Source organism: Schistocerca serialis, chromosome 7, assembly GCF_023864345.2.
Source record: "Schistocerca serialis cubense isolate TAMUIC-IGC-003099 chromosome 7, iqSchSeri2.2, whole genome shotgun sequence".
In the NCBI taxonomy this organism is placed as follows: Eukaryota; Metazoa; Arthropoda; class Insecta; order Orthoptera; family Acrididae; genus Schistocerca; species Schistocerca serialis.
In genome coordinates this window covers 414965494-415026441 of record NC_064644.1, presented here as the reverse complement: position 1 = coordinate 415026441, position 60948 = coordinate 414965494, and the positions used below count along the sequence as shown (strand labels likewise).

At 40.2% G+C, this 60948-nt stretch overlaps 1 protein-coding gene across 2 annotated transcripts; it reads left to right on the top strand.

Annotated features, from left to right (window-relative positions):
- Positions 1 to 555: 555 nt before the first annotated feature.
- On the top strand, positions 556 to 58857 carry LOC126412850 (peptidyl-prolyl cis-trans isomerase D). 2 transcript variants are annotated; one of them, XM_050082705.1, is made up of 6 exons: positions 556 to 973; positions 1065 to 1309; positions 20470 to 20661; positions 39893 to 40015; positions 55445 to 55563; positions 58341 to 58857. In XM_050082705.1, exons 1-6 carry the CDS (start codon positions 919 to 921, stop codon positions 58684 to 58686), a joined length of 1080 nt encoding a protein of 359 aa, XP_049938662.1. In that variant the 5' UTR covers positions 556 to 918; the 3' UTR covers positions 58687 to 58857. The 2 variants fall into 2 exon arrangements, with proteins under 2 accessions (XP_049938662.1, XP_049938664.1); XM_050082707.1 differs by having other exon boundaries at positions 590 to 973; positions 58344 to 58857.
- Positions 58858 to 60948: the final 2091 nt, after the last annotated feature.

Below are 60948 nucleotides of genomic sequence, written 5' to 3'. Positions count from 1 at the left end.
TGACTGTCGAATCTTTGTGGCAGTTTCTTCTTCATCGTCAGTTGAGGTGGCTTATTTGGAATGTCAAACAGTATGGATACTGCATTCCACACGAGTTTGTTATTGTCTGCGTTCATGAACTGGTTTTGTTCGAAATGTAGCGAACAAAACCCAATATTATTATACAGGTAAACCGGGTCTTTCTTCATAAGGTCTTCTCGTCTGCTATTAACTAGGCATTTTTTCCTCCTAAAACGAAACATTCATGATTTATACACATAAATTTGCAAATGAATCCTGACGATACAGTTTAGTAACATGATGGTATATACCTCTCAGGGTCCTTAAGAAACCTAAAAAAGACAGCTGTGGTGTCTTCTTCCTATTGCTGCTGCAATTTATTGCGCTACAAACGCTCCCGATGGTAAAAACCATTGTATAAATCAAAATAAACAATCACTATTCGCCTTCACGATCGCGCCGAACTCACAGTTCAACCTACCGGCCGCTTGGAGCGCTGCTGGCGCAGAAGGCAACAAAATCGAGGCGAAGTGTCGCGACTGTTATGTTAGACTGTGGAATTACTTTGTATATAGTTTCCATAAGTGCAAAGTGGTGTTTCTTTGAAGACTGAACACACTGTTGGAATTTGAATCTGAGAAAGTGTGTGTTTTTTGTTTACAAAATTCGAAACTCGCTTGATGAGAAGGTTTTTATTTGTACTGTTGCGAATGACAGTATTTGCGATGGTAGAAATATGGAAGAATAGCTTTGTAGCATACTACATAACATGACTCTGGAACCAGGAATTATGTTTTTGTGTGGAGCTATCAATCACCCTTGAAAGTATATTTCGTACAAAATATTTACATTTGCCGCTTCAGCTGTCAGTGAGTGGTTCGTACTATGTACTTAATGAAAGCTTCACCTTGTAATTAAATGGATGAGAACAATTACTTCGTTTATCTAGATGTAACAGTCGGAGACGAAAAAGGTCTGTAATTTATCTTAAAAATAATATTGCACGCATGACATTATCATATGTCAAGAGCTTTTAGTAGCTTTTTTTTTTTGTTCAATTATAGTGGGACGAGTAGTTCTAGAGCTCTTCAAGAAAACTGCTCCGAAGACTGCTGAAAATTTTAGGGCGTTATGCACGGGAGAGAGAGGGATTGGCAGCATAGGCAAACCCTTGTGCTACAAGAATACAGTATTCCACAAGGCCATTAGCTTATTCATGATACAGGGAGGTGACACCACAAATTTTGATGGCACTGGAGGAGAAAGCATATATGGCTGCGTCTTTGAGGATGAAACATTTGAAAGGAAGGTAACTGTAATTGCACTCTTGTATCCTGAAGATAGTTATACCACTTTTTTAAGTTCACATATGCCATTGTCAAAATTAGTACATATTATCATAGTCAACAACCTCATCAATGGATGTAGAAAGATTTAAGATATATGTCTTAGTTGGTTTTTATAGCTATAATAAAATGCATTAGATGTTGCCATCCTATATATAAGCTTTTCCCCACCCTAAAAATATGAATGTGTCCAGATGGAAGGTTTGTTTGAACAATGCAGTGCTATACTTGGCTTGGTGTGATTGGAGGAAATCGGCCTATTCCCTTGTTTTGCCCAACATTTGAACTAATTTCCCCTGCTAGCCATAAAGGAACGGGAATCTACAATGTAATGTGGGTTCTGAACTATTGTGTATCTTGGCTTTTTCCGTATAACCTATACAAATCATTGTGAGGTGAAATAAGCCCAAAACAAAATCCAACTTGAATTGAAACTCAAAGTTTTTTATTTGAGTCACGCATTACTGTTTAAATCCAGCAGCGTTCTTATTCAAAAATTTCTTCCTTTCTGTGTCATTGCACATTAACAGCTCTTTGTGTGATTTGTTTATGATCTGGTTTCCTCTCCTCAGACAGGTGATGGGGAACCTGACCCATTTCACAATTTCTTAACTGTTGTTTAAGAGTTCTAAAATTGTTGTGTGATCTCAAATGCCAGATAGTACTGTGCTATTGAGACCCATTATCAAATCCACACTCTTTCAACTTCAACAAAAAGTTATTTTTAGGATATTGAAACTTTGTTGCTCAAAGATCAAACTTATTGCCAAAATCTTCATTCACAAGGTAATATTGCATTGCAGTGTATTATTTATAAGTTTGTAACAGCCACAATCATTTGTTCTGTCCCCTCATTAACTACTAGTGACATTATCTTAAAGATGCTGCTTCATGGCATCTTGCACTGAAGCATTAGGATAGTAAATAGTTCACATTTTTTCATGAGCAACATTAACAATCAAGCCAAGCACTTGGGTTTCAGACCATCAAAATCAGCATTTTTACAGTATTATTGAAGGGAAATTCCATTGTGTGACCTCTTTGGTTTACAAGTAATTCCCACATGACTGATATAGTAAAGTGCCTCCTCAGTGTTGGATATTTTTTGTTCTTGAAAGATTGTGTAGTTGTTGGAGGAACCAGATTTTAATGGTATGTGTCAGTATATTGATTTGTTCCCAGTCCTTCTAAATACATGCACAAGTAACCATTTTTTTGTAGCTGGCAACAGAAACTTCATATTGCCTTCTTAAATGTCCTAGCACATTTCAGAATGTGGAGAGAAAAATTCAGCTGAAGCCCCAACTCCTTTAAAATTACAAATCAACACATTCCACCTAAAGATCAAGATGATGACAAGGAAATTACAAGTGGCATGAAGGAGCTTTCTTTTGGATCACCATATAACACCAAAATGTTGAGTAGTAACTGTAAACAGAATTATGACGTACAAGAACCACCCAGTACAATGTATTTGTAGGAAATTGTATTCACTGCAAGCCAACTGGCATGGGTTGTGGAACCTCAGAAAATCTGTTGTAGCCTATGATACACTGCAGCAGAATGTCCATATTCTTTTTTATATGGGGCAATGGATCATGCCATACTAAACAAGTCAACACTGAAAATGAATTCTTTGACATTCAACATAGAGAGGGGATGTTGAGTTGCAAAAAGGCACAACAAAAAGACAGCTATACATTTGAGCTTTTGACCACAAGGACTTCTTCAAAACCAGAAATCATTTACACAAGTGCAAGTCAAACACATGTGACTATTGTTTATGGCTGCTGATGCAGTGGTCATGTGTGTCCAATTTGTGCTTTTGAATGTCTCTACTTTGGAAAAAGGCCTTGTGGCTGAAAATCAAATGTATAGCAGTCTTTTTGTTGTGCCTATCTGCAACTCAACGTCTCCTCTATATGGTGAGTAGCAGTCTATCCTTTTCATAACATTGTTGTTATTCTGTCCTGAATTTTCCATTATTTGAGTAATTGCCTTTCCTTATGACGTAACCCTTGCATTCATTATATGTGATGGTAAAAATGTGCTGGGATTTGAAGCTGCACCTCTGCCTTTCAATTAGCAGTGTGCTATGAGTAGCAGTATCAGAGCATGCCTCTTGACCAGATGGTTCAAAACATGAATTTGTCAAGGGCTTTCCAATTTTTCCTCAGCAATTACTGTAAGATAGAGGATAACACAAACTCTTTGTTGCGTCCATTCTCTTGGAGAGGCAAGTCACACAGCACCATGGGAGAGACTGCGAATTTGGAAGGGAGGGAGAAAGGGAAACCTATTGTAAGTTGAAGCTTCGACTCCGACTGTGAGGTGCGCTCGGATGTCACAGTTGCCAGTTGGCCTATACTGACCATTGTCGTATTACACCTCTCTTAGCTGCAATCTGAATTAATCCATTTAGCTTTGCGATTTACAGGAGCTTTTGAATTTCTCATTATGTTGTATATTGTAACTGATTACAAGTTTGCTCGTGCAATTATATTTCTGTCGATGCCTCGGTTTCATTTGTCATCAAATTGTGAAGAGGAAGATTCTGCTAAAGCAATGAGTTCATTATGGTTAGTATCCATATTGAGAACAAATCAGACGATATTGTTTGCACTGAGAACAATTTGTTCAGAATTTACAAGAAAATTGCAGAGAGATCAGTGAAGTCAAGTTAATGGAAAGTTGTGGACTCACTGATATTATTTAGCACAACTATGTTATCAGCCTTCATAAGTTTCAGAAAAACAAAATCAGCTTACATCTGCCTCTTGGAAATGTAGAACAAATGAAACGGAGGAGCAGGAGCAAGCAGAAGAACAGAGGAAGCTTATATAAGCAAAAAGCAGAATTATGTGTTGGTGAGAGGCAGGAGACTGCTCCAGAGCTCTGTTATGCAGTCAGTTTTATTACGTAACATAGAGTTTCATAGACACAGCTTTAAGATCAGCAATTTGTGGCTGTGTAGTTCTTGTAAGCATTGCACTCACAGATGTTATGTGAGATGTGGCAGCTAGATTTGGGAGAGCTAAGGCAGAAATGTCAAGGGACACCCAGCTACATGGATATAAGCCTCCTCACTCAAGGCTGAAGTGCAGGAGAAGCACCCGATGTATGCAGGGGTCTAGCAGAGCTCCTCCCACGTGATTCGGGGTCCACATTGGGCGTTCATATCCGCTGCCATCTCAGAGATTAGCATATTGGAATACCAGATGCTTATGTTTACAGTTCATTGCAGATTTGACCCTGGCTGTCTCCTGCCATACAGTGAAAAAGCTTTGACAACATTAAAAACACTACATAGGCTTAGGCTCGGAGTTTAGAGATGTAAGTCAGACATCAAGAAACTGATTTTTCTTCTTAGCTTTACATTCTCTGATTGTGGAGATGTATCTTGTTGTACAGTTGCAATTTTGGTTACCAAATTACCAATTTAATATAATTTATACATTTGTATGTGGTATTTTATCTGTTACCTTTATTTTTGTTTGTAAATTATGTATTATTGCAACAATATTTTTGTACATAAGCAATGTTCCTGGTTTTAGATTTTCCCATCTTAGGAAGATTTTTTAATATTTCTAGCGTAATCATCTGGGTGGCATCGTGCAGGAGGTGCGATATTTATGCAAGCTGACTTCTTATCACCTTCAGGTCTTGCTATTGACAATTGTCTTTCGCTGGGTGCCACCACTATATCAACTCCCGCCCCTCCTACCCCCCACCCCACTCACAGTGCGGCCTTGTCCTCTTCAGTGGACGTGACGGGCAGATTTCCATGCAAATTGCTACTGTGATCTGACTATGGTTACCAATGAGTCCCAGGTCTTGTTTAATTGAAAACTAGTCATTATTTACTAGTTCCTTCTGTAGTTAGATTTATATAGCCTCTTTTAAAATACAATCCCTGAAGATATTAGTGCTGTTGTAATTTATGATGTGTCTGTGAGAAATGCAGTGCAACTTTGTTGGCTGTTTGTTGTTTGTGTGGCATTTATACTCTGTGCATCTCTCCTGTACAGTCTGGGTAGCCTACATACATTTTCTCATACAGGCAAGGGATGCTGGAGGCTCCTGGTTTCCGGAGTCCTAGGTCATCTTTGATGATCCCAAAAAGGCTTTCATCTTGGCTGGTGGGTGGGACACAAAGGACATTATGTTTCCAGAATATTCTACCAATTTTTGTTGATATGTTCTCACCTGTATGACAAAAAGACATGCTGCCTAGACTTTACAGACTAGCTAAAGTTCCACAAGGAAGGAATGACATGTGCCCAGTTGTTAGCAACATTAGCGCACAAATGTGAATTAGCAAAGCACCTGATACTGATGCTCAGACTCTTGATGGGGAAATGGCAGCACAACAGAACTTCTGACTGGGCCAGGACGACCTGATGGTGAGCTTTGGTGTTGTGTGTCTCTTTACAAGGGTACCTCGAAGAGGCTTCGTAAACTTCATAACACCAGCACTAACTAAACTGTTAGAATTAGTGCTTAAGTCAACATACTTTTTATTCAACAGAAATTGTAATGAAGAAACAGATGGAGTGGTGATGGGTTGCCCACCGTCACAAGTGGTGGTCCACTGTGAAGAACCAATGGAATGGTGATGGGCTGCCCACTATCACAAATGGTGGTAAGTATGTTTATGGAGGCATTTGAAGAACAAACACTGAAGTCAGCAGTCTGAGTCCATGTACTTTTTTCGATATGTAATTGATAACTTCGTAACTTGGCCAAAAGCTCAGCATCACCTTTAACACTTCCCGCAACAATAATTTGCTGCACAAAAACATCAAATTCACGTTGCGGGTAGAAGAAGATAATAGACTTCCATTTGTGGATGTGCTCATCAGTCGTCCGACACATACAGATTTGTACCTGCATGCCTCTAACTGCCATGCACCTTAACAACAAGGAGGTGCCCTAGGCACACTAGTTCACAGAGCAAGCATAATCTCAGACCAAGACAGTGTAGCATCTGAATTGTGGCACCTGTAGACCATGTTCCATATGAACAGTTACAGCAGCGCCAGATACATTGCGCAGTAATATCAAAGAAGCAGAGGCCACAGCCTGCTGAGGTTCAAGGGGAACTTCTTGCGATGGTGATTACACCATATATCGGTAACTCATCAGCAAAACTCGGAATACTGTAAGTACATAACATCAGGTGCATGTTCCACCCACCAGCCAAGGCAGAAGCCTTGTTGGGATCAAATAAGGATGGCCTCAATAAACTGAGAGTCTATTGCATCACTTGCCAGTGTGAAAAAATATATGTAGGCCTGACACTGTGGATGGTACAGGAGAGACACACAGAGCATATGAGGGTAAAAGCCACACAGACAATGAACAATGGACAAATGCTGCTGTGGCAGAGCACTGCATCGCTCTCAGACATTTTGTGAGTTATGACAGCACCAAGTTTTTGCAACAGTCCATTTTCATTCAAGGAATGCATGGGACCTAGCCTTGTGCATGGTCAAAGCATAACAGCAATTTGATGATATCGAATTGTGAACTGACAACGTACTTTCCCCACCAATGTACCAGGTCCATGCCTGTAAATAGCCGGTTCTAGAGTTGGAGGTGGAGGAAAGTAGTGGATATAAAGCTAGCACCCAGCAAAAGGCAATCAGCCGTTCGGAACATCTGAAGACGCAAGAAGTTAGCTTGTCAAAATATTGCAGTTACTTGACAAAGCCACCCAGCTGAATAACTGAGAAATATTCAAAATATGTTGGTCCTGATAAGAGCAGGTAAGAAGCTCACAATCAATGTCAGTCATCCATACCCAAGAGTGTTACTGCCGATGAAAAATTGTTTCACTATGTTGATGTAGAAAAGGGAAAGACTGAGTGAACCTTAACAGTGAAAAATAGTATATATACCCATCCACAAAATAACAGTGATAATAATAATAAGACTTAAGAGCATTGAAATTATGGGGCAACACCTATTGTTGGGGCACACCCTTGGCAGCAAATGCAAGTTTGAATGTGAACGCATCAGCTGTCACTGTGCTAAGCGGTCTCAGCAGCAATGTTGTGTTCAGTCGCAACCAATGTCCGTCAATGAAGAAACTTACATCTTCTTCTAAAGTGGTGGCCTAGCAGCATAACTGTGCATGAAACATCAACACATCTGGCATTGGTGGATGACATTTACAACCAATTTATTACTCAAGACGTCCTCTACAACTCCCTGAAGTTTGTCGGTGTCAATTTGTTACACTCTGTATGTATTACTTTCTGTGAATGTAACCACACCTGCTGGCCTATATTTCCAATAAATAGAACAGCTTGAAGCCGCAATTAAAGAAAACTCACTGAATAAGAATATCAAATCAAGTGCTGTTGGAACATGCATTTTTTCATAGCATCATTACCACAGAAGTTATCAGGAACTTAGTTGAGATGTGATTCCACATACTCTAGATATTATTGCACTACCAGACTTCCACCTTTTCTGTTCTCTATCTAACATGTTTTGGAAGAACTGCTTCAGTTATGAAGATGCTTACTAAGTTTTATTTGCCTACTACTACTTCATCATCATCCTCATCATCATGATTTTGACAAATGTCTTCAAACATGGACCTGAGAAACTATGCCAACATTGCAAGAGAAACAGAGCTAATCGTGAAGAATATATTACTAATTATTTACTGAACATTATGAATTTGAAGTTAAATAATAATAAGAAATTTTGTGTCAACATACTAAATATACATAGTCCTCGAAGTTTCTTAACAGCATTTAAAATTTGTCTTTCTTGGATCTCTATGGGTAATACTTTTCAAACAATGGAAAATCCCTGGGTGGGGTAAGGTGGAGGCTGGGGCAGGGAGAAGGGGGATAGCAGAATAGGGGTAGGGGAGAGTGATATGCTGATTAGCGAAAAAGGAGAGAAGTAAAAAGATTGGGTATGTTGGTGGAATGAGGGCAAAAATGCAGGAACAGTATATGGAAATGGGTTCTGGCTGAGGATAAGGAAATTTTTCTGTACTGACACAGATGGAAGGAGGAAGAATCCATGATGATGGAAAAAATGCGAAAAATTACGCCCGAAAAAATACACCCAGAAACTTGGGAAAAATCACGAGATGGAAGAAACGGATGAAAACGGGGGGAGGGGAAACAATATTAAATATGAGGGAGTCAGCGATAGTGAAAGGCAAATACTCACTAAAATTGATGTGAAGTCTCAATGAGATCAAAGAAAATATATAATTAATAAAAAATGAAAGTGGAACCCAGTCCACATACTGTTTCTGCATTGTTGCTTGGCTTATGGAATTCCCCCAAATCGCCCTGCCATCAATTTACCCATCTCCGGCTGCCACCCCTCCTTCCACAGTGACCTGAATCTGTTCATATTCCTCCAATCCTTAGTTGTGACCAACATAGTCCTGCAAAACCATATCAACTAAGCCCCCCTCCTTGCAATACCTCCTCTCCATCTGTAAAATTCTCCTGCTATACAATCTCAAATTTCTGGAACCCATAACACACGTAACTCTTGCCCTTCAGGAACTAGAGCAACATGCACAACGCCACCTCAAAAAAACTCTCCAGCCTCCTTCTCTACTTCCTACTCCAACTTTGGAGTGCCACTGTCCACCACCTTTACAACGGCCTCCAAACCTCCCCCACGTCCCCTTATAGCTGACAAACCCTGCTTTGCAGACCTATTACATTTACCCTGCCCTTCAAAACTTTCTCCCACCACCACACAGAATCCAGAACCTAAACAGACCCAAAACACAGTCACAAACCTTTCCTCCAGAAGCCTTAGCTCCGCAGAAATATCAGTCCTTTCTCAAGGCCTCTCCTTTGGCCCCACTCCCAAATTCAGTCATGCAGGACTTGTGAAAGACCTTTTCTCCTTCTCCTGCTCCTACAGTGGAAACATTTTTTTGCCACCAACTCTACCAATCAGGCTCAACCAAAGACCAGTGTTGAACCCTGCCTGACTCAGTTCACTCCTCCATCTAACCGTGATCAACCCCCCACTGCCCCCAAATCATTCCAGAATTTTTTAACCTCGAGCCTTGCCTCACCATCATTCCCCAAATCCCTCAATGTGCAAACTAACCTTACATCTGCAGAAAGAACCACAGTCCACCATCTAAAAACTAAGCCCAACCTTATGATCCTACTTGCGGACAAAGGCTCTACCACTGTTGTTTTGAACTGCAAAGATTACCTGGCGGAAGGACTCCACCTGCTGTCAGATACATCCAGCTACAAACTTTGCCACAGTGTGACCCCATTCCAGAAATCCAGCAGGATCTCCAGTCTCTCCCCAAATCCTTTCCCCACACTCCTACCTTTTACATGCTTCCTAAAGTCCATAAACCCAACCACCCAAGATGCCCCATTGCGTCCAGTTGCTGTGCCCCCACTGAGAGAATCTCTGCTCTTGTAGACCAACACCTTCAGCCTATTACTAGGAACCTACCCTCCTATATAAAAGATACCAACCATTTCCTCCACAGACTCTCCACAGTTCCTGTCCCTTTATCGCATGGTGCCCATGCCACCTCCCTTTACTTTAACATCCCTAATTCCCATGGCCTTACCGCTGTTGAACACTAGCTTTCCCAGCGTTCGGTGGGTTCCAAACTAACAACCTCCTTCCTAGTCACCATGACCAACTATTTTGTCACCCACAATTACTTCTCCATTTCAGGCATTACCTATAAACCAACCCGAGGTACAGCTATTGGCACCCGCATGGAACGATCCTATGCCAACCTACTCGTGGACCATCTAGAGGAATCCTTCCTAAACACCCAGAATTCTGAACCCTCACCTGGTTCAGATTCATTGATGACATCTTTGCAATCTGGATCGAGGGGGAGGACTCCCTATCCACATTCCTTCAGAACCTCAACAGCTTCTGCCCCATTTGCTCAATCTGGTCCTGGTCTAACCAACAAACCACCTTCCTAGATGTTGACCTCCACCTGAAGGATGGCTACATCAGTACCTCTGTGCGTATCAAACCTACAAACCACATGCAATTCCTCTGCTTTGCCAGCTGCCACCCTGTCCATACCAAAATGTCCCTTGCATACAGCCTAGCCACCCGTGGTCGTCGCATCTGCAGTGACGAGCAGTTCCTCTTGAAATATACTGAGGGTCTCACTGAGGCTTTCACAGACCGTAACTATCCTCCCAACATTCTACAAAAACAAATCTCCTGTGCCTTATCTTCCCAGTCGCCCACAACCTCCCAAAGTCTCACCGTCCGGTCACAGAGGAACATTTTTTCATATTTCAGTACCACCTAGGACTGGAGCAACTGGATTATATTCTCCGCCAGGGTTTCGACTAACTCTTGTTGTGCCCTGAAATGAGAAACGGCGTGCCCACTATTTTTCCCACAGTGGTATCCCGCCATCCACTGAACCTACACAATATACGCATCCATCCCTACACAGTCCCTGCTCCCAACATCTTACCTCCTGGCTTATATCCCTGTAATAGACCTAGATGCAAGACCTGTCCCATACATCCTCCCACCACCACCTACTCCAGTCCAATCACAAACATCGTCTATCCCATCAAAAGCAGGGCTACCTGTGAAACCAGTCATGTAATCTACAAGCTAAGCTGCAACCACTGTGCTGCATTCTATGAGGTCTTGACAACCAACAAGCTGTCTGTCCTTATGACTGGCCACTGACAAACTGTGGCCAAGAAACAAGTGGACCACCCTGTTGCTGAGCATGCTGCCCAACATGACATCCTTCTTTTCAATGACTGCTTCACAGCCTGTGCCATATGGATCCTTCCCCCCAACACCAGCTTTTCTTAATTGTGCAGGTGGGAACTCTCCCTTCAATATACCCTACATTCCCGTAACTCTCGTGGCCTCAACCTTTGTCATTTTCCTCACCCATCCAGCCCCATCCCTGTTTACGTTCTGGTAATACTTTTCATAATTTTAAAAACAGTCGTTTTTAGGTCAGGCCTATCATGACCTTATAAAACAAAACTACAGAAAAGAAATAACATCGAAGTGATACAACTACTGTAAATTATATCCATTACTACCTGAAGATATGGGCTTAAAAGTCCAGACATAGAGTACAGTACCAATGAAATCATTTGCGAATATTTACAGATGTCAGTTTGTTTTTCCGAATTATGTTTCATTGTTTTTAATATTTTTTGTTAAAATCAATATCTCCAGTATTTGTATTTCCTGACATTTATTCATAAGTCATTTGCAGTGTATGTCAGCTTCATATTGGTGTTCAATAATAGTGATTATATTAATAGCAAAAATGCTGCACCAGCTACAAAGACTGTTGTCTCTTATTGATACCTGATCGAATGAAATATACGTAAATATGGGGATCATTCCGAACAACGTTCCTTGCCGGCTGGCTGCAGCGTTTACACTGCTGAGCTGGTCGCCATCTTTCGTGCCCTAGAGTATATCCGCTCCTGCTCAGGTTAGTCCTTCGTTATCTGTAGCGATTCCCTGAGCGGTTTACGAGCTCTCGACCAGTGTTTCCCTCGTTCCCGTCTGGTGATGGCTGTCCAAGAGTCCCTGCATACTCTTGCCTGTTGTGGCCGCTCTGTGGTCTTTGTGTGGACCCCCGGTCATGTCGGTATCCCGGGCAATGAGAATGTTGACCGCCTGGTGAAAGAGGCCACTAGTAAATCATCTCTGGAGATTGGCCTCCCGGAGACTGATTTGCGGGCAGTCTTACGCCGCGCAGTTCTTTCGGTTTGGGGCGCTGGATGGCGCAATCTGCCCACGCCCAACAAACTCCGTCCAATCAAGGCGACGACGACTGTGTGGCGGTTGTCCATGCGGGTCTCCCGCAAGGAGTCTGTTGCCCTCTGCCGGCTGCGCATTGGGCACACTCGGCTTACGCACGGCCACTTATTGCGCCGTGAGGACGAACGTCTATGTCGCTGCGGCTCCGTTTTCTCTGTGGTCCATATTTTATTGGAGTGTCCGCTTTAAGCTGTGCTCAGGCAGTCGTTCGCACTGCCTGACACGCTCCCTGCCCTTTTAACAGATGACTCTGCTACGGCTGACTTAGTTTTACGTTTTATTCGGGCAAGGGTTTTTTATCATTTAATCTAAGTGTTTCTGTTTTATCTTATTGTTTTGTGTTGATTCTGGCCTTTGGCCTCCGGTCTTAAACTGATTTTTTAATGTGTTTTATGTGGTTGGCTTTTCCCTTTTTATTTCTATGCTCGGCCAACCACAGTCACACTCTGTGTGATTTTAGTTCGTTTTGTCTGGTCTTTGTCTCAGTTTCTCTTGTTCTGTCTCGTCTGTGCTCTATTCTTTTAATCGTTTTTATTCTCTGTGGGTGTTTTTAGTTCTTGGAAAAAGGGACCGTTGACCGTAGCAGTCTGGTCCCTTTAATCCCACAAACCAACCAACCAACCTATACGTAAATAAAAACAATAAATGGGGGTCTAATGCCCTCAGTACAGTTGGCTAATAACAAGAATTTTATGGAACATGCCCAAATTCTTATTTGCACCAAGAGAGTTTAGAGAAGGTTTTTAACAATGTAGGATTTAATATTTTATTTTTGAATATAGATGCGTGATATTTCTCTTTCAGGCATGACTTTAGTGGTGGTACACCTGAGAAGGCAGATGGTTGGTTGATGGACAGCAGCAGGAGGCATGAAAATTGTTATTTCCATTAAAACTGTTCAGTTAAAATTGGGGAAACACACATATTGGAAATAGTTTTCCTAATCCCTTTCTGATGCATTAGAAGTTAGCATACAGTTCAATTTACAGAGACCTTGTAATACATATATCGTGGTAGCCTTGGTCTTCATACCGCATATGGCAATGGTGCATGCATGAGAGACTTCTTGACAGTGTTTACGTTGCATCCATAGATTGTAGCCCCCTTGCCTCTGAATTGTAGCATATATCTATGGCAAGTTTCGACACCAACATTAACTAGCATTATACCAAAGTTCACACCACTTCAAGAATTCTGAAGTGCTATTAAAACATATACCATTCCATTAAAACAGCAAAACTGGGTGTTCCTATGAGCACTGGTATTTATTAGAAATTGTTGAACTGAAGGTGTAGCACATCTAACATGACTCATTTTGTACAGCAGAACATTTGCGAATAGTTCTCAAGCAGTAATGGTCAGGTTAGGACAGTGAAATTGCCCCCTTCGAAAGGAGTATAAAAGATTATTGATTTGGGGACTTCCACAGGGGTATGATCCCTATGGCAAGGGGTTGAGATTGGGACTTGCATGGGGACAGACTGTGATGTTGTGGAGGTTTGGTGGGTGATGGAACACCACTTTAGGACAGATGGAAACAATTTTGGGTAGTATCAGGGCATTATGATAGATAATTACAGCCCTGACAAAGGATCTGGTTCAGCTGTCCCAGTCCAGGGTGATATTAAGTCACAAGGGGGTCTGCTCCTTTGTAGCTGATTCTTGGGGGAGGTGGGGGATTTGGAGGGGGGGAGATATGGCATGGGGAATCTGTTTGCAGACTATGTTTGGGTGGAAGTGCCTGTCTGTGAAGGCCTTTGTGTTATTTCAGCGTACTGGGCGAGGGAGTTTCTTGTCACTGCGGATATGTCATCCACGGGTGGCCAAGCTGTATGGAATTTTGCTGTGTGGAAGGGATGGCAACTATCAGTATGCCGGTACTGCTGGTGGTTATGGATGTAATGTGGACAGAGGTGTGGATGGAGCCATCAGAGAGGTGGAGGTTATTGTCCAGAAAGGTGGCATCTTGGGTTGAGGAGGACCAGGTGAAGTGAATGGGAGAGGTGTTGAGGTTGTGAAGGAATGAGGGTAGGATGTCTTGCCCTTGAGCCCAGCTCATGAGGATATTATAACAATGAACCTGAACCAGCAAGGGGTTGAGTGTTTTTGGAAGCTAGAAAGGTTGCCTCTTGATGGCCCATAAAGAGATTGGTGTAGGAGGCTGCCATGCAAATGCCCATGGCTGTGCTGCAGATTTGTTTGAATACCTTCCCTCCAAAGGAAACACATATTCGACACCATGGGAAGCCTATCACTATCTAGCAACATCGGTTTCAACTGTCTGTAGCAGTGCACCGATGCGATGAACATTAGTTGCGGGGAGAAGTGGAACAAATGGATGGTGGATGAAACTGAACATGAATTCAAGCCAAAGGGAGCTAAAAATGACCTACAGTCAGACAACTCTGTTAGTGGATAAAACATTCGTGGTATAGAGTAAGAGAAGACACTATTGTTAAGTCTCTCAAGAAATTTGAGATAAGTAACGCTCTCGATGGTAGTGAAGACCATCTTATGTGTACAGAGGACAACAATGACGACGAAGAAGGAGATGAAGAAGAAAGTGCAGATGACGATTTTCAGGACTTTCAAAGGTCAGTTCAGTTGTATAAACTAAGGACTTTTTTAGTCTGGCTTTGCAATCTAACAATAAAAATGGTAAAATACTTAAAAATTAAGGTGTGTCTTGTAGTCTGTAGCATCTTATAGTCCGTAAAATCTGGTATGTGTGAGGATATAGTTGGTAAGGTTAACAAGGAATGAGGTAGTGAGTTTGGAGTCTGAAGAATGTTGGTAATGGTAGTATTCGACAGCAGTGAAGCCGTGTGCACAAGGGATGTTGGTGTAGAGGGAGGTGGTGTCAACAGTGACAAGTAGATATTCTGGAGCTAAAGGGGTGGGGATGGTGAACAGTCGGTGAAGGGTGTGGTTAGCATCTTTGATGTGGGAGTCTGTTTTTCGGGCAATTAGTGGAGGCATTGGTCAACAAGAGCAGAAAGCCTTTCATTGGGAACAGAATAGACAGCTACAGTGGGGTGTCCAGGATTGATGAGTTTGTGGATTTTGGGCAGCTTGTAGACAGTGGGTGTGGGGGATGTAATTGGGATGAGGTGGGAGATGGATTTGGGGGTAGAGGTGTTGGGAAGGACCTTTGAGCAGTAAATGGCGGTTATGTTGGACTTCAGGGGTGGGATCACTTCGGCAGAGCTTGTAGATAGAGGAATTGGACAGTTGGCAGAAGCCTTCTGCCAGAAGTCACTGCAGTCCATCACAACAGTGGTGGAGCCTTTGTGTACTGGGAGGATGATTTAAGTCGGGATTTGTTTTGAGGTTGTGCATGGCTGTCCTTTCTTCTGCTGAAAGGCTAGTGTGCTTAGCAAGTTATCTGACCAAGGAGGATGAGGCCAAATTGGATGTAATTAATTCCTGGAAGGTTTCCACAGAGTGGTTAGATGGGAGGGTCATGGTTGGTTGGTGGTATGAACTGGGAAAAGCAAGGTTCGATGTTGGGATTATGTTATCTTTGGTTTGGGATTATGTTATCTTTGGTTTGAGAGATTGGTGGCAAACAACTTTTTCCTCGAGAGAAGGAGAGTAGGGATTTGACAAGTCCAACATGTCTGAACTTGGGTGTGTGGCTAATAGTGAGGCTTTTGGATAGGAATGAAACTTCTGTGGGGTCGAGCTGTTTGGTTGAGAGGTTAACAACAGTTTTCAAATGTTTTGGGGTTCTGGATTTTGTGGGACATTGGGAGGGAGTTTTGGATGATGTAGTAAGTTTAAATATGCGTGGTCTGGGTGCTACGAGGAGATGACAGTGGGTATCACTGTGGGCAGGATAGTTGTCGATGGATAGTGGTGTCCCAAGGTGGCAATATGTTATCAACAGGCCGGACAGTTTGTAGAAGAAATGTCTGAAATGCTCTCCCAGTTATTCAAGCGCAAGGGTTTCAGTTTCAGGAATGTTGTGTATGTAGTAAGGATTACACAGTAACAGTATCTTGCAGAGGGAGTAGGCATCCTAGAACCACTTCTACAGTGACAAGAAGTCACTTGTCCAATCCTCCTCCCACCTCCAAGGATCAGCTACAAAGGAGCCCCCCATTGTCACCCGATATCACCATGGATTGGAACAAGTGAACTATATCCTTCATCAGGGCTTTGATTATCTATCATCATGTCCTGAAATAAAGGACACCCTTCCCAAGATCCTTCCCTCCTAAAGTGGTGTTCCATCACGCATCAAACATACACAACATCCTAGTCCATCCCTATGCCACAGGACTCAGGTCCCTGAGGAAGACCACAGTGCAAGACATGTCCTATCCATTCACACAGCACTTCTTACTCCAGCCCTGCCACAGGCTTAACTCGCCCCATCATTTCATATACCAACTCTGCTGCAAACACTGCATAGTTCTTTATGTTGTTATGACTAGCAACCAGTAGTCCACCAGGATGAAGGGCCACTGCAAAACAGTCGCTAAGAACAAAGTTGAGCACCTAATGGCACAACCTGCAGCTGAACGTAACATGCTTAATTTCAGTGGCTGCTTTGTAACTCGGCTCCTCTGAACTACACAGATGGAAATTACCCTTACGACAAATGCTTTGCTCCTGTAGTCGTCCAGGCCTCAATCTCTGGTAACCCACCATCCCCACAACCTCCACCCAACAGTTTCCCCTTCCTCTGTCGCTAGCAAATCAGCTTTCTCCCTCCGAACCACACGTGACTGACCCCCAACCTCCCCTCCTGCTCCGGCCAGTGTCTGGCTCTACCCAACTCACCTGACACAACCCCCAACTCAACCTAGTCCATCTGCTGAACCGCAGCATCGGCTTTGTGTGTCCAGTTGGCACCATTTAGATGCATAGGCAAGTGTGTGTGTGTGTGTGTGTGTGTGTGTGTGTGTGTGTGTTTTCTGTGGATATTAGTACTCTATCTCACAAGTGGATTACTCCAAAAGCCAACAAGCTGTTGTTACTCCAAAAGCTAACAAGCTGTCTTTCTATTTTTGTGTATGCCTGTTGATAACACTTCTGCTTTTTCGTGAGTAGTCTCCTCTACTCTACGGTTTTTAATAACCATTTGAGGCCAGGCTCATTCGTACCAAGTCTATGCAATTGATCCATACAAGTCAATAATATAAAGCTGAGAATTGTCGCTGAAACATGCAAATACATAGTCAAGAATGAAACGACCACAATCAAAGTTCAATAGTGAAAATCAGTCTGATATACATTGTGTGCAGATATGTTCCAATAACCAACACAAAAAGTAAATAGAGAAGTGTTAGAGAGCAGCAGTGCTGTCCCCTGTATGCTAGCTTCGGGTATTGGGTTGTGCCAATGTGACCAGCTTCGTGGGTTGTGGTCTCATCAGCCATTCACGCTGTGATGTTGATTACACTATCGTCGCTGACTGTATTGGGTCCATCTTCATGTTTTTAGAGGGCAATTGTAGAATCACTCTGGATGGGATATAAGATACAGTACCATTAATCAAAGTGTGCCCTTTCATTTAGTGTCAGTGAAACAGAATCTACTGAAGTTACGAGTATTAATATTTTATTGATTTAGTGTACATGTGAAACTGAAATAGTTGAAGGATGATAAGTACATAGGCTGTGCAAAGAAATATTTAGTTTTTAGACTGCAATTGAACATGGCAGAAATATTTCCATAAGTATAAACTAGGTTCTTGGAAAACTTAATGCACAGCAGCTAAGAAAATTTGTTTGTTTCTGAACTTTTTGCGAATAAAATTATCTCTGGTGTTAACTGAATGCAGCATGCAAGACAAATGTTTGAAAGCAGATATGTTTCTCAGGCATTAAACAAAGAAATTTGTAGTAAAAAAATGTTTTTCATTTATGGTATCACTCAGCGGAAATTACACAATGAGAATAGTTGCCATTGGAAAGCAAGATTTTTTTCCTTTGATTATAAATATTGCTAATCTTGAATTGTCAGCGCCCAAAACTAAAGCTGTGGCCGAGCGGTTCTAGGCGCTTCAGTCTGGAACTGCACTGCTGCTATGGTCGCAGGCTCGAATCCTGCCTCAGGCATGGCTAAATCTAGGGGACTGATGACCTCAGATGTTAAGTCCCATAATGCTTAGAGCCAGCCCAAAACTAAACAAAAAATATTATTTTGAGGGTTTAAACTTCAATATTGTATTATTAGTGTTCAAAAAATCATTTTGAACAATGATAAGTCAGCAGTAGGCCTACCAAAATTTATAAATAGAGAAAATTTTCTAAATTTGCAGCAGCACCTCTTCACATTGTACAATGTTGGTTGATTCATATCGTAATTTAAACACATTTTTCATCACAAATTTCATTGCGTAATGCCCGAGAAACATGTTGTAACCAGTACTTTATGGAAAGATTATTCAGAGACTGCAACTTGTCACAGTTTTGTATTAACTGACTTAAATTATTTAATATTGTAATACATTTTGTGATAAAAACTTCATCATCAGGCAAAATAGCAATACAAAAACATTTAATTAGAAGTGTGCTTCCAGGTGTTCTGCCGAGATTTGTTTCAATTTTATACATAACAATCATCCCGAGAAAATGCGAGAGATCAAAAAGATTTAATTTAAAGAGGTAGTTATGTTCTTTATTGGCATGTGCTGTGGCCTGCTGTATTTATCAGAGATGGCTGTTTTCGTGTAACGCATTCACTTTCATCCATTGCTGTGACTAAATGGGTCTTGTCTTTGACTGTTTACAAACTGATAAAGGACACTTACATCATATTGTTTAATATAACAAAAATGGCTGTGCAGTAAAAAATAGCCAGCATGGCTTTAAATTGTAATTAATCACTGACTCCATACTTATTCCCCATGACATTGTATTATCGTATTTCTTTACCTATGGTGAGTCTAAAATAATGATATGAACATGATCTTATTAGTATTATTGTGTACTGAAGCTATTGTCACCATTTAGAAAATTCTTGGCCATATCACTACAAAATATCTGTGACTTCTTTCCATGGGTCAAATAGAGCAGTTTGCAGACTTATTTTGTTATTTAGTATTTACACTGTTTGTGACCAGTGAGTAACACAGAATCTGCATAGTGATGGAGTTCTGTTGAGATACCTTTGTAGTCAGTTGATGAATCAATTTGTATTTCCTGAAAGACTAAGATATGAAATAGTAGTACCCTTTTATAAAATTTGAGATAAGACAGTGATATAAAATTTGAGATAAGACAGTGAATCTAGTTACAGATCCATCGCCATTCTTCCTGCATTAGCAGAAGTTTTTAAGACAGTAACTTACAACAGAACATTGAACCACTTTTCTGACAATAAACTTTTAACAGTTGCTCAATCTGCCTGTTGTAAAGGGTTCTTGACAAACCTTAGTTCTTGTAGAACTCAACAGAAAAAAAAAAATGCAGTCACATTAACAAAATGATATCATAGGAATAAAACTAAATTTAGTTAACATAATTTGCATACTTTTACTGAATTTTGATGTATGGGGCAGTGTGACTAAGGCATGTTTTTATACAGAACTGTGCGATAAAAATGATGTATAAAGACGATAACTGAACAACTTGCAGAAGCGTCTTCATGGAGTTTTGGATTCTTGCTCTCACATCCCAATACATTTACTCTGTATTTGTGGTTGATAAGAGTGAATTTTGGTCAAACTGTGAAATTGTCAACCACAATACTAGAAGCAGAATTAATTTACATATTTGCAGTGTATCCTTGTCTAGGGTTTACAATGCAGTTTTGGTGCAAAAGTCTGCAACAGGTTGCTAGTAGACAGGAAACAGGACAGGACATCCCAAGACATTTGAAAACAAAATAATGTCTTATTAGCCACTCCTCCTACACTTTTCAGAATATTTTGCCCCAGGAATTCAAATTTCATTTATAATGTTGTATGAACTAGTAGACAAAAATAACAGCTCAGTAGTGTGAGATGAAGAGCAGTGACTTTTTATGAAAGTAGCTGCTTTTCTCCATATACTGTACATCATATAATCTAGAAGTAATTCCAATAATTATCAATGTAAATAGATTATTAATAATCAGAATCAGTTGTCAATATGCTTTACAGAAATATCTTGGAATGACTGCTTCAGCTGGTTAATGTATAACTTGATTCTTTCCATGTCCCAGAAAGTATTCTTTCATGATGAGTCTTATAAAACACGGTGTTTGAATGAGTGAATTAAAAACCTTCAAATATCAGTACTTGATGAAAGACCTTAGTTGCGCAGAACATATTGTGCAGTTAACATTCTAATAAAGCGATGTCTGTTTTACTTTGTTGCAGCATTCAGGGCCAGGTGTATTGAGCATGGCAAATGCTGGACCCAACACCAATGGGTCACAGTTTTTTATCACTGTTGTAGCTTGCCCACACCTTGATGGGAAAAATGTTGCTTTTGGTGAGGTCAGAGCAGGAATGGGTGTTATTAAGTGTGTTGCTGAACAGCCCACTGATGAGAATGACCGCCCACTAAAGGTAAGATCATGTACATTCCCAGTTATTAAAATAATTTAACTTGCAGTTAATTGCTTCTGTATCTTCAGCATGTGTGAGTGTGTGTGTTTCAATCCAACAGTGTTTCTATTGGTGCATGACGTATTCAAAAATTAATTTATTTTGAACTTTCTATTATTGATCCTACTCAATAATATATACTAGAAATATTTTAAGGTACTACACTAATAATTGGAGAAAAGAGAGCCACTTGTATGAATATCAAGAGCTCAGATGGAAACCCAGTTCCAAGCAAAGAAGGGAAAGCAGAAAGGTGGAAGGAGTATATAGAGGGTCTATACAAGGGCGATGTACTTGAGGACAGTATTATGGAAATGGAAGAGGATGTAGATGAAGATGAAATGGGAAATATGATACTGCGTGAAGAGTTTGACAGAGCACTGAAAGACCTGAGTCGAAACAAAGCTCCAGGAGTAGACAACATTCCATTAGAACTACTGACAGCCTTGGGAGAGCCAGTCCTGACAAAACTCTACCATCTGGTGAGCAAGATGTATAAGACAGGCAAAATACCCTCAGACTTCAAGAAGAATATAATAATTCCAATCCCAAAGAAAGCAGGTGTTGACAGATGTGAAAATTACCGAACTATCAGTTTAATAAATCACGGCTGCAAAATACTAATGCGAATTCTTTACAGACGAATGGAAAAACTAGTAGAAGCCGACCTCGGGGAAGATCACTTTGGATTCCGTAGAAATATCGGAACACGTGAGGCAATACTGACCCTACGACTTATCTTAGAAGCTAGATTAAGGAAAGGCAAACCTACATTCCTAGCGTTTGTAGACTTAGAGAAAGCTTTTGACAATGTTGACTGGAATACTCTCTTTCAAATTCTGAAGGTGGCAGGGATAAAATACTGGGAGCGAAAAGCTATTTACAATTTGTACAGAAACCAGATGGTAGTTATAAGAGTGGAGGGACATGAAAGGGAAGCAGTGGTTGGGAAGGGAGTGAGACAGGGTTGTAGCCTCTCCCCAATGTTATTGAATCTCTATATTGAGCAAGCAGTGAAAGAAACAAAAGAAAAATTTGGAGTAGGTATTAATATCCATGGAGAAGAAATAAAAACTTTGAGGTTCGCCGATGACATTGTAATTATGTCAGAGACAGCAAAGGACTTGGAAGAGCAGTTGAATGGAATGGATAGTGTTTTGAAAGGAGGATATAAGATGAACATCAACAAAAGCAAAACAAGGATAATGGAATGTAGTCGAATTAAATCGGGTGATGCTGAGGGAATTAGATTAGGAAATGAGAGACTTAAGGTAGTAAAGGAGTTTAGCTATTTGGGGAGCAAAATAACTGATGATGGTCAAAGTAGAGAGGATATAAAATGTAGACTGGCAATGGCAAGGAAACCATTTCTGAAGAAGAGAAATTTGTTAACATCGAGTATAGGTTTAAGTGTCAGGAAGTCGTTTCTGAAAGTATTTGTATGGAGTGTAGCCATGTATGGAAGTGAAACATGGACGATAAGTAGTTTGGACAAGAAGAGAATAGAAGCTCTCGAAATGTAGTGCTACAGAAGAATGTTGAAGACTAGATGGGTAGATCACATAACTAATGAGGAAGTACTGAACAGAATTGGGGAGAGCAGGAATTTATGGCACAACTCGACTAGAAGAAGGGATTGGTTCGTAGGACATGTTCGGAGGCAACAAGGGATGACCAGTTTAGTATTGGAGGGCAGCGTGGAGGGTAAAAATCGTAGAGGGAGACCAAGAGATGAATACACTAAGCAGATTCAGAAGGATGTAGGTTGCAGTAGGTACTGGGAGATGAAGAAGCTTGCACAGGATAGAGTAGCATGGAGAGCTGCATCAAACCAGTCTCAGGACTGAAGATCACAACGACTAATAATTATAATGATGCAGTCAGCGGAAACAGACAATAGAAAATATTAAGATTTCAGTTCCATTTACTGTAGCAAGAAATTATGCTGTAGAAAAACAGAAGATGAGGGCCCACATATAAATTAGGACAGTAACTCAAAGAACATGGGTGACAGAACGATCATGGCCAAGAATGTATCTTTAATTATAATACAATTACCTTAGAAATGAAACAAGATTAGAGAAGGGAAGACAGTTATTTGGGTAAAGGTCAGTGTTAAAGCTAAGCAATGGAGTCATGGAGAAGAAAGCAATGAAGTATGAAAGTCACACTTTCCTAATCTTGAATATTAGACTCACCAAGTACATCCACTTAAACACTTTCCTTAATAGCAACATGTGCTCGTCTTTGTTTTTTGCAAGGGCAGTTATGGCATCTAAATACATAGTACATTGTCTAGATGTCATTCTCTACAATATTCTGTCTCTGAGGATCTAGAATGTGGTTGGTGTGTTTCTTAATCCAATTCCCATTGTTTAATAGTGGGTTACTATTCTCATCCTGTTTTCACCTATTGTGCCGCCTGCTAGAGCTGTCTGCAACCCCTTTCCAGATGCCATACAGGCCCGCATTTCCTGCATTGCATTTCACAGAATTCCCTCTGTATGAGGCCCATCCATCCACAACTGTAACATCGAATTCCTGCGATAAAAGCACCCTTCCTGTCATGAACTTCGGTCACTGGGTTTACCGAGTGAGGTGATGCAGTGGCTAGCACACTGGACTCGCATTCGGGAGGACGAAGGTTCAATCCCACGTCCGGCCACCCTGATTTAGGATTTCCGTGATTTCCCTAAATCGCTCCAGGCAATTGCAGGGATGTTTCCTGTGAAAGGGCATGGCCGACTCCCTTTCCCGTCCTTCCCTAATCCGATGAGACCGATGACCTCGCTGTCCGGTCTCCTCCCGCAAACAACCCAACCTCACTGGGTTTATCTCTTTTAATGCTGTCGCACTCAGCTGTGTTCTCTTTGCTTCACCTAAGTTCTTACGAAATGCTGCCAATACTTTTCTTGACAAGTTGCACGGTGATCCCCGCAAGATTGCATCCCGTGCCCTCCGTTGTGCCTCTTGGGAAAGGATCCTGTACTTATTATCACTATCAGACAGAGCATATGTATTGATGTTTAGCTTTCTAATGCTGCCCGCAAAGATTTTGATGGACTCCTCTTGTTTCTGAAACACATTGTCAAACTGTTCCCTGTAATATCTTCAGGTATTTTTTCTTCTGCACCACTGCACCAAGCACCGAGCAAGGTGGCGCAGTGGCTAGCACACTGGACTCGTATTCAGGACGACGACGGTTCAATCCCGCGTCCGACCATCCTGATTTAGGTTTTCCGTGATTTCCCTAAATCGCTCCAGGCAAATGCCGGGATGGCTCCTTTGAAAGGGCTCGACCGACTTCTTCCCCGTCCTTCCCTAATCCGATGAGACCGATGACCTCGCTGTCTGGTCTCCTTCCCGAAACAACCCAACCAAACTGCACCAAGCCCACCCCTCAGAATTTCAAAAACATCCATGCATTTTGTAAGCCCTCAATGCCTTAATGCCGCCCATCGAATATAATTTGGCCATATATATAGAAAGAGTGTCCCTCTGACCTACATCTCAGGTTTGCAGCTGTTAACGGGTGTTTTACTAACATGTTCTCTCCCACCATAACCGAATAAGGAAAGACTAGGTTAGTAGTTATAGCAACTTGGAGGGGTGCTGACACACTAGACAAGGATTGTTTCTTCCTACCATCCTTTAAAGCACTCAGCTTGTGCAGCTCTGAATTGTCTGATGAATTTGCACTATATTCCTCAGTAAGTTCTGGACTGCCTCTGCAGTGACATTGTCAAGCTCAGATTCATTCATTGTGTAGTTTGTGTCCACAGTAGCAGGAAAAAATCTTTTGGTGAGGATCCAGCACCGACAAGACAGTTGTACTTACTGGCCATGAACACACCTAATTATGACCTCTTGAGTCCTAACCATGACATTCCATACATTCCCTAGTGTTATGTCTGTTCAGGTGGTTAGATGCTGCATGCCCAACCCTAGTGTGTACAAAACAACTATTTTCCACTCACCACATAGAAGAGATGCCACAGATAATCTCTCTACCACGTTGCTTTTAGGTACTGATCTCCTGACACCAGAGATGCTGGGTGCCACTTCCGATTGATGTTTCGTGTGTGTGAAGCTGTGAGACAAGTTCTCCAGTGCCATGGCAAGTGCCAACAATTTATGCAGAGACTTGTAATAGAACATATTAAAGGCTTTACTTTACCGAAGTATGTGATACCCGCCAAATTCAACCAGTTTAACGAGTATTTATGATTATAGAAAAGTTATTGTGTATGTTAACAATGATTGCACAACATGTCTCCATAAACAGTCAACCCATTAAATCATACTGAATAACTGACCCACACAAAAGTTAATATCACTTGATCACTGATACAGCAAATGTCATCATGTAAAAACACTAAGTTTATCTTAAATAATTAATATGAAGTACGAAAAATAGTAGCCAACTTAGGTATTTTGGATCTCCTTAAATAAAAATCACCCAGTGAAACCTATTTGTTCACTAGGAGTGTTTTCACTCAGTATTCACGTAATCAATCCTATTTTAGACGAAAACCAATGTAATTCTTAATAATTCATGTTACTTACTTATTTATGCAAATTAGAGAAGTCAATTGACAAACTTCTAAAAAATGGCCTTTTTGTAACAGAGAATTATTCTGTCAAGTCAACAAATCTGTCTGTCATTTTCATAACATGTTAAATTATGTCACTCGATGCAAATTAATAACTTATCTGCACAAATTATGATAACAGATGTACATGTGACTTATAAACTATATCTCTTTTTAGTAGTTCTTTGACAATGTTATAAATACAAGCAGCAAGAAGGGTCGAGGAGGCAGTCGGAATGTCACTCTGGTAAAGTGTGTTTGTGTGTTATTGTTTGAGGTGGATAAACAATGCAAAGATCATGTAATGGAAGTACTACTTTGTGTTGTGTCATGGTCTTTGGTAGACAGTGGAATTAAGATGGCCACCGTAATGAATATTTGAAGTTTACATATTTGTTGGTTTCGCTCGTTCTTTATCATCAAAAGCACATAAAAAACACGGGACCTCATGTTTTTAACCCTAGACAACCAGATTTAGAGCCAGCATCAGCATCGAGACACAGCAGCGATCCAGCAAGCAGCAGCGATTACTACAGCGCATTTTAATGGCGCCAACCAAACATCAAGTGCTAACAAGCTCCGTAAATGGGAGTGAAATAGTGCGATTACAGCAATTAGCAATATCAACGACTAGGCGACCATTACAAAAGTGGGGGCTCGTCCGGGATCTTTAAGTGCATCGATGATAATAGTGCAGCGATAAATTTCGTAAGTGCTTAGCACTTCAAAAAAAAAAAAAAAAAAAGTTTATTTGTGCAGTGTGGCAACAGTGAAGATATGTCAAAGTGAAAAACAAAAAAACATGTGTATGTGAGATTACGAAAAACTATCATCACACCGCTCGGAAGATTAACGTCTGGATTGTCAGTGGAATTCATCAATCAAGATAAAACCGAATAGATGTGAAAAAAGCCAACAAGAACACCGATCACATCAGAGTATAGCTACATAAAGCAAGGTATTTTGTTGTTGTCATTAAAAAAAAAAAAAAAAAAAATTATAGTTAACATGTCTCTACCTGAGACCGTAGGAAATGTAAAAATTGAACCAGGGGATGGTGAACAATTAAACTTAACAGAGTGGCTAGCAGAGTTTGCAACTCAAATAAGCTCGCAACTTAAACAATCGAGTGAACAAGTAAGTTTGAAACTTAAAGAAAACACAGATAGACTGGGTAAGTTAAGTTTGAATTTTGATCTATTAACTACTCATCTCAATGAGAAGTGTGAGGAAATTAAAACTACCCTCAGTAAGGACACTAGCGAACAGCTGATACACGTCAGAAAAGAATTTCAAATTAAAGTTGAAAGTTTAAATGAAAATATACAAGCTAACACAGACAGTATTGCTGTCATCTACAACAGAGTAGATACTGAAGTTGAAAGATTAGATCAGAGAATAGACAAAACATCAGAAAACCTTAAACAAGAGTACAACCTGTATACCACTAATGTAGATACAAAAGTAGAAAAGATACACACTAAATATACACAATTGGAAGATGCATTGATGTCAAAACAAATGTTTTACAATCAAAATACAATGTATGGGCACATCCAAGTGAAATGCTTTCCTGGTGAAAATCTGCACCCTATTGACTTTATTCATCAATGTAAGGATATGTTTGTTGTAGGAATGACAGATAACATAAAAATTAAGTTAGTAAAACGGTTTCTAGAAGGGGAGGCCCTATCCTGGGCAAATGAGAATAATGATTCTTGGAATACTTTTGAAGAGTTTGAAGCTAAATTTATTTGCAAATTTTGGTCACAATCCATACAAGCCAGATTAAAGTCAGAATTTCTAAATGGACCAGTGTATAGAGGGAAAGTAGGAGGAATGCAAAAATTTTGCAGAGATCAATTGAAAAAACTTGCTCACTTGAATAACTCTTTTGATATTATGACACAAATTGATGTTTTAAAAAGAAGGTTACCAGAGAGACTGCAGTGGGAATTGGTCCATGGACCAGACGATTCAATGGAAGAGTTCCTGAAATTTGTAGATAGATTAGATAGGGCCTTGGAAAGAGAGAATAACCAAAGTTTTGGCTCTGGCAACAATCAGTATGGGGGGTGGAACAGGAATGTAAATAGAGATTATTATGGGAGGAGAGACTTTGAAAATTCTGGAAATAATGCTCCAAATAGGGGAGATAGGAGATATGAAAATGATTTCAGAAACAATACACAGGAGGGAGGATGGAGGAGAGATAACAGGAATGATAGAAATAGCTATTGGGGAAGAGAACAAGATAGAAGGGGGTTTGTTGAAACTAGTGAACAAAACGACAACTACAAATGGACAGACCGAGGGAACCAGCCGGGAAACGGTGGACAGTCCCACTAGATGTCCGTAGTTTTGGGGCTAGACAATATTATGATAGGACAACACATAACCGAAACTGGAAAAGGAGAGGATACAATGTAAAGAGTAAATACCATGAAAATACTGATGTTGTTAGAATGAATAAATTAGAATTTAATAAAAGGTTTTGGGATACTATGAGTAAAAGTGATACAGTTAATAAAAACAGTGTTCAAGCACAGGTAGTTAGTGAAAGTGCAGAAGTTGAAGGTATTGCAGAGTTCCTTAGTTGGGCTGAAAAAGATACTGGTGTTAATAACAAGTCAGACACACCACAAATAGAATCAATTTTGGGGGGTTTATTTGGTAAGAAGGGGGATGCCGAAGTGTTTAATGGAGCCAAAGACTCGATTGCTGAGATTCAGATACATAGGGGGGAAACTGAAGATGGGGTTGTTGTGGAGGAGGAGGAAGAAGTAATAGAGGGACATTTAAATAATGATCCTAAATCAAGTGATGTTATTGATGAGAGTGTGGAGGAAGAAATAAAAGTATTTGTAGAATTGAAAAGTGGTGATGTAGTAAAGGTAAGTGATGTGACAAACATGGGTAATAATGAGGTTAATTTAAGTGAAATGCAGACTAGGGAATGTGTATCTGAGGACAAGCTATTGCCTATTGGGAACTATGAAACACTAATCAATGAGAATGGTAATAATAATAATATTAATAATAATAAAGAAAATATAAAGGCATGGAATGTAAATGTGTGTTTTCAAGAAAAAGGGGAAAAGTTTTTAGAAGTTTTGTGGAACAACTATGGAAACTGTATAAACAAAGATGCCTTTTGGAAAGAATTAGCAAAGGTAAGTGCAACCTTGTATCCTACATGGTGGACAAGAATCCGTAGTGGATTTCATAAAAAATGGGGTGAAAACAGTAGTTTGTTAAGTGGCAACACAGTGTTAAGAGGGACAGAAAAAAACAAAGGTTTATGTTTAAATGTCAATGCTTTGCAAACAGAGAGGGATGTGTCTAAGTGTAGGAAAGAGACATTAGACTTAGGAACTAAAGAAATTGAAAATGATCTATTGTTTGAAAATACTGAAATAGACAATGATGTTGAGCTAGGTTGTCCATATGTTAAAGTAAACATTTACATTGGTCCATTTGAAATAAAAGAAAGCCCACATCCTAATGCATATAGACTTATCTTTCCCAGATCAAGAAGGTTATTTGGATTAAGAAACATCACTGAATTGAAACCATATAAACATGATTAAGCACATTTCCCTGTTTGAATACAGTTACTTACCCATTTTCCGTAAAGCATTTTATCAGCAAAGATTTTTACTGGGTGTGTCAAATAGCAACTACCACTCATCCTACAGACCCTGGAAAAGTTCCAGATCTCTGAGACAATGTTTTTATATTTTTATTGTCACTATTGAATATTAAATTTGGAGACATCTTCTTTACTTGCAAGGGGCAAGTTTAAACATGCACCCAAAGAGGTGACAAACATTTATTACTTTCTGTTTGTATTGTTGAATATGGGACATACTTGCACCAAATATAAAAGACAATGTAAAAATTGTTGTGCAAGACCCATCATTTTGTTACTATTTTCTTAAGCATAAGATTTGTGTACAATTTTCTACAGCTAATCAGATGTTCACCAAGTTTGATGTTTGTGTTATGTTGTGACCAATTTAAGTGTCCAATTTTAGTATTAATATGTTCTTGTACTATCTTGACTGTCTCAATGGGAGACAAGTTTTTAAATATTTTCTTTTTTTTAAAATGCATATTATATTCATACATGTGACTTCTCTAGTGTTTGTGTTTATATATCATGTCCATACTTCTAATTATGTTTTTTGTTTTCATTTCCTTTATGTGGCTCAAAAAGAGCAGACAGTTGCAATATTTTCCTATGGACATCTGACCTGTCCATCTATGTAATATATTTATGTTCCTTCTATTATCTTGATTATTCTGTGACTCAATGAGAGCTGGCTTTGAAATAATTTACATATATTTTTTTATATATCTTAAGATCGCATGTGATATATTTGTGTCTGTTTTTGATCATTTTCCATGTGGCTCACTGGGAGCAAAGATTAAGTTTTTTTTTTTACTTTCATATATTACTAAATATTTTTATTATGCTGTCGTACTGAGAGCCATAACACAAAGTGCATTTGAAAGAACATAACTAAAATATTTGCAGGAAAAAGTCATTTTGAAACGGTGTAACGGTCATGGTATACATACACATTATGCATAGTAAAACAAAAAAAAATTATTAAAGTAGTACTTTTCCAAATTTTAAGCATTTGACACATTTGTCCTAGTCGGCTAATATCATTAACATTCTGTAAATGATATTACCCGAGGGGGGTATTGTAATAGAACATATTAAAGGCTTTACTTTACCGAAGTATGTGATACCCGCCAAATTCAACCAGTTTAACGAGTATTTATGATTATAGAAAAGTTATTGTGTATGTTAACAATGATTGCACAACATGTCTCCATAAACAGTCAACCCATTAAATCATACTGAATAACTGACCCAAACAAAAGTTAATATCACTTGATCACTGATACAGCAAATGTCATCATGTAAAAACACTAAGTTTATCTTAAATAATTAATATGAAGTACGAAAAATAGTAGCCAACTTAGGTATTTTGGATCTCCTTAAATAAAAATCACCCAGTGAAACCTATTTGTTCACTAGGAGTGTTTTCACTCAGTATTCACGTAATCAATCCTATTTTAGACGAAAACCAATGTAATTCTTAATAATTCATGTTACTTACTTATTTATGCAAATTAGAGAAGTCAATTGACAAACTTCTAAAAAATGGCCTTTTTGTAACAGAGAATTATTCTGTCAAGTCAACAAATCTGTCTGTCATTTTCATAACATGTTAAATTATGTCACTCGATGCAAATTAATAACTTATCTGCACAAATTATGATAACAGATGTACATGTGACTTATAAACTATATCTCTTTTTAGTAGTTCTTTGACAATGTTATAAATACAAGCAGCAAGAAGGGTCGAGGAGGCAGTCGGAATGTCACTCTGGTAAAGTGTGTTTGTGTGTTATTGTTTGAGGTGGATAAACAATGCAAAGATCATGTAATGGAAGTACTACTTTGTGTTGTGTCATGGTCTTTGGTAGACAGTGGAATTAAGATGGCCACCGTAATAAATATTTGAAGTTTACATATTTGTTGGTTTCGCTCGTTCTTTATCATCAAAAGCACATAAAAAACACGGGACCTCATGTTTTTAACCCTAGACAACCAGATTTAGAGCCAGCATCAGCATCGAGACACAGCAGCGATCCAGCAAGCAGCAGCGATTACTACAACGCATTTTAATGGCGCCAACCAAACATCAAGTGCTAACAAGCTCCGTAAATGGGAGTGAAATAGTGCGATTACAGCAATTAGCAATATCAACGACTAGGCGACCATTACAGACTGCACTGGTCAAATGCACAATGCCGAAGTAATGCTGCTACTATCTGAGCTAGGAACAATTATATATACTCTTAAGACAAAAAAGACACACCATGAAGGAATTATCCAGATGGGGTGGAAATTAATAGATGTGAAGTACATATATAGAGAAACAAACGACTACAACTTCAGAAAAATGGGATCATTTATTCAAGAGACTGAGCGTCACAAACTGAGAAAACAGTAAGCTGTTGGTCCACCTCTGGCTGTTACACAAACAGTTATTCGGCTTGACATTTATTGATAGAGTTATTGGATGTCTTCCTGAGGGATATCGTGCCATATTCTGTCCAATTTGCACCTTCGATCACAATCCTGCGCCAATTTAGGGGCCTTGCCCGTAATGCTCCAAATGTCCTCAATTGGGGAGAGATCTGGTGACCTTGCTGGCCACGGTAATGTTTGGCAAGCACGAAGACAAGCAACCAGAAATTCTTGCTGTGTGCAGGCGGGCATTATATTTTTGAAACATAAGCCTAGGATCGCTTTCCATCAAGGGCAACACAATAGGGCATAAAATATTGCAGACACAGTGTTGTGCTGTAAGGATTGCACAGATGACAACCAAAGACGTCCTGCCGTGAAAAGAAATGGCACCCCAGACTATCACTCCTGGTAGTCGGCAGTATGCCGTGTGGTATTCAGGTTGGTATCCCACATCTGTCCAGGGCACGTCCATGCACGTCTTTGGCCTGGAATCTCATTGAGTGGAGTAGAACTGTTTTCAGCGATGAGTCCTGATGAGTAGCAAAGACACGTCTTGAGACGCCCTGGACAGAGGTGGGTATCTTAGACTGTATAAGAAGTGTTCAAATGAAATGGTATGAAGTGACATAACAACCAACTGGTTGAAATTCTGTTACGCTGCTTTGGGATAACATAGTGAGACATGTAGGGACACAAATGTAATGTCTGGCATGGATCTGTGTGTCATCACCTCTTCGTAAAAAATTCAGAGCTGTGCCTCCAGCAGGGAAGGTTATGCTCACAGTCTTTTTCAGTGTTTGAGATGCCTATTTATCCTCATTGAATCAAATTCCTCACCAAAAAAAAAGAAAAAAAAATTAATAGTTAGGTGTACTCTTTGACACACTGTAATTTATGCCATCAAGAGTAAAGGGCCTGGGCCGCTCTTGGAGGGAGTGATTCTGCTACATGATAACATACGTCCACATGTCTGCAAGGTCAAAGAAATGTAATGGCAAAGCTCAAGTGGAAGCAGCGTGATCATGCACCCCACACCCCTGGTTTGTCACACTGCAATTTCCGAGTGCCTTGTCCACTAAAAAAAAACATCTCAAAGGCAAACGCTTCAACTCGGATGATGAACTGAAGTACACATGTCCTGTCAAAACCACAGGAATTCTGGGAACAAGGAATCCTTTAGCACATGAAACAGTGGGATATTTATGACCATACCTCTGGTGATTATTTTTGAATCATGTCTCCAGTTATATCCACAATGTTGTTTCACACCTTTTTTTCTGAACACCTCTTATGTTCCCTCTGGCCAGGTGTGTTATTACAGGAGACAGACTTCCATCACATGCTTGGCTGTGGAAACGGCATTTTGCTACACTGAGTAGCAACCTGGTCTGCCACTGATGGCAGAACATCACATTGCAGGGTGCTGTGGCACTATTGCAGAGCCCTGCTGTAGAATTCTGAGGTTGTGAAGGCCTGTGTAAAGACCATACTGCAACAGCAGGCCTCAGTTGCCACATACACTGCGGCCAGTTCCTCATACTCTTGTATGTTGGACATCAGCCTCAATTGAATTAGACATTCCTAGGTCTCGGAAAGAAGTATGAAGAAATCGTTGTTGCATTAAGCAACTGAGACAGCTGTATCAATAGAATCTGATCACACACCTACCACCTACTGAAACCATACAGAGTAATCGCATGGCATCAGTTAAACAATTCGGATACCCTTGCTCGACATCTGCTTCGCAGATAGATATTGCAGTTTTTGCATGACAGAAAGATGCTCTTTTTCTTATGAGCCATGGATAGTTCCTATCATAAAAAGTACTTGGTAATAGAAACATTGTGAGATCTGCTCTTTCATTGTCCCTTACGAAATAACCTTAAGTCATTTCGTTAATTGTTATTTCACTGAGAAAAGACTGCAGTGTATTGTTCACGTACCAATCACAACTTACGGTTGGCTGGTAAAATATTATGTAAATGAGAGTTCAAGAAATGCAGCCATGCCTCATCAGAAAGAAAGAGCATTTAAGGATCCACTTTCCTTTCGTGAAGAAACTGTAATAGTCGGTTACAATACTGACATCAAGCAACTGTATCAGAATTGGACAGTTTATTTATTTTATTTAGCTTATGGCTACATCACAAAAAATTATTTACAGTTCTATCAAATTACAGACTAACATAGAAGGCCACAAATGTAATCTATTGATCCCTCCGTCACCACAATCAACTCTGTTGGTAACAGGGTAAGCTGTCAGAGCACTTTCTTGAATTACATGGTGAAACTCTGCTGTTCAATGCCACAGTCACAACTTGAAGAAGATATTTTATTCCATTTCCACATAACATCAGCACACTTTTAAGTGTTAGTCCTAATTTGGTCAAGAACTGACCATATCTTGTGTTGCAACTCAAAGCCAGGTCGATTCGCACAGCATCTTAGTTGTTCCATAGTAGCATTAATCGGCCATGTACGTCTGCAGTAATCATTAATATTGAAGCCATTGTCAGCTAACATCCTTGCAGTTTCTAGAGTTGAGTAATGAGAGCAAAGCCTTCCTTTGCTAATGCTTTGAATGTGTGCGTGATCAGGGAGATGTGGATTTTTTTTGTACAGGGTGTCCCAAAAAGAATGACCTGATTTTAAATAGAATTATTTATTGGAAAGAAGGGCTTAACACCAACAACTTGCATACTAAATTACTCAGAAAATCCATCATAAATGTTCAATATGTCCTCCATTGGCTGCACAGAGAACATCTAGCTGATAGCCGAATTTGTCCCAAACTGAGCATAAGGTGTCTTCTGTCACTGAAGCTACAGCAGCTGATATTCTGGTTTTTAGTTCATCAATGTCACGAGGTAAGGGAGGAATGTAAACACATTGTTTAACATATCCCCACAGGAAGAAATCGCATGGTGTCAAGTCAGGGGACCTAGGAAGCCAAGAGTGTAAAGCCTGTCTCACGGTCCTGTACGCCCTACACAATGTTGAGGCACATTGGCATTGAGGAAACTGCCCACGTTGCTATGCCAGAGCAGTGGTGCTCCATCTTGCTGCTATATGAAATTGTCAGAGTCAAGTTGTGGGAATAACCAGTTCCGTAGCATTGCAAGATGTGATTGTCCTGTTAGGGTTTCTTCCTCAAAAAGGGTCCATAAACCTTGCTTTGTGAAACAGCACAAAAAACATTCACTTTTGGTGAATCACTTTTGCCTTCAATTGTTTCATGAGGATTTTCGAGTCCCCATATACGCACATTATGACGGTGAACCTTACTGCTAATACGGAAAGTTGCCTCATCGCTGAATATTAGCCGTGACATAAAAGTGTCCTCTAGAATAGCATTGCTGAAGTCCACTCACTTCACTTTGTCAGTATCTCGAAGAGCTTGTACCAGTTGTAATCTGTTTGGTGTGAGGGTTAAACGACGCCGTAAAACACGCCACACTGTCATGTGCGGTAACACAAGTTCTCGGCTAGCACAACGCGTAGACTTGCGGGGGCTCCACTCAAGTGCTCATTGGATTTGTTCCACTGTTTGTTCAGGAATGCATGGCTGGCCAGGACTTTTGTCTTTACAGAGTCACCCTGTTTCTTCAAATTGTTTATACCACCGTCGAATGTTCTTTGGTGATGGTGGTTTAGCACGAAATTGAATATGAAATGCCCGCTGAACTGCGATCACTGATTCAGTATAACTAAATTTAGTAACACAATACGCCTTCTGTTGTGCAGATGCCATATTGTGTGAGAATGGCTGCACACTCCAGGTCACCACTTGTAGTGACATCTAGCGGATTTTTTTCTGAGACTCTAGACCATACCAATTACATCTAGCGCTGTTTCAGTTACCTCGTGACATTTGTCTCAATATTATTACAAGTTAAAATTGGGTCATTCTTTTTGGGACACCCTGTAGTTTGTACTCCCGCTGTAGAGATGGAGGTGGTATGTGGATAAGCATGGGTAGTGAGCAAGTAGGTGTACATCTCATTGTGCCAGTTATAAGGTACATGGTATGGTTGAGCTGTGTGTCTTAACAGTCTTATGCAAGTACTATTTATCCAAACAGGGGAGAAATATTCTGCAACATGGTATACCAGTCTCAGAGCTGAAGTACGGAGTGTTGACACAGAGGAGCCCCATGACGTGCTACAGAGCTTCTGGAGAATGTTATAGCAAGTTTTAATTTAGGCAGATGTTATTAACAGATGTAATTTGTAAATGAGAGTCCAATAATGTGTGACCCATAGATATTTCAGGTTCCTGTTATGACAGAGTAGCCTTCCTTCAAAGTAGGCTGTAAGCTCTTTGTTGGCCAACCTATTGTTTAGGTGGACCACTGAGACTTCTGTCATAGTAATACTTGGCTGCAAGCTCCATTTGCAGGGACATACATCAATAGTTACCTGATAGGGAGCTATGATCTGCATTTATGTTCAAACATGTAATTCTCGCGCTGTTTCCATATTTTTGTCGAGTCACAGTATCTGTACCAAACTAACCAAAGGCGCCTGTCCCTGAGAATAAAATATAAGTTTAATGTTTCTGAACTTATGAAGAATGGAAATGCATAAACCATTGCTCGATACAGACTCGGTAACTTCTAGATCTCTGTTCTCATTGCAAGTGCTCACTCATCAGCATACATAAACTCTCTTGATGTGGCTTCAGGAGTATCTGTTGTGAAAAACTGAACAGGAGAGCAACAAGTTAATGCACCAACATTACTTTGGAAGGTTTCAGTTTGAGTTTATGAAGAGATGCTGCTGACAATCAAATATTTTACATTATTAATAGTTGATAAATTATTTTATGAATATTATTACTGTAATATAACTAATACCCCCCCATGAACCATGGACCTTGCCGTTGGTGGGGAGGCTTGCGTGCCTCAGCGATACAGATAGCCGTACCGTAGGTGCAACCACAACGGAGGGGTATCTGTTGAGAGGCCAGACAAACGTGTGGTTCCTGAAGAGGGGCAGCAGCCTTTTCAGTAGTTGCAAGGGCAACAGTCTGGATGATAGACTGATCTGGCCTTGTAACAATAACCAAAACGGCCTTGCTGTGCTGGTACTGCGAACGGCTGAAAGCAAGGGGAAACTACAGCCGTAATTTTTCCCGAGGGCATGCAGCTTTACTGTATGATTACATGATGATGGCGTCCTCTTGGGTAAAATATTCCGGAGGTAAAATAGTCCCCCATTCGGATCTCCGGGCGGGGACTACTCAAGAGGATGTCGTTATCAGGAGAAAGGAAACTGGCGTTCTACGGATCGGAGCGTGGAATGTCAGATCCCTTAATCGGGCAGGTAGGTTAGAAAATTTAAAAAGGGAAATGGATAGGTTGAAGTTAGATATAGTGGGAATTAGTGAAGTTCGGTGGCAGGAGGAACAAGACTTCTGGTCAGGTGACTACAGGGTTATAAACACAAAATCAAATAGGGGTAATGCAGGAGTAGGTTTAATAATGAATAGGAAAATAGGAATGCGGGTAAGCTACTACAAACAGCATAGTGAACGCATTATTGTGGCCAAGATAGATACGAAGCCCACACCTACTACAGTAGTACAAGTTTATATGCCAACTAGCTCTGCAGATGACGAAGAAATTGAAGAAATGTATGATGAAATAAAAGAAATTATTCAGATTGTGAAGGGAGACGAAAATTTAATAGTCATGGGTGACTGGAATTCGTGTGTAGGAAAAGGGAGAGAAGGAAACATAGTAGGTGAATATGGATTGGGGGACAGAAATGAAAGAGGAAGCCGTCTTGTAGAATTTTGCACAGAGCACAACATAATCATAACTAACACTTGGTTTAAGAATCATGAAAGAAGGTTGTATACATGGAAGAACCCTGGAGATACTAAAAGGTATCAGATAGATTATATAATGGTAAGACAGAGATTTAGGAACCAGGTTTTAAATTGTAAGACATTTCCAGGGGCAGATGTGGACTCTGACCACAATCTATTGGTTATGACATGTAGATTAAAACTGAAGAAACTGCAAAAAGGTGGGAATTTAAGGAGATGGGACCTGGATAAACTAAAAGAACCAGAGGTTGTACAGAGATTCAGGGAGAGCATAAGGGAGCAATTGACAGGAATGGGGGAAAGAAATACAGTAGAAGAAGAATGGGTAGCTTTGAGGGATGAAGTAGTGAAGGCAGCAGAGGATCAAGTAGGTAAAAAGATGAGGGCTAGTAGAAATCCTTGGGTAACAGAAGAAATACTGAATTTAATTGATGAAAGGAGAAAATATAAAAATGCAGTAAGTGAAACAGGCAAAAAGGAATACAAACGTCTCAAAAATGAGATCGACAGGAAGTGCAAAATGGCTAAGCAGGGATGGCTAGAGGACAAATGTAAGGATGTAGACGCCTATCTCACTAGGGGTAAGATAGATACCGCCTACAGGAAAATTAAAGAGACCTTTGGAGATAAGAGAACGACTTGTATGAATATCAAGAGCTCAGATGGAAACCCAGTTCTAAGCAAAGAAGGGAAAGCAGAAAGGTGGAAGGAGTATATAGAGGGTCTATACAAGGGCGATGTACTTGCGGACAATATTATGGAAATGGAAGAAGATGTAAATGAAGATGAAATGGGAGATATGATACTGCGTTAAGAGTTTGACAGAGCACTGAAAGACCTGAGTCGAAACAAGGCCCCCGGAGTAGACAATATTCCATTGGAACTACTGACGGCCGTGGGAGAGCCAGTCCTGACAAAACTCTACCATCTGGTGAGCAAGATGTATGAAACAGGCGACATACCCTCAGACTTCAAGAAGAATATAATAATTCCAATCCCAAAGAAAGCAGGTGTTGACAGATGTGAAAATTACCGAACTATCAGCTTAATAAGTCACAGCTGCAAAATACTAACACGAATTCTTTACAGACGAATGGAAAAACTAGTAGAAGCCAACCTCGGGGAAGATCAGTTTGGATTCCGTAGAAACACTGGAACACGTGAGGCAATACTGACCTTACGACTTATCTTAGAAGAAAGATTAAGGAAAGGCAAACCTACGTTTCTAGCATTTGTAGACTTAGAGAAAGCTTTTGACAATGTTGACTGGAATACTCTCTTTCAAATTCTAAAGGTGGCAGGGGTAAAATACAGGGAGCGAAAGGCTATTTACAATTTGTACAGAAACCAGATGGCAGTTATAAGAGTCGAGGGGCATGAAAGGGAAGCAGTGGTTGGGAAGGGAGTAAGACAGGGTTGTAGCCTCTCTCCGATGTTGTTCAATCTGTATATTGAGCAAGCAGTAAAGGAAACAAAAGAAAAATTCGGAGTAGGTATTAAAATTCATGGAGAAGAAATAAAAACTTTGAGGTTCGCCGATGACATTGTAATTCTGTCAGAGACAGCAAAGGACTTGGAAGAGCAGTTGAATGGAATGGACAGTGTCTTGAAAGGAGGATATAAGATGAACATCAACAAAAGCAAAACAAGGATAATGGAATGTAGTCTAATTAAGTCGGGTGATGCTGAGGGAATTAGATTAGGAAATGAGACACTTATAGTAGTAAAGGAGTTTTGCTATTTGGGGAGCAAAATAACTGATGATGGTCGAAGTAGAGAGGATATAAAATGTAGGCTGGCAATGGCAAGGAAAGCGTTTCTGAAGAAGAGTAATTTGTTAACATCCAGTATTGATTTAAGTGTCAGGAAGTCATTTCTGAAAGTATTCGTATGGAGTGTAGCCATGTATGGAAGTGAAACATGGACGATAAATAGTTTGGACAAGAAGAGAGTAGAAGCTTTCGAAATGTGGTGCTACAGAAGAATGCTGAAAATTAGATGGGTAGATCACATAACTAATGAGGAAGTATTGAATAGGATTGGGGAGAAGAGAAGTTTGTGGCACAACTTGACCAGAAGAAGGGATCGGTTGGTAGGACATGTTCTGAGGCATCAAGGGATCACCAATTTAGTATTGGAGGGCAGCGTGGAGGGTAAAAATCGTAGAGGGAGACCAAGAGATGAATACACTAAGCAGATTCAGAAGGATGTAGGTTGCAGTAGGTACTGGGAGATGAAGAAGCTTGCACAGGATAGAGTAGCATGGAGAGCTGCATCAAACCAGTCTCAGGACTGAAGACCACAACAACAACAACATAACTAATTATTTTAATTATAATTATATAAATTAAATTTATTAATATCAGTCTGGAGTGGTAAACGGTGCAACAGTTTTTCCTGAACTTCATTGCAAAGCCACTACAACTTTCTCTTGTTTCACTAAAACCAATGCACCATGTGCCAGAATCTGAGGAACCAGCTATCTCCCTGGTATTGGTTCCCATGCAACATCAGGCACAGCACAAGATTTGTATGTGAAACACCTTGTAATTCCAGCAGATGGCTCAATTACAAGTCGATACTGTCAGTGAATACTATGAATCTTTTTTGGAGCACCAAACTGGTTCCTCTCATTGTTGTCATATATATTTGTCAATAAACAGTTATCATTCTGTGTTGTTTACCTCAGAATTTTTGTTTTGTTTCTATGTAGGATTGTGTGGTATCTGGCTGTGGAGAGCTTGGTTATGGTGAAGACTGGGGGATTAATGAGAATGATGGCACAGAAGACATTTATCCACCATATCCTGAAGACTGGCAGTTTCCTACCAAAGAGGTAGCCTGTTAAAAATGCATCTTTTTTGTTGTGCTCATCTATTGTTCTTTTTAGGACATCACACTTACACACAGCGTAAGACTTTTTAAGACATAGTGAACTGGCACTTCCTCAGTTGGGTGTGTGCGTGCACAGTTTAGAGAAAAATGTGTAAAAGCCCTTTCTTTAAATGGTATCATTCGGTTAACATGACTTTGAAATAAGTAAACAGGAGTCATACACAGAAACTCCGACTCACAGAACAGGTACATTACAGCCTCAGCTACCTGATCGGTTGAGTACGCCATTCAGTTTTACGTTGATTGTAGAATTAATACCTAAGACACTATCTTGTGCACAAAGCCGAAATCCGGGAAAAACCAGGGATATTTTTAGAATTCTGGTAATTTTTCATTGTTTGAGTTTTCAGTTTATTTTTTGTAATTTTGACGGGTAAGCACCGATACTCTAACAAAGGATATTACTGTATCCCGCTAGTGCAGGATAATACTTCAACAATAAAACATAAAAAAGAGAAAAAAATGAAAATAACTTAAATTGCAAAGGAAATGCGCTGTATACAACAATGACACACAGTGCTCATGCAAGCGTGTGCCAATTGAAAATGTGTCAAAGGCTTTAGGAAGACTATGCAGTGCTTCATAACAACAAATTGCCTCCAATGAGTGTGAAGTCGCAACTGTTTACATTCGATTTGTTTTAGCAGTTACGCGCGGGCTCCTGCGCATGTGCAGTTGAGTCACATTTGAGTAGTAGATTCTCCCGCTTCTGGCTACAGGAATGTGGCTGTTGGCTGTGCAAGCAGTCACAGCAAGCAGCTAGATGCTACCGGAAAAAGGGGGCTCCAAATATATATTCTTGAGGACAAAAAATTTTGTTTCACAAAGCGCCTACCATCCAGTGCACGTTTGTCTATCGATTATTCATATGATTTTGAAATGCTTCCCTGTTGGTTTTTGAACATTTTTGAACACATTTTAAGTTGATTTCTGAATGAATCATAAGTTGACTTGAATGCATGCATAGTGTTGTGGACTGACAAGACAGCCAGTCCACAGTGACGGGTAACCGAAAGGCATGCGCTTAAACTCACGCAGGATGGCGTGAGGTCTGAAACAGGATACGTAATGAATGCTATAAAGAGAAGTACGTAGCTGCTGGAATACTTAACTTTAATCCATCATTTGTATACATCGTTCTTGATGAGACATGCTTCATACGATAACTATCAATTGCTATGGCGCCTTGCTAGGTCGTAGCCATTGACTTAGCTGAAGGCTATTCTAACTATCTTCTCTGCAAATAAACGAGGCTTTGTCAGTGTTGCAACGCTAGCTAAGTCGTCCGTACAACTGGGGCGAGTGCTAGTAAGTCTCTCGAGACCTGCCGTGTGGTGGCGCTCGGTCTGCGATCACCGACAGTGGCGACACGCGGGTCCGATTTAAAGCTACCACCTAGCAAGTGTGGTGTCTGGCGGTGACACCACACATAGTGTACGTGATGTCTCTGTCAGGAGAATCCTCGTCGCATCTAGAAATAAACTTTCCGCAGACAAAAGGGGGTGGGGCAATACGAGCTGAGGGAGTAAAGCCGAACGGATGAATGCCAATCGCTGTCTGATTATGTGGTTGATTGGGTTTGTGAATGATCAGCATTGTTATAATTACTACCAAAATCTGTAGATTCAGACTACCAGAATGGAAATAAACGACTAACAGGAATAACAGGTGAGAAATATTACGTATTAACTTCTCGGTGTATCCAAAAAAATGAAATTTTGACAGAAAATTTTTAGCCAGATCGCTACACTAGTAAGGACCAGTTGTACAGTTCCCGACTAGCAGACGCGTAAGTTCTATTCTGGAAGTAATGCAGAAAACGTGTTGTTCGAACACTTAATAATGCCTAACTGGAAAATTATCACGGGATAATTAAACCTGTGATTGTGACAGGGTTAGTGAAGTTAATCGGCGAACAAATTTTGACAGTGGCAGCAACAGCTACAGAATTGGTGATGTCAAGATTGTTTGAACGAGAAAGTAGAAGAAACCGGGGACATCACACAAATTATGGAAGAATAAGACGATTCGCCGGCCGGTGTGACCATGCAGTTCTAGGCACTTCAGTCTGGAACCGCGTGACTGCCGCGGTCGCAGGTTCGAATCCTGCCTTGGGCATGGATGTGTGTGATGTCCTTAGGTTAAGTAGTTCTAAGTTCTAGGGGACTGATGACCACAGATGTTAAGTTCCATAGTGCTCAGAGCCATTTGATCCAATAAGACGATTCCATATTTATATAAAAATTTCATAAAACTACTTTTCAATCTCACGCTTGAGAAGCTGGTGCGTATGAACAAAATGTGAAACTGTTTCGTAACATAAAGTTTTTTGCTTGTAGTAGGCCTAATAGGTATTTGATATTGGTACTTATTGGATTATATTGTGTCGTGTTATAAAAATGGCCATTTGTGCCAAAACAGTCTCGTTTATTTGGTGTGTTACAAAATTGCTGCCATATTAGAAAGGCCTATTTTGTTTCATTTAGCAGACAGTGACAAAGTAGACGTAATCAGATAGAGAAACCACACCAGTCTTGGGTATTATTTTTATTAACAGCTTTTTCAGTATTAGATAACGACATTTCGATTTTTCATGTAGCCAAACATTTGACGAACTTTGATGAGGTAATAGATTCTTTCGCAGAAAGGAAAGCACACCATGTAAAGCAAGATTAGAGAGAGAAAAATGGTAGGAGCTAAGGTTTGAAGAAATGTGTAATTTCTTGCTTATCTCTTGTCAGTATTGGTTTTATATATCCTATGTTTAATTTTATGTCACACAAAACAGCAAGTTATTAACTAATAGGCAATAAACAGTTCAAATTTTCTGACGAGTTCTTGTTCTCTCGATTACAAATAATCCCATCCGCTATTAATTGCGAGATTTTTTTAAAGAGGGACAGGCTGTCAAACCGGCTGACTGGGAGTAGGAGAGGCACCACAGGACATTTCAGTTTCCACTCGCCTGAATATAGTTTGGACGTGCTGTAGAAAAATGCTTGTGAAGAGGCGCGGCACTGCACTTTGGCATACTTAAGACCAAATAATGTGTCTTACATTACCTCGAATACATAAGTTTTATGTTTCAGACTTTTCAGAAAGACGTGCGCTACAAGATGAATATATTTTGAAAATTCGATTTTTTTAGTATTGACTCGGTTCGCAAATGTCATAGATCCGGGGCTGATGCACAGAGCAGTCTGAGTTATAGTGGGTTGTCTCCACATGACCCTTATTTACATTTAGTGATTTTGCTGTTTCTCCTTCATTTACTCTCACGTCAAATGAAAACAACACGGATATCTGTGTCCGGGATCTATCAAGTGAATTAAAACACATTCACATAATTAGTTAAGGGTAAAATATGTCATTAGTTTCAGATTTTATTTTATTTCCACCTTTGTGACAGTCAAGCATTAATCGCCTTGCGGAACAATGAAGTTATTTTTGTCTGTTCGCTAAAGAAATTTGACTTTTGTTAACCTTTTCCGCAGAGGCAGTCAATGTATTCGAAACGAAATGTTTAATTCCACAGTACTTGCTAGTTTCAACTGTTCACTGCATTTCAAGTGCACATTTTCATTTTCTAGCACATGTGGCATTATTACATAATAAAGAACTAAACATGATATAATACAGTACTTGTGCCCAAGAAAATTTACATCCCAAAAACCACATTGGAAAGCTTAATATCAGGTCGAGGTCTACATCATTGGAAATCCAGACATACGAATGTGCACTTTAAGTATGCACTTTAAATGTGCACATTTTAATATTGTTCACGAAATTCCGATGCTCTTGCAGTATCCTCTGATGTCTTGTTTCTTTTATGACATAATGTATGATCTCTCAATGTTTTACAAGTACACATATACGGGCTTCCTACGTCTTGATAGCTACACAAGTGCAGTGTCGCCTGTTATCTGCTCTTTCTGGCAACTGCTGAAACGAACCTATTTCTAACAGGTCGCGGGAAAATATTGCGAATAGTGGTTTGAAATGTGTTACTTTCAAAGTAAATATCCTTTTGCGTAAGTTGAACTATGTGCAAGAATGTACCATGAATTTATTACATCACAGAGCGTTTAAATCTCATTTAAAAATCAACTCTTTGATGACGCGCCATTTAGAAGAATTTCGAACCTTGAAGATCAGACATTTATGTCATTATTAAAAATTTTACTGGCACATTTGTGTGATATATCTTGAAGTGTAACAAGCACAAAAAGATCAACAGTATATGCGAAAGCTTAGCTTCTCTTGCAGCTCGAGAACAATAGTATATGTAAAAACTTTGCTTTTCTTTTAGCAACACTATGTATATTAATTTAAACTATTAACTTTCCCTGTTTGTGTGTTCATGCAACTTAACAGTGATGTTGGTGTTGGCTGAGTACATCACGTGTCCTATCTAATCTATCTAATCATGCTCTGAATATCCGCTGTCATCCACTGGCGAGATCACGTGACATGAGCTACGAACGGCCCACAAAAGCGCATCGAAATCTCGATTTCAATTATTCGGAAAGTAACATGCGGTGCTTGGTGGAATTCCAGTGTATACTTCCGTAATACGAAAATACGCAGCGTACATGTTGCTGCACATCAAAGATGTTTCCAAAACGTGTCTTTTTTCCCCTGAATTTCGCTTTCTAAAGTGCCGGGATATTGTATGCCCGGGTATAAAACCATAACCAATCAAAGAATTGATAAGAGAAAATATACTGTCACCCGGGAGAAAGTGTATTTTTAACCGGGAAAAATCCGGGAATTTTTTTTCGATGTCCACGTATACACCCTTTTACAACAGAGGTCTGCAAAACAACTGTGTGTTCATATAGATTCTAAGGAACTAAAATTAACGTAGCACATGCGACTTTTCATACACTGAATTTCACTTTGAATTTCAGTTTATGATATAAAACTAGTAAATATCTAGAATATCAGATATTGTATATCTAAAAACAAAGATGATGTGACTTACCAAACGAAAGCGCTGGCACGTCGATAGACACACAAACATACACACTAAATTCTAGCTTTCGCAACCAACGGTTGCCTCGTCAGGAAAGAGGGAAGGAGAGGAGGGAAAGACGAAAGGATTTGGGTTTTAAGGGAGAGGGTAAGGAGTCATTCCAATCCCGGGAGCGGAAAGACTTACCTTAGGGGGAAAAAAGGATGGGTATACACTCGCACACACACACACATATCCATCCACACATATACAGACACAAGCAGACATATACTATAGTATACACTCCCACACACACACACACACACACATATCCATCCACACATATACAGACACAAGCAGACATATAGTATATGTCTGTTTGTGTCTGTATATGTGTGGATGAATATGTGTGTGTGTGTGTGTGCGAGTGTATACCCGTCCTTTTTTCCCCCTAAGGTAAGTCTTTCCGCTCCCGGGATTGGAATGACTCCTTACCCTCTCCCTTAAAACCCAAATCCTTTCGTCTTTCCCTCCTCTCCTTCCCTCTTTCCTGACGAGGCAACCATTGGTTGCGAAAGCTAGAATTTTGTGTGTATGTTTGTGTTTGTTTGTGTGTCTATCGACGTGCCAGCACTTTCGTTTGGTAAGTCACATCATCTTTGTTTTTAGATATATTTTTTCCCATGTGGAATGTTTCCTTCTATTATAATCATATCAGATATTGTTGTAGAAATAAATATAGAAGTGCCACAAGAAAAGAACTCGATGATCAGGCTTTGTAGAGAATGCACACGATCGAGTGTTGGTCATCCACTGCCTAAGATGTCACTGAACATTGATACAGAGAGGTAAGTGATCTGCACAGTACGCTCTCAAATGTAATTTTGGCTCTCACAAACAGTAGCCACCATCTTTCCTTCCTGTAGCTCCTCAGCTATCATTATGCCCAGTGCCATTCATCCCAGTCCTCCCATCAGGGAAAAAGTATTGAAAGTACTGGGAACTGAACTTGAGTGCCCTGCTTGGTAGTCACAACCACTGTAAATGGCACTTCTATAATGAAAGATTTTTTTAATAATTTTGTGGAAAGGATGTAACCTTTTGTTGCCAAGGAGTATAAAATATAGCTATGACCAAACCACTTACAAAACACTTTCACAATTCATCTGTTAACTCAATTAAACCTGAATAAAATCTCCTCGCCTATACAGGACTAATGGGCAGTGCATACACACACCTTTCTTCCCTAAATCCCTCTCCAGTGAATCCAACATCACCCCTACAGAACACACAGTTATCAATAACCTGAAAATCAATTCAGACCATAATAATCTTCCCACAGACAAAGGATTGACCAAAGTGGTCATAAATTGCAGTGACTGTGTGGCTGAGGTTCTTCACCAACTTTCTGATAGCTCTGTATCCTACCATGGTCTCATACCAGAAATCCAACATGACTTCCAGCCTCTCCTCAAGGCTTTATGTCCACCCCAAAACCTGAAAACTCTACCCTTCTCCATTCTCACACCAGTAACCCCCCCCCCCAAAGTCTCTCCTACTTTTTACCTACTCTCCAAATTCCAAAACCTACAGGCCTCCCTATTGGTGACCCAATTGTGGCTAGGTTCAATGGTCCCACAGTACAAACCTCTGCCTTTGTTGACCAATACCTCATAACTATTGTCCATAACCTCTCATCCTGCATTCAATGGACTGCTCACTTCCTTTTCCACCTTTCCTCAGTTCCAGTTCCATTGTCACGAAACCGCTTGTTGGTCACTTGGGTGTGACATCCGTATACACCATATCCCTGATGCCTATGGCCTTCTGGTCATGGAATACTACCTTTCCATACGTCCTCGTGATACAAAACCCACCAACTCTTTCTAACTCTCCTGGCCTACCGCATCCTGACCCACAACTACTTTGCTGTCAGAGGCCAAATTTATAAATGAATCTGTGATACTGCCATGTGTACTTTCATGGCACCATCCTATGCCAACTTATTTATGGGTCATCTTGTCTGGTCCAGATTCATCAGTGACGTTTTTATGATTTGGCTTGTGGCACAGACAACCTTTGCTCTTTCCTCTATAATCTGGATACCTACACTGTGTGATCAAAAGTATCCAGACACATGGTTGAAAATGCCTTAAAAGTTCATGGCACCCTCCATCAGTAATGCTGGAATTCAATATGGTGTTGGCCCACCCTTAGCCTTGATGACAGCTTCCACTCTAGCAGGCATACATTCAATCAGGTGCTGAAAGGTTTCTTGCGGAATGGCAACCGATTCCTCACGAAGTGCTGTACTGAGGAGAGGTATTGATGTCGGTCGGTGAGGCCTGGTATGATGTCTGCATTCCAAAACATCCCAAAAGTGTTCTGTAGGATTCAGGTCAGGACCCTGTGCAGGCCAATCCATTACAGGGATATTATTGTCATATAACCACTCTGCCACAGGCCATGCGTTATGAACAGCTACTTGATCATCTTGAAAGATGCAATCGCCATCCCCGAATTGCTCTTCAACAGTGGGAAGCAAGATGGTGCTTAAAACATCAATGTAGGCCTGTGCTGTGATAGTGCCATGCAAAACAATAAGGGGTGCAAGCCCCCTCCATGAGAAACACGACCACACCATAACACCACCGCCTTCAAATTTTACTGTTGGCACTATACATGTTGGCAGATGACGTTCACCAGGCATTCATCATACTCGCACCCTTCCATCGGATCGCCACATTGTGTATTGTGATTCATCACTCCACGCATGTGTTTTTGCACTGTTCAGTTGTCCAATGTTTACGCTCCTTACACCAAGCAAGGCATCATTTGGCATTTACCGGCATGATGTGTGGCTTATGAGCAGCTGCTAGAGCATGAAATCCAAGTTTTCTCACCTCCTGCCTAACTGTGATAGTACTTGCAGTGGATCCTGATGCAGTTTGGAATTCCTGTGTGATGGTGTGGATAGATGTCTGCCTATTACACATTATGACCCTCTTCAACTGTTGGCGGTCTCTGTCAGTCAACAAACGAGGTCGGCCTGTACGCTTTTGTGCTGTATGTGTCCCTTCACGTTTCCACTTCAGTGTCACATCGGAAACAGTGTAATAGGGATGTTTAGGAGTGTTGATACCTCACGTACAGTTGTATAACACAAATGACACCCAATCAATCACCTTAGCATGTTTGAAGTCCATGAGTTCCGCAGACTGCCCCATTCTGCAGTCTCATGATGTGTAATGACTACTGAGGTCTCTGATATCGAGTATCTGGCAGTATGTGGCAGCACAATACACCTAATATAAAAAATGTATGTTTTTGGGGGTGTCCGAATACTTTTGCTCACATAGTGTAGTATCAAATCCACTGCAGCTAGTCCTCAATTCAACAAGCCACCTTCCTAGATTTGGCTCTCACAAACAGTAGCTCCTCAGTTGTCATCATTATACCCAGTACCATTCATTCAAGTCCTCCCATCAAGGAAAAAGTATTGAAAGTACTAGGAACTGAACTTGAGTGCCCTGCTTGGTAGTCACAAACACTATGAATGGCACTTCTATAATGAAAGCTATTTTAAATACTTTTGTGGAAAGGAAGTAACCTTTTGTAGCCAAGGAGTATAAATTATAGCTGTGACCATACCACTAACAAAACCCTTTTGCAGTTCATCTGTTAACTCAATTAAACCTGAATAAAATCTTCTAACCTATACAGGACTAATGGGTAGTGCATACACACACACACACACACACACACACACACACACCTTTTATCCCTAAATCCCTCTCCAGTGAATCCAACATCACCCCTACAGTACACACAGCTATCAATAACCTGAAAATCAATTCAGACCATATTATCCTTCCCACAGACAAAGGATCAACCAAAGTGGTCATAAATTGCAGTGACTGTGTGGCTGAGGGTCTTCACCAACTTTCTGATAGCTCTGCACCCTACCATGGTCTCTTCCAAGAAATCCGACATGACTTCCAGCCTCTCCTCAAGACTTTATGTCCAACCCAAAACCTGACAACTGTACCCTTCTACATTCTCACACCAGTAACCCCCCCCCCCCCCCCCAAGTCTCTCCTACTTTTCACCTACTCTCCAAATTCCAAAACCTACAGGCCTCCCTATTGGTGACCCAATTGCGGCTAGGTTCAATGGTCCCACAGAACAAACCTCTGCCTTTGTTGACCAATACCTCATAACTATTGTCCATAACCTCTCATCCTGTATTCAATGGATTGCTCACTTCCTTCTCCACCTTTCCTCAGTTCCAGTTCCAATATCACGAAACTCCTTGTTGGTCACTTGGGTGTGACATCCGTATACACCATATCCCTCATGCCTATGGACTTCTGGCCATGGAAAACTACCTTTCCATACGTCCTCGTGATACAAAACCCATCAACTCTTTCTAACTCTCCTGGCCTACCGCATCCTGACCCACAACTACTTTGCTTTCAGGGGCCAAATTTATAAATGAATCTGTGATGCTGCCACGTGTACTTTCATGGCACCATCCTATGCCAACTTATTTATGGGTCATCTTGTCTGGTCCAGATTCATTAGTGACGTTTTTATTATTTGGACTTGTGGCACAGACAACCTGTGCTCTTTCCCCTATACCCTGGATACCTACTATCAAATCCATTGCCACTAGTCCTCAGTTCAACAAGCAACCTTCCTAGGTTTTGATCTCCATCTCTCTGATGGCTCTATAAGTACTTCTGGCCAAATTGAGCAAACCAGCAACCAGCCTGCAGTTTGAAAACTGTTGTCTGTTCCAACTCAAAAAGTCTCTTACTGACAGCCTTGCCACCTGTGTACACCGCATCTGCAGTGAAGAGTAGGAGTTGTCAAAATATACTGATAACTTTACGAGAGCCTTTATTGACATACAACATCCTATCCCGCTCTTTCATAAACAGGTCTTCTCACTTGACACCAGTAAACTTGTTAATGAACCACTGACCAGCACCCATCATCCAGTATCATCCTGGCATTTAAAAGCTCAACCTCATCTGTCACCTGAGCTTTGACTACCTCTCATTGTGTCCTGATAGGTGTGATATCCTATCTGCATCACCCAAAGTAATGTTCTGCTGCCCACCCAACCCACAAAATATCCCTGTCCATTCCTGCTCCCAATCCTGTGCCCCATGGGTCATTTCCTTGTGGTTGGCCTAGGTGCAGATCCTGTCCAGTACACCCAACCACCACCTACCACAGTCCAGCCACAGGTGTTTTCTACCCCGTAAAAGGCAGGACTGTGTAAAAGCAACCACACTATAAGGGTGTATGATAATTAGTGGTGTAAATGCATGCAGTTGAAAATATGCAATACATGAAGCAAAAAAACTCAGTAAACATTGGCTCTAAAATGTGTACTTTATGAGCTCTTCTTCATAGTCGATGCTGTGAAACAAATATCTTCTACTGTAAGCTCTTTGTTTTCTATATTTTGAGAGGCAGTACTATGGACCAAAACAAGAAAACGAATGTCCAGTAAACATGGGCTCTAAAATGATAATATTAAGAGCTATGAGCACTTGTTCAGTAGAAGAGGTGTGTTTCACAGTACTGAAGACGAAAAAGTGTTCACAGCTTGAGGTGTAATATGACATTCTTCGGACTAACGTGTCTCACATATTTCGCGTTAGGCTGGCGAAAGTTAGCCTGAACAGGCTAACTTGAAACGTAGTTTAGGTGGACATCCTGTTGTGAGAGATATTATTAACAAATGTACAATCAGCTGCAAAGGCTGCCAGCTCCATACTTCGACAAGGTGCAGTGGCGATTGTGCATCTTTTGCTGTCGAAGTTCGCTTGTTCTTTGTACATCATGGCTTGGTGGTTCGTTGGAGGATAGGATCAAAAGGACACATGCAAGAATATGATAAAGCAAATAAATAACCATTGTTAGAACAGTCACTCTCTCGATTGCTAATGTCAAAGCAAGACGTATGCATGTTATAATAGTTTGTTGTGAGATAAAAATTAATAAAGAGATCTGATCACCTAATGTCGTAATTGTTATGTGTAACAAAATACAGAAGAGTTATTTAAAAAGTGGTTACATAATTTCATAGCTTGAATCATTTTAAGTTCTCTTCCAGTCCTAGTGTCTACACAGAAGGTGACAAAGTCACACGGCAAGAATTGGTGGCACTGCATAGCACGTCTAGTACACCAAGAAAATTCAAGAAAAGTGATAGTACAAGAAAGTAATTACGGTAAGAAGTATCAGAGGTAATCACACAGTGACAGATCATTTGGAAGATAACGTGTCATATTGGCTCAGTCCAGCTACAACACAGCGACATTATCTTCTAAGCTCTTCATGTACGCACTTTAGAGTCCGTGTTTACTGGGTATTTTTTTTCATATTTTGATCCATACTGCCACTTCTTAAAATATGTAAAGCAGAGATTTTTCAAAATATTGAAGGTGAATAGCATTGGTTTGCATTTTTAGAGCCCATGTTAACTGAAACATGTTTATGATATCACATGCTTTCAACTCTGTGCATGTATGCAGTTAATTATGAAACACCCTGTGTATCAGCTATGCTGCAAGCACTGCACAGCATTCTCTGTGGGCTTCAAAAGTAACTCACTGTCTACTTGCTTGAATGGCCACCACCAAACTGATGTAAACTGCAGGCTTGACCATCTAGCTACCAAACAGGCTGCACACTACAACACAAATTATTTCAACAGCTTCACCATGTAGGACATTTTGATGCTCCCTTCCAGCATAAGTTTCTCTGAACTATGCGGGTGGGAGTTGTCTCTCCAGCATACCCTATACTCTCGCAATCCCTCTGGCCTAAACCTCTGCTAACTTGTGTAGCCCAGATTGTATGCTGCCTTGTCCAACCACTCCCCCCTCTCACACCGGCATATTCTCTCTCTCTCTCTCTCTCTCTCTCTCTCTCTCTCTCTCTCTCTCTCTCTCTCTCTCTCTCTCCTGACCCTCCCCTTCCCTCCATCCCCCCTCTTCCTGCCTCCTTCCCCCTTTTTCCGCCCCTCTCGGTTTGTCTATCCACTCCCTTCCTTCTTCCTTCTCCATCGTCTCCAACTTCCTCCCCTTCTGCTCCCCCCCCCCCTCTCCCTCTCTCTGTTTCTTTTATGTGTTCTACCCTCTCATTGTGCAGCTGCCGAGTCATCTATCAAAAGACCAGCCTCATATTATCCCACTGTTCCTCCTTGTCTTGTGCGTCTGTCCATATCCCCTCTCCACATCCATCAGCCCAGGCAACAGTTTTCAATAATCAATAATCAGCTCCACCATGGTCTTGGGAACGTTGTTTGGATGTCTATGTGGTTGCTGTGTGACTTTTGCAAGAAATTACGAAGAGCTCAAAAGCTAGCATGAATATTGTTACCTGTTACGTATGTCTACATGCCACACATCAGTTCACTATAGGTGAGCAGTTGCCTTTCACTTATTGTACATATTGTTCCATTTAGGAATTTCCATTATTGTTATAAAATCTTCTCAGTTGACTCTATTACACTTCGATCAAATTTCTTGTTACGTGACACTTCTCACCTCTGAACTTTGTTCTTCCATTCAAAGCTCTCAGTTCACATACATACCATCCGACATTGCCATTGTGCTAAAGTGTATATGTTCACTTGCAGTGTGGTGTGCGCATGTAATCCATTATGATACTCTCAGTAGCCCATTTAAATGTTAATGACCATAGCAGCAACTGTATTCTGCCTGTGTTGGCTGACCTCTCACTGTTGTCCGAGCCTTGAAAAAGGTGCAGTTGGTACCCAATGTGGCATCACTGTAGTGTGACTTGGCAAACATCAAATACCATTAATTTTAATCAGAGCATAGAAATATTATATAAATGCATGGTGTCATTCATATAACTGATTCGCCTCAATGGGCAACGAATAAACAACATTCAGTGTGGATGCACAATTACATTCGATCTCCAGTGGGAAGCTCAAAGTAGTGAGAATAGAGGACACACAATGTGACTGTGAATAGGTGGTGCTAGGTTGGAATGTAAATCAGCTGTGCAGTGTGCCAAGATAGTCTGCGCATTTGTGATAAGCACTGTGTCCTGATGGCACAGTGGTTAATGCAACTGCCTAGTAAGCAGGTGTTCCTGGGTTCGTGTCCCAGTCCAGCACATATTTTCACTTGTCACCGCTGATTTCGCATAAAGTCCCGATGCAGCTGATATCATTAGTTCCTTCCCTTTCTTTTCTTCACCCTTCACCTTCAGTTTACATAACAATGTGTAGAAATATGTTTGCAGTATGTGCTTCAACTTTTTTAAGCAAATCATCAATGACCTACTCTGGTAGGCTATATATGGGCTTCCATTGTTAATGTATGTAAGTTGAATGAAATAAATGTTACAGTGCAATTATGCTGTGAGTGCTGAGAAATGCTTATAACATAAACACTACGTACAGAGACACCGTTAGCATTATCTGGAGACCAGTGGTTACTGGTAATTCCTGTGGTTGATCATGTCATTTACAGTAAGATTTTCATGTCGGAAGTAAACCAGAGCAACTTCATTTGTCTATGAGAATTGAAAGAAGTTGCAGCAAATAGCTGTATTATTTTTAACATTTGTTGAAATAAAATGTGTGATCATCATTCATTATTTTCAGTAGTGTCTGTGTTCTGGATGTGATGATGTCCACACTGCCCTCTCTTAAATAACCTTTCCTTCCTGGCTCGGCCGAGTACAGTTTGTCCATCACACATTTGTATACATTATTGCAATTCCTTAAAAAAAAATGAACTCCAGTGCTTCAAGAAATAAATAATAGATTCAACCAGAAATTTTTGAGAATGTGAGGGTTCTGGATTATTGTTCCAAGAAAGTCCCAGAATAGCAACAATCAAACTAGTCAACTGTTATAAATTTAGGCAACTGTTAGAAGTTGTGGAAGGGCGTCCATTGGCAGGCAGCACATATTACTCATTCACTGTCTGACATAAAGATGTTTTGAATAGCCACCACATTTCTTTGGTTTAACATATGCAAACACAAAAGAATGACAAAGAGCCAGTCAGGATGCCTATCAGCATCTCATATTGAAGAAGTTGTACTTGAAAAGCAAGACTTCATTTTTATAAGCTTCACTCTTGATGGCCATCTTACTAGCTAACTTGTATTCAGAAGTGCAGTGTTTGCAGATATGTCAACAGATGCTTGATACATTAAATTAATAAGTGTCATCTGCTTGTATTTACTCAAGTCTCAAATAAAATTTGTACATTGTCTTAGTATTTTTTATATATGAAAACATTCTTTATTCTTTATTTTTGAACATCTGTGCCATATAATGATCGGAATTAAATGAAAATAAATCAACTGTTTAAGATTGTTTCATTTGATTATTGGGTTTCACTTAATATTATTGTGTCAGCAACTTTTTTAATGAATAGTTTGATATAATGACAATATTATGAAAAGGATAGATTGCTGATCACCATATAGTGGAAGCCTTGAGTGCAGACAAGTACAACAAAATGACTGCTAAAAAAAAGTAAGCTTTTGACCAAAAGGCCTTCTTCTGAATCTCTCTCTCTCTCTCTCTCTCTCTCTCTCTCTCTCTCTCTCTCTCTCACACACACACACACACACACACACACACGACCACTGCCTCTGACTGACAAGGCCAGATTGCAAACAACAGCGGATGATGAGAGAAACATTCTGGGTGATGGGGGGTAATGAGGAGGCTGGAATGGGAGGGGAGAGATAGCAGGGTAGCATGGGGGACAGTAAAGTGCTTCTTGTGGGAGCATACGGGTTAGAGAAGGGTAAATGGTAGGGCAGCTAAGTGCTGTTGATTTTTGGCTAAAATGTTTGGTGTTTAGCAGTCTTTTTGTTGTTACTGTCTGCGACTCAATATCTCTATTATATGGTCAGTAGCAGTCTATCCTTTTCATATTATTATTGTTGTTCTGTAATGGATTTTTCAATAGTTTGGTGTGTTGCTTTTATTGTGTGTGTGTTCAAGTAGTAAAACAGAAGGAGTACACAGGATGTGAACTGCCATTCACCTGCAGGTGGATGGTCATGTCCACTCATATTTGTATAGCATGAAAAAAATAATAATTTTTTGTACAAAGTAGAATATAATGATAGATGTATTGGTGCTATAAGAGGAAGGGAACACAAATAATCCCCAGGTGAAATATATAAAGGTTAGGTAAAGAGGCTAAGTACCATGATTCAAACTCTAGAATGACAATGATGAGCCACAGCCACATAATACCACCACCACAACTACTATAACTCACTCTTCTCTTCTTTATTCTATCTATATTATTAATAAGCACATTTCCCATTGCTTTTACCGTAGAATGTTCCTGAGAAATGTTAAGTAACTTTATTACACTGTTCCCTTTCTAGATGAATTACATTGAAGATGCAATAGTGAAGATAAAGAACTCTGGAAACCATTACTTCAGGAAAGGAAACATGACGAATGCAGAATCTAAATATCAAAAAGCTCTCCGGTATATAGAATGGTATGATCTGACATGTTTTCATAAATAAGGTAAAAAAATGATGTAAGAAAGGAGTTTAGTCCATGAATCCACTACTCTAAGTCGATAATTATATAATTTAAAATTATGAGACAGAATTGCTGACCTGCACATAACTTCATGATGCAAAATTTTTAGTACTGTCAATAAACACACACAAACATGAAAGTACACAAAACTATTGTAGTTCCCAGAACTACTAGCCCTTTTTAGGAAGGAAAGAGGACTAGGTTGGGGAAGGTTAAAAAGAAAGGGCAGATCTCTGAAACCCTGAGAGGTGAGAGTCTCACCTATTTTGAGGATCACACATGCTGCATTTACTGTCAAACCAACTATTTTTACTTCTGTGAAACACTATTGCCTTTGATAAAACATTGATTGTACACACCTGTTTTTCAGCAGCAGGTGTGAATGGAACTGAGAGCAGTTGTTAGCTTATCAGTGTTGTTTAACAGAAAAGTGTTGTAAAGTAATGAAGTTATTCTCTATTTAGCCATCAAATCATTTATGTGGATATTTATTCAGAAGAACTGCCATTTGTGTTCATCTGTGGACAACAACATGCCTTCTGCATGACTTACTGTCCGTAAATGTTGTCTCTAATTGCTATGTCTTGTTGGTATCAAATACAGTGGAAGATCCAGGATGGAATAATGACAATATTATGAAAAGGATAGATTGCTACTCACCATATAGCAGAAATGCTGAGTCATGGATAGGCACAACAGAAAGACTGTCAAACAAGTAAGCTTTCGGAGAGAGTTGTGTGTTGTCTAGTTCCATTGAAAGCCTTTCAGCTGAGAGCTTACTTGTTTGACAGTCTTCTTATTGTGCCTATCTGCGACTCAGCTCTCCACTATATGGTGAGTACCAGTCCATCATTCTCACAATTTTGGTATCAAATACAATATTTACAGTATTGAGTGACACCTAGATTAATTTTCTATATTTAGGTACTTTATGTCAGTTTACTATCCTCACTTCCCATATGTTTCTGGATATGCCCCAAAATTTATATTTTTCTGCTGTGTGGTCAATTCCAGAATACTAAGTACAGTAGTCTCCATTGTCAAGATTTTTTTTAACATGTTTAGGACTATAATTTCTGAAAACATCGTTTAATATTACTACTTTTCTCTTGTAGCCATCTTCACATCTGTAGAACCACCATAGCGTTTACGGTATGTTTTGATCCCTCCCCCCTTTTCTTTCTCTCTCAAACACACGCAGAATTTGCTGAGTACTTCCATCCCAAAAAATTTACTCATGCCCAAAAAGCAACTCTGAATATATGAGGGTTGACTGAAAAGTAATGCCCCCGCCTTCGTAACGCTTCAACAGTTGGCAGCGTTGGTATGCGTTGGCTTGTTCCGTAGCCTCTTCTCTACAGCTCCAGTTGGCAGGAAGCCGTAGCATTGAATGATTGTGTTGTTATAGTGTATAATATGGAACCCTGCACTGACGATCGGTCAATGCGATGTAAGCAATGTGCAGTCATTGAATTCTTGACAGCAGAAGGTGTCACCCTAAAGGAGGTTCATCAGAGAATGAAAGCAGTTTATAGGGATTGTGTTGATGTGAGTACTGTGCATCTTCATTATCGTAATGTGAGAGTAGTTTCTGACAAGTTTCAAGTCTGTGCGCTTTCATTTCAGGAATCAACATCCGGGGTACCCACCTTCTGATAGCCAAGCAAAGCAGTAATGTGACCCACACATTCTTGTGAAATGCCGATTGTTCTTGCAGTTTCTCTCTGAATGATATGACGATCATCCTGAATCAGTCTGTCAACATTTTGCTTGTGAAACTCTGTGGTTGCTGTCACAGGACATCCAACTCTTTGTTTATCACACAGGTCAGATGTTCCTGCCTCAACACCTTTAAACTTACTTGCCCAAAGATGCACAGTATTCACATCAAAACAATCACCATAAACTGCTTTCATTCTCTGATGAATCTCCTTTGGGGTGACACCTTCTGCTGTCGAGAATTCAATGCCTGCGCGTTGCCTACATCGCATTGACTGACTGTCTGCGCAGGGTTCCATACAACTGTTCAATGCTAAGTGCCAACTGGAGCTGTAGAGAAAAGGCTATGGAACAAACCAGTACCTGCTGCATACCAATGCTGCCAACTGTTGAAGAGTTATGTAGGTGGAGGCATTACTTTTCAGTCAACCCTCATACTTTGAGAGGATGATAATTTTATTCATCCATATTCTAACACAAGGAGTACAGACACTGAAAGATACATTCTGGAAACAATCCTTAGGTTGAACTTAGGAGTTTGTCTGTTTTATCCTTCCTCCCACAGAGCTACTCCAGTGAAGTATGCAGGAGATACTCAATTGAACATGCAGAACACAGGAGCTTTATTTCCAGAATTTTGGGACAGACTGTGGGGCATGCCAGGATAACTCCATTGATAAGAGCAATGGTCACAAAATGCAAGGGTGTCATGACTTGAATTGAAACTGTTAACAGTCATTTCCTATTTCCAGTGCATAGACTTCAATGCAGTAAATACAGCATGCCATGCTCTTCTCACAATGCTATTGAGGTTACACCTATGACCTACTCACTTTACATCAATACAATGCACACTTCCATAAATGAGTAAACGTTACATTGAAAATAATTTTTCTCTACTGCCAATAACTGATTACATTTCTCATTTGTGTTAATTAATACAGTAAAGTATTATTCTTTGTTCACTCTAGTTTAAAATAAAATCTTGCTACTTGGTGATATTCTTGCCAGCAGGCTGCGCTCTCAACCAGAATGTATCAACGCTGCAGCAACCACAGAACTAGCATGCCTGCAAAATATGGCTGCAACAAAGTTACGTCAGAATGTTTACCGTGAGGCTCTAATGTACTGCAACCGTGCTCTGGCACTGGATGCACAGAGTGTGAAAGCACTGTACAGGCGTGGTCAGGCTTGGCACAGGCTCGGGGATTACCAGGCTGCCCAACGTGACCTCGGTATAGCATTGACATTGCGGCCAGATGATACTCTTATTAAGGGTGAACTCAAATCTGTCCAGCAGGATGCTGTTCATTACTATAAATCTGAGAAACGTCTCTTCAAGATGATGTTTCAGTGAGTGTTTGAGCTGCAAACTTGCAAAGTGACTATTTCAGGGGTGACAGGTACAAAAAGTAAAGTGCAATGTTATACATTTACTGGTAGACCATACCAGCAGAAGAAAGTGGTATAAGTTTTTTAAGTAAAACTCAGGTGATTGTTACCAAATACAGATGTGCTAATTCTGAAATGGGTTTATCTTCAATCTGCAAGACAATAGTGTTATTAATAGGTATCCCATGGCTACAACAGTGTTAATTATAACTTCCCAAACTAAAAGCTTTGGATATTTTTACAGAAAGGATTTTTATATACATGAAAATAAAATTACCAAATGTTAAGTTATGTTGCAGGATGACTGACATCAGCCTACCACAGGTAGGTATGAAACTTTAAGCTAGTTTGCAGTCTCACCACCAACAACAATATTAATCTCTGGACACTAAAAAAATTGAATCGTTATCTACATACAGAATGTTTGGAACTTCTTGTGTGAGACAGTTCATCCATTCAGCCTGGAAATTAACTAGGGATTCTACCACATGCATGCTAGTAGGCTAGAGAAAATAGGAAAGATAGAGATGCTGTAGTGGGAAGGCACTCAACTTGCATTTGGGAGAGCTGCAGTTCAGATCACCATCCACCCATCCATCCAGATGTAAGTAAATTGCTTATGTCTTGTATCAATTTCACTGCAGGTCACAGAGGAGTTTTACTAGAGATACGTGGTATACATAAATGCCTCTGTAAAGAGTCAAACTTGTTTGTCAATTTCGGTGTTTCCTGCCAAGCAGGTGTGCAGTACCAATCAAATTGGTCAAACTTATTTCACTTTTGAAGAAGATGTCACATTGATGTGTAATTGTGTCATGAAGTATTTTATCACTAGAGAGTAGTGTACGATGTGCAGTGCAGGATACAAAACTTTAAATCTATGCCATTTGCCAGGTATCTCAAAATTACAGATAATAGTACAGCACTTAGTTGGTTCTTGTTTGATAAATGCATATGTAAGCCGTCAAATTTGTTTGTAAATCAAAATTTCTGTCAGTCTGTTTTACAAAAACATCAAGGAACACTTGAAATTTGACACGTAGTTTGATCTTCTATGGGTCCAAAAGTTTCAGGACGTATAACTTCTCATGCTTCACTAAGGCACCAAAGAATTCCAAATTAAACGTGCCGACTGCTCCATCTGTCTTTTGATCAGAGCACTGATATATTTATTAAAAATTATTTTCAGAAACATGTACAAATAAAAACACAGACATGGAGAAAAATATTTATAATCTGTTGCTGTATCTTAGGAAATTGTGGGGATAAAATTGGAAACGTGGGCTTAGTCAACTAGAATGGTATTGACGGACTGCTTATGCACGATCACAGATTAATTTAAAACATAAGTTATAAAATTCTGTCAGATGTGTAAAAAGAAATATATGGTGAAGTGATAGACACGGAAGTAAATGAACTAATGTGAACTATGAAATATTTCCACTTTATGGACTTAAAAGTCGTAAATACAGCATACCGTCTCTCAATGCTATAAGGTTACATCTGTGACCTACTCACTTTACATCAATACAATGCACACATCTATAAACAAGTAAACATTATATTGAAAATAATTTCCCCCTACTGTTAGTAAATGAGTACAGTTCCGATAACATGTAATTAATACAGTAGAGTATTATTCTTTGCTAACATTGATTTAAAATAGTAATATAAAAATCTTGCTATTTGGTGATATTCTTGCCAGCAGGCTGTGCTCTCAACAGAGTGTATCAGCAGCACAGAACTAGCGGGCCTGCTAAATCTGGTTGTAACAAAGTTACATTTCAGTGTCTACTGTGAGGCTTTGATGTACTGCAGCCATGCACTGGAACTGGATGCACAGTGTGAAAGCATTGTACGAGCTTGGCGCAGGCTCGGTGATTACCAGTGTGACCTCAGTATAGCACTGGCAGTGCAGCCAGGTGATACTCTTACTGAGGGTGAACTCAAATCTGTCCAGTAGAATGCTGTCCATTATTATAAATCCAAGAAGCCTCTCTGAATATTTTTAAAAAAGAGCACTCTCTCCTGTAATTGGAAAAGTAATAAACCTGCTCACACAAAGAAAAGAATTTTTAAAGCCATCAGGATCAAATGGTAATATATGGTCTGTTCAAAAAATCCATACTTGGTCCACAAAATTTTTCTACATTTATCTTTTACTTATTGTATATGGTCTCCTTCAAAGTACTCTCCTCCACAATTGACACATCACTCCCAGTGCCTC

What these genes read in the sequence shown, in the direction of transcription:
- LOC126412850 (XM_050082705.1), top strand. Translation starts at nt 919, where the DNA reads ATGGATGAGAACAATTACTTCGTTTATCTAGATGTAACAGTCGGAGAC. An exon ending in GGCAGTTTCCTACCAAAGAG is followed by an intron (nt 40,016 to 55,444) that starts GTAGCCTGTTAA and finishes TTCCCTTTCTAG; the next exon opens with ATGAATTACATTGAAGATGC. An exon ending in GCTCTCCGGTATATAGAATG is followed by an intron (nt 55,564 to 58,340) that starts GTATGATCTGAC and finishes TATTCTTGCCAG; the next exon opens with CAGGCTGCGCTCTCAACCAG.